The sequence below is a fragment of the Myotis myotis genome, unplaced genomic scaffold (genome assembly GCF_014108235.1).
Source record: "Myotis myotis isolate mMyoMyo1 unplaced genomic scaffold, mMyoMyo1.p scaffold_m19_p_6, whole genome shotgun sequence".
NCBI classification, from domain to species: domain Eukaryota; kingdom Metazoa; phylum Chordata; class Mammalia; order Chiroptera; family Vespertilionidae; genus Myotis; species Myotis myotis.
In genome coordinates, this window is record NW_023416368.1 from 27,472,600 (window position 1) to 27,544,688 (window position 72,089).

General features: G+C 40.8%; 1 protein-coding gene across 5 annotated transcripts; it reads right to left on the reverse strand.

Moving 5' to 3' along the window:
- Positions 1-7,318: 7,318 nt before the first annotated feature.
- NDFIP1 (Nedd4 family interacting protein 1) lies at positions 7,319-54,021 on the reverse strand. Of its 5 annotated transcripts, none has more exons than XM_036311972.1 (8): positions 53,774-54,021; positions 32,339-32,429; positions 27,318-27,448; positions 23,207-23,294; positions 22,214-22,338; positions 18,783-18,849; positions 16,799-16,904; positions 7,319-8,374 (listed from the first exon to the last, which is right to left on the reverse strand). In XM_036311972.1, the coding sequence occupies exons 1-7, from the start codon at positions 53,834-53,836 to the stop codon at positions 16,801-16,803; spliced, it is 669 nt and encodes a 222-aa protein (XP_036167865.1). In that variant the 5' UTR covers positions 53,837-54,021; the 3' UTR covers positions 7,319-8,374; positions 16,799-16,800. The 5 variants fall into 5 exon arrangements, with proteins under 5 accessions (XP_036167865.1, XP_036167860.1, XP_036167861.1 ...); XM_036311967.1 differs by lacking the exon at positions 53,774-54,021 and adding an exon at positions 33,746-33,790; XM_036311971.1 differs by lacking the exon at positions 7,319-8,374 and adding an exon at positions 18,128-18,158 and having other exon boundaries at positions 53,774-53,972.
- Between the last annotated feature and the right edge of the window lie 18,068 nt (positions 54,022-72,089).

A 72,089-nucleotide genomic window follows, 5' to 3' on the forward strand; every position in this document is an offset into this window, starting at 1 on the left:
TGGGATGGGGCAGCCAGGAGAGAGGAGGGCCCTGGGGAGAGTCCAGTGGCTGACATTTACTAACTGGTACAGAAGGGCTTCAATATTTTCAGAACCTCGTGTTCACGCCAGTGTGGCTGGGCAAACGAATTCATCTTTCACAGCAAGAAGTCAGTCTATATAAACAAAAATGAAAATATGTCCTTGGAAAAAAATCATGATTAAAAAAAAAAGAATATACAAAGGTTTGGAAATGGCTTCAGAAATGAGATAGTGGTTTTATGTTTTCTCATTTTGGAATTCTGAGCAAAGTGCAACTTTTTTTGATCATTGGATCTTAAAAAAACAAGAATGTAGCAGTAAGTCACAAGCCACCCAAGTTAGGTTTACAAGTTTAGACACACTCCATTCTCTCCGGCAGACTGTTTAGGACAGTGCTCCCAGTCACCACATGAAAGGGAGCACAGCCTGGGAAAGCAGACGTGACATCCGTCGCACTGACTGCTCCATCTGTCACTGACATATAAACCTCTCGAGCTGGTGGGGACTTCAAGGGACCTGCTAATCCATTCCTTTCCCTTTACCCGTAAGCCATTCCAAACAAGGAGAATCAACCCTATTTTTAAAGACCTCAGGGAAGAGTCCACAACCGTTCTTAGCAAATATTTAGAAATTAATTTTCCTACGGCCTTTCCCCACTGCTCTGACACATCCCTCCTCATGTCCTATGTAAAGAAGTGGGAACTATTGTAGCCATGAGCTTAGAGAAGACTTACATGAAGACAGAATAATTCTTCATTTTACTCAACAATCAATGCCCAGCAAATATTCTAATGAAAACCCAACCCACAGTGTAAAGTGTCAGTAAGTTTCCTCTATTCAACCTTCTTTTATGGAGATTGAAGATTCAAAATTAGTACTTACCTATTATCCTTACTTGGAAGTTCTGTGGAAACAAGTCTGACCATTTATCATTCTACAGAATGGGTGTTAGAATAACATTGATTAAATAAAATAAAAAATAAAATAAAGGTTTGCCCTAGCCCCGTGGTCAGCAAACTGTGGCTCGCGAGACACATGCGGCTCTTTGGCCCCTTGAGTGTGGCTCTTCCACAAAATACCATGTGCGGGCGCGCACGTACATTGCGACTGAAACTTCGTGGCCCATGTGCAGAAGTTGGTATTTTGTGGAAGAGCCACACTCAATGGGCCGAAGAGCCGCATGTGGCTCGCGAGCCATGCTTTGCCAAGCCGCAGTTTGCCGACCACTGCCCTAGCTGGTTTGGCTCAGTGGATTAAGCGTCAGCCTGCGGACCAAAGGGTTCCAGGTTCGACTCTGGTTAAAGGTACATGCCGGAGGCAACCAATCGATGTGTTTCTCTCACATCCATATTTCTGTCTTTCCCTCTCTCTTCCACTCTGTCTAAAAATCAATGGAAAAATATCCTCGGGTGAGGATTTTAAAAAAAAGTTTGATTTTTTTTAAGGCAATATAATTCTTTTTTAAATTGGCTTCAGAGAGGAAGGGAGAGGGAGAGATAAAAACATCAATGATGAGAGAAAATCATTGATCAGCTGCCTCCTGCATGCCCCCGACTGGGGATCGAGCTGCAACCCGGGCATGTGCCCTGACGGGGAATCAAACCGTGACCTCCTGGTTCATAGGTTGGCGCTCAACCACTGAGCAACACCAGCTGGGCAAAAGATTTGATTTTAATACCTACATCTAGGGAACTGATAAATCATAGAAGGGCTTAGGGCCCCAAACAATAGGAGACCTAGTACAGATTAAACCCCATTTCACACATATAACCTCAGGAACAACATATACAACTACCCAAACAAGGCTTCTCTCACACACACGTGACCATGAGAGTCACTGAGCCAGACTTGGGAAAAAATGGACTCCCAATTTTGCTTCTTTAGGCCACAAGTGCCCACTTTTTTTTCTTTCTTCTTTTTACAACTGTATAGTACCAAGTGGTGCTAGTAATAAAAGGGTTGGTGAAAATATTGATCCACCCGGTGGCTTGCTTACTAATTTATCTGCAATCCCAGTAAAATGTAAACTGGAAATCACTCACGGATGTAAACATCTTCAGTGTTGATAACCACAGGGAAGAAAACATACTCAAATGACATCTAAACCCAGTGACTGACAAATACAGCCTGTGAGATGTTCTGTCAAAAAAAAGATGTGGCATCAGCAAGCAGCTGGCAAAATTCTTTCTAAAACCTCATTTAAAGGGAATATTTCAGGCATTTCTGAAGGTTGCGCACATGCAAAGGATGTTTCACCAAGTGTAACTTTAGCCGAGTTATGATGATAGGTGCTCCGATGCGCTCTACTTGGCTCAGGAAGTAGCTGGCTTACATGGGGGAAGCAGCTCGCAGCGGGGACACGAATGCAAACTCTAAAGGCAAGGTGAAAACCACTGCCGCTCAGGGTGAATTCCAGGAGTCAGGCTGGGTTTCAGAGGCAGAGGCAGCACATTCTTTAGTTCCACAGTTTAGCTGATAATGTTTTGTGTCAAGAAATCACCTTCTCTATTTGAGATTCCTTTTAGGTTTTTGACCCAACTTCTTATTTCCCAGACAGCGTTTACCACTCATGAACCTTCCAGACAACTAATGAATAACAATGACTGCTGCCTTCTCCTCAGATCTGCAGCACTATTCTTTGTTAAGATTTAAAGCAGTGGTTCTCAACCTTCCTAATGCCGCGACCCTTTAATACAGTTCCTCATGTTGTGGTGACCCACAATTTCATTGTTACAAATTGAACATAATTAAAGCATAGTGATTAATCACAAAAACAATATGTAATTATAAATGTGTTTTCCGATGGTCTTAGGCGACCCACAGGTTGAGAACCGCTGATTTAAAGGTAACCACTTTTCTCAGTTTTTTTTTTTAATTGTTTTGTTGCTTAGTATTACAAAGAATATTACATATGTCTCCTTTTTTCCCCGCCCTTGACAATCCCCTGGCCTCCCCTACCCCCCGGTGTCCACTTTTCTCAGTTTTGGTGTCTATAAACCTGCAATCACATATGGACAGAGGGAAAGTTTGCGAGACATTTCATTTCCCACATCTATATATATAAGCCCAGTGACCGGATGGCAGAACAACCAGAAAGGCCGAAACGACCAGTGACTATGATGCACACTGTGGCCGGCAACCAGCATGATCCAGGCCCTGATCAACCCCCCACCCCAGTCAGCCCTGCCCCGATCAGCCCCCAACACCCTGATCGGGGGCAGAGCCGGCTGCCAACTGCCCACAGCCCCTCCCCCGGCCAACCCTGCCCCCCATCATCCCAATCAGGACCGTCTGGCCAACCACCCATGGCCCCTCCCCCCCGGCTGGCCCTGCACCAAATCGCCCCCCCCCACCCTGATCGGGGATGAGGGTGGCTGGCCAACTGCCCGGGGCCCCTCTCTCCAGCCAGCCTGCCCGATGGGCCCCCATTGGGGCGGGCTGGCCGGACCCCACCCATGCATGAATTCATGCACCAGGACACTAGTAAGAACTACTTTTGGAGCAGGATGAACAACATACAAAGCCAGGTTGGGAGATGTCTGTTTCACACAATTGCATCTCAGTTTCTGACCCATGCAGACATGCAAGAGACTTCTTTATAATTCATTTTTTCTCTACTCAGGTTTAAGGGGTTTGTTTGCATTTAGGTTTACTTCTTACTAATTCACCAACTGATGAATGTAAGAATGAATACTTAAAATCAGGAAAGATGCTTTTTGGTAAAGAAAAAAAAAGACTTTTAAGTAAAAATAGGTATCAAACCAAAACTTGAATAATATCTCTATTCTGCAAGTGATGAATTCTGAGGCTAACTGGAGAGTTCGGGGGATCGAAATGCCACGCAGTAGATGGAACATTTCAAACGTTATAGACAGGGGGACAGCTCTCCATTCATATTCCGTAAGAGCAGGCTTCTATAGCCATAAAGTTGTAGGTGATATAATGAGCTGGGTTATAAAGCAGCCTTGTTTTAGAATGGGGATGATGCAAACCAGCTTGTCACTATCTTTTCCTCTTGAAAACCTTTTACTCTCAACCTAAACATAGTCTCCCTGGTCTATTTCTTTGACATGTCCTTTACTTTGTAGCAGAGCCTACAAACCACCAATATTCAGGGCTACCTATCAAAGAGCACTTTTGGAGGGTGCTCTAAATGAGTGCAACTGTACACATCTACACAAGTACATAGGAGAACACAAAAGGGAAAGCTAAACCAAGGGTACTTTTGTTTTGGTTTAACAAACGCTCTCAATCTATCTAACTTACAGGCTATAAATATTTAGGCTTAACAATACGCAGAACAAATTTTTAACAATGCACAAAGCATCAATGGAAACATATTTTGCATTTTGTTACAACTCTCATCATCCCTCAAATCTTCAGAAAGCCTGAAAAGATGAAAATCTTAGTAGTTGAAAACACCAGCAGAATCTGAAAATCATTAAACTACATCTTGTACATGATTTACCTGAATGTATTGTTGAGGTAGGTGATAATTATGTTTTCTTTCATAAAACACTCCTTTACACTTTACATAACACTTTACATAAACATATAGTTCTGTGTCTATTCTTGGCATGTCTAAGAGTTGATTATTGGTATTTACTAGAATCAGAGCCAAGTGATTTTTCAGTATCTACCATGTCAACTCTTAAGAGGGTCAGACATCAGGAAGAGGTGGCTGGGCTGGATTCAAAGCTGAGGCCAGCGCTCCATTCACAGCTGTTTTTGTTCATCTTCACCTGAGAATCTTGCCACCTCAGGCACCCATTTAAATGATCACTTCTTTAGTCCTGAAACTCCCTTTCATTAGTTATTTCCTTTATGCATTTATTTATATTGATTTGAGAAAGATCAGTAAGAAACATCAATGTGAGAAACATTGATCCGTTGCCTCCCGTATACACCCCAATCAGGGATTGAACCTGAAACCTAGGTATGTGCCCTGCCCAGGAGATGAACCTGCCACCTTTTGGTGTATGGGAGGGACAACACTCCAACCAACCGAGCCACTCTGGCCAGGGCTCTTTCTTCCTTTAAATATAAACAATTTATAGCTAACTGGAATATATCCTACTATAAGAATATGGAGAAGGCCAAAAGGAACTTCATCTGTGTTACTACTGACTCATGATGGATCACCCCTCAAGTCAGACAACATACTCACCAAGAAGGCCAAACTAAAATCTTGTTGTTTCTTTAAACTTCTGAATGAAATTGATCCCATTAGTAAAGATATTCATCCTTAACATTTCTTAACAAGTAAATTTTAATAACACCTTTAATTCTCACACAATCTAATTCTCTGAAAAAAAGTGAAATGGCTATGCAGAACCCTTTAAACATAGTTGTATGATTCCAAATGGTAACAAGTAAGAAACATAAGCGTCCTCTGTGGTCATTGGTGAGCCATCATTGTCCCTTAGCCCAGGGTCAAAGCTAGTTTATTTCATACCAGTGGTTCCTCAATATCTCCTTTCAAACAATTTATTTTAAAGGTGCATTTTTTCTGAAAAAATTATTTAAAAATATATTTTTTTATTGCTTTCAGAGAGGAAGGGAGAGATAGAAACATTGAGAAAGAATCATTGACTGGCTGCCTCCTGCACGCCCACACTAGGGATCCAGCCGAGGCTTGTGCCCTGGCCAGGATTCGAACCATGACCTCCTGGTTCATAGGTCAACACTCAACCACTGAGCCACGCCAGCCAGGCTGAAACGGTTACTTTTTTTCTTTTATAATATATTTTAGTGATTTCAGTGAGGACGGGAATGGGAGACAGAAACATCAACAATGAGAGAGACTCATTAATTGACTGCCTCCTGCATAGGGGGTGTGCAGCCCGCAATCTGGGCTTGTGCCCCAACTGGGAATCGAACCGTGACCTCCCAGTTCATAGGTCAAAGCTCAACCGGGCTGAAAGGGTTATTCCTAATAATAAGCATACCAAAGGGAGACAGAAAAGAATGAGGAAGAAAAAATGAAAAGTGTGCAGTATAAACATTTCCACCCTGAATAATGAGGACTGTAAGTGACATAGGGTACCAACTTGATGCATCTGGACTTTAATTTTTAGAACATTCAAAGGGAAAAAAAATCATCCTCCTAAATATTTTTAAAGCATATCAAACTGTAGATTTACATTTGCCTAAGTCTTACAAACCAAATATGTAGAAATAGGAATGCAAATATTTCGATTCTCTGAATATACAGAACCGAATAAGGCACAGGGACCTAAAGATGAAACAAAGCAAGTCCACAATGTCTGAGTAACATGAGTTAGGGCCCTTCTATTTTGTCCTGTAAGGTAATTAAGTAGTTCTCTCTGTTGCATATGTCCACATTTATTCAGATTGTTAGACATACAGCATTCTGCAACTTAGAACATTAGAAGCTACATACTCTTCCAAACTACTGTTGATACAATCTAATTCAAAATAAAAAAATCGTTCGACTTTCATGAAGCCCCTACTTACCTACAGCAAAACAGAACTTTTGAACAAGAACATACTATCCTATTACTTACAATAATCAGTAAATTAGGAAGATCATTGCCTTGTCAATCAATCCAGGAGGCTCTCAATTTCCCTGTTTGGCTTTCAAACCACCTGTACGTCTGTGCATTAATCACTGACACCCTGAACAGACATCCCATGCTGACCCCAGTGCTCACCTGCGGCAGAGAACGAACAGGCACAGCTATCATGCCAGTGCTATTTTGTCGTTATTTGACCATTTTGCTGCATTTTTGTCCTTTATGTTTTATTTGAGTAAGTGGAAGAAGGAAAAAAATCAAATGGTTGACATTGTAAGAACCATTATCTCTACATTTAACACAACTGAGATAAGAATAGAAATCAAGAGGAACGAGAACTCTTTTGCCTCAACTGGGTGCTCATAGGTCATAGCACTTAAACCAGTAGGCTGTGTTCAACTGAGAAAAAAGGCAAATGCAGGGAACATGCAGAAATATTGAGAATAAATGATCTAAGATTATGTCTAAAAAATGAAACATAATTGGGAATGGCAGGGTGATTTATAATCTCTACAACTCCTTCCTATTTGAGTCCACTAACTTTTGCAGAACCAATTTTCACATACATTTTTAGGAATGATTTGAGTATGATCTGAAAGAAGGGAACTTCCTGTACTGAAAAAGAAAAAAATTGGCCCAAGACAAATTTGTTTATATTTATTGAATTATTCTGTATGAAATCTATATGAATGAAGTTTAGAAAAATTGCCTTAGCAATCAACAAATGCAAACCAAAAAATTAAACACTAATCTACAACAAATTTGCTACACAAGAGACATTTATTAATGTTCTGTTGTATTTACAGTTTTAATATAGCAAACCAAGGTGAATAACCACTTGGCAGAAAGCACATCATTCTACACTTATAACACATCAGCTTCTGCTAACACATTGTAAAAGCAAGTAGTACATACAGTATGTTAGGGATCATCTCAAAAGTTCCAAGCAAATTCTTTGCTCCTAGTAACTAATCCCCTCCCTACTCCTAGCCCTTGGCCTAATCATCATCAGGAGATAAGAGAAAAAGACAAAGAAGGGATAGGGAGACTCTAATCATACAGAAAGTGTCCAGAATTGCATTTTAGTAATTAAGCTGTATTTGTCCCTGTCCTTTCTATTCTATACAGTGACAACACATTTACAATCCCTTAGGCACACAACAAAGAACAACAGGTACTGCAAAATTTAGAATACAAACTATAAAAAAATTAATGCTTATTATTTTCCAATTAAAAACATATTCTTGACCAAATCTCAAATGTATTTGCACTATGGTTTTGCTTTCAGGTGTTCACAATACAATTGCATCAATTTCTAGATTAATTTTCACAGTAAATATGAATTATGTGCAGAAATGAATGCAGTCATAACAAAGTTTTAACTTTTGAGAAAACCCCTTTAAGATAGCCAGCATTACACATTATCTTACACTAAAATACTTTATGCCAAAGTCATTTTGAGATGGAGGATGAGTAAAGCAAGATTGCCCCCTAGTGACTACAGGGACAAGGCTCATGCTGTTTAAAATGACTACAAACCATAGATAAGGCATTATTAATACATCACAGACTTGATTGCGAGAGCTTTTTCAAACATTAACCACTAATGATTCCATGATTACAGAATTCTGCATTAACTACTAAAATTTAACACCTAGGAACAAATAGAGAGACATGATCTTTTTCAACAGTACTTTATTTTGTTGAAGTAGGTGATTATTCCTCTGTGTTCTGCATCTTGATTCACTTCCTGCAGGTGTTCTCTTGCTTCTTGAGAGAGAATTCATAAACGCAGGAAGGCCTTTGCCAGAAAACATCTGCCAGAGAAGGATATTGAATATTGAAACTCAGTTAGTGTGTTATTTTGGCTGAGAGAAGGATGTGGTCACAAAAGAAGGCAGGATGTTTAGAGACACAAGAAATACATTTTAACACAGCTTTAAGATTACTATACACTGACATCAAAGCATTCAATAAACATTAAATTTCCAGTTCTTAAAGTTATCAAGGACTCTAACTAGAAAGAACTTGAATGCTTTCTTTAAAACCCATGAAGTCAGGGGTCTCACTCTCCAAACCTCCTAAGAAAAGAATGAAATGCACGTAGCAATTACTTCATCTCACACTTAACCTCAACAGCAATGACTGAAACTTGAAGAAAAGAGACATTTTCCTAATACATCTGCAGCTACTGTTTACCCTGCCAATGCTGCCAGGTCTCACACCAGGAAGATCTCTAGTAAGGGTGCCAATCGTGTCATGCTGTCTCAGCGCGCGGCAAAGTTAAAAAACGGCTTGTACGCTCAGAGGTATCACAGGTACTTTTAAAAATAAATTAGAAAAACAGGCAATGTTATTTTGGGCATGTGTCTCTGAAAAAAGAAAAAAAGAAAGATATCTGTAGCCCCAAACTACTTTTTAATGTACAACCCTGGCCAGGTGGCTCAGTTGGTAGTTGTTCCGTACACCAAAAGGTTGTGAGTTAAATCTCCGGTTGGGGTGTATACGGGAGTCAACAGATAGATGTTTTTCTCTCTCTCTCCCATCCTCTCTCTCTCAAATCAATAAACATATCCTCAGTAAGGATTTTAAAAAACAAATACAAATAAAATGGAATAAACATGACTAAAATAAATAATGTCCATAAATTTTGTTAAATGCAGTTTTCATCCAATACTTTAGGCATTTCTGTATTGGCCTAATAAATTGTTTTGGTTCACATGGAAATAATGGGGAAAAGTACAAGTAACTCCCTATGTTAATGCTAAAAGAAACATGAAAGAGATACATTAACTACTTAACAAATATTTATTGAGAAAGTACTTTATGCTACTCTGCACCGAGAGAGAATTGGATGACCTCATATACAGGCAGGCCTTTAGCTTACTTTTCCATCTTTCCAAATTACTGTAAAAGCCACAAGCAGCCTTTTCATATCTTTTCTGATTAGACTGCTGTGTACATGTTTAAAAGGCTGACAAAATGCAAAGAAGCTACAACACTGGAGGAAATCAACATATTCTTTATAAACTTAATATTTCACCAAACTCCAAATTCAGTCGGTGTTTTGATTTAAAGTAAACCAATGATACTGGCACAAGTGCAACTTTTCTTTAGATTGAAAAACCTTAAAATGTGCAGGCTCAAAGATGCAAGAATTTAAGAAACTCTAAAAGCCAAGCAGAAGCAAAAAGAAAATTGGTAGACTGATGTCAAATGGGGGTTTTTGCAATGAGCCCAGACTCAATACAAACCTAAGTAACTTCAGTTTTATCAGTTTCCATAAATAGATAAAAACTAATGTAACAATTATTAGGTCAAAACACTAGAGTTTGAAAGAACATATAATACAGTCCAGATGACTACCTAGCCACTTTTCTCACTGCTTCCACAGCAGTTAATTAGCTTTAATAGATCCCTCAAAGCCAGAGCCACCCAAAAAACATTTAAAATCCACTAAGAGGACCTACATGGGTTTCTATGGGTGATCTTAACACCACACAAACACCACATGAAAAAGACTACTTAAAGAGGCACTCACTGCCCTCTAAGACCAGAGGCCTATTCAGATCAACTTGACTCACAATTGTTACAATAATGGTGGAACATGGAACATGAACTGGAGGTCAGACAGGTTTTAGGGCCTCGGACATCATTACTAAACTGTATATCATGCTTCAAAAGCAAAAGGAATCCAACAGTCTAGGAATCGTTTAATTGCAAGAGGAAGACAACCATTTCTTCTTGGACACTGATTTTTTTAAAGGAAAAAATCACACTAGAAACCTTTTTACTGTCTTGCTACTTTGTAACACAGTCCAATAAATCAAACTTTAGCTTGAGGTGAATTTTCTCTAAGAGAGATATTAAGTGGGGGGAGGGATACTATAGAAAAAGAGAAATGAAAGCATTTGGAAGAAGTTAAATCATCATATGGAAAAGGTTAAACTATCTTAAGACTAGTAGGTATAGCTCACCAGTCTTAGCAATCACTATCTAACTACAAAGGGCCCTATTATCTCATTAATGCCAGAGCTTACAAGTTCTCTTTCTTCTTATTTCAGATGTTGTTAAAATAACAGAAATCTATTATGCTTCATATGCACAAGTGCTTTTGGAATGGCATTTAGATAACAGTTAACTGTGCTACCACCTTGCAGCTATTAATTACCCTCAATGACCTGGCAGCCCCAGGGGAGTGCCAGTGCATAGAAATGTAATACTGTAAGAGAAAGCATGAACACCTCACATATTTCAGCATTTCAGAGAAAGATGTTTCTACAAGGTATCTGTTTCTTTTTTTTACAACACAGAAGGAACATTTTGTCTTTCCTGCTTCCTCACAGTCACTTCTCCTTGATGCCCATGTGCCACCTCCAGCAGTTCCTGCTGGCTTTTCCGGCTGTGGGTAGGAAACCAGATTTCCTTTTTTAACCTTAAATGGGCTTCAAAAGGGAACCTGAGAGTAACAGGGAACCAGAGTAACTATGCTAGTAACACATAAGCTTTGGTGCTCCGCTTTTGTAACATCTACTTGGGCTCATTAAAAAGATGCCCCTGGGGTCATTTCAAGGTGTGGGTGTGGGTGTGTGTGGGGGGGAGGGGGTGGGCGGGTATGGGGGTTGTGTGTGTGTATGTGTGTACTAACTTTTTGATAGCCTGAATAGAAAAGTCACTATTCCTATACGTTTTCCAGCAAAATGCTAGATCTTAGTACAGCATTGAATTAAGTTATTATTTTGTTCTAGCAAAGTTATTTTAAAAATTCCCTACCTGTGTCTTTCTGGCAAAAAGTAAGCCTCTAGCTAGCTTTTAATTAGTGACATCTCCATTAAAGAAAGTAAGAAAAAGAAGTCTCAATGAAAGGAAAGACCATATTTACTTTTCACATAATGGTTTTCTAGCACATATTTAAACTTAATTAAAACTGAATTTCCTCTAAACTAGAAAAAGGAAATATTCTACATTTGGATCTAGATGGACAGTTCTCCCTATCAATTGTCAAAAGAAGTCAGTCTCATGGGATATTATAGCTTACCACTCTGGGGATACTGAAAATTAGTAAGGAAGTCATTAGAATTCCGATTGCTGCTCTAAGTCCCCAAACCCTTAATTTAGAGCTCTGAATCCTCTAGGCATGTCAGGAATAATTTAGCATCAACTAGAATAGTCCAGTCAGACAGAAGAGCAAAGAAACCCTACCCTGCACTCCAATGAGGGAAGCTCACAAACCTCAGAGTTTCTGAGAACTCCTAAAACTCCAATCTAAGACTTCTGACTCCCAAATTCAGACAAGCAGGCCTATAACCAACCTCACAGCTCCAACAGCATTATTACCAAGAACTACCTCGTTCAAATCATAACCCTAAAGATGCTTCATTTTACACTTAGGATACACCCATGAAACATTTCAGAGATTTCAGAAAATCACAACAAAACAAAATCAGCCTGGCCAAAGTGACTCAATTGGTTGAGTGTAGTCCTGTGCACTGAAAGATTGCCAGCTCAATTCCCAGTCAGGGCATGTACTATGTACCAAAGGCAGCTGATACATGTTTATCTCTCATATTGCTGTTAACTTCTCTCCCTCCTCTCTACTCCCTCCCTCCCTCTCTTAGCATGTCTTCGGGTGAGGATTTTAAAAAAACAATCAGCCCTGGTCGGTGTACCCAATGTTTGGAGTGTCGGCCAGCACACCAAAGGGTTGTAGGTTGAATTCTGGTCAAAGGTTATGTATCTAGGTTTCAGGTTTGTTCCCTGGCCCTGGTTGGGGCAAGTACAGGAGGCAACCAATCAATGTGTCTCTTTCACATCCATGTTTCTCTGTCTCTCCCCCTCCCTTCCACTCTCTCTAAAAATTAATGGAAAAAATATCCTCTGGTGAGGATTAACAAAAAAAGGAAAAGAAAAAGAAATCAACAAATTTACGGAACTTTAAATAAAGTCTTTCTCTCCACCTGGTCATTTGTTAGGTATTAGAAGCAAGATGAAGAAGGTGTGCAGTTTCCTAATAAAGATGGAAATTTCTGCCCTGACCGGTTTGGCTCAGTGGATAGAGCGTCGGCCTGCGGACTCAAGGGTCCCAGGTTTGATTCCAGTCAAGGGCATGTACCTTGGATGCAGGCACATCCCCAGTAGGGGGTGTGCAGGAGGCAGCTGATCGATGTTTCTCTCTCATTGACGTTTCTAACTCTCTATCCCTCTCCCTTCCTCTCTGTAAAAAATCAATAAAATACATTAAAAAAAAAAAAAGACTGAAATTTCTAACAGAAGAATGAGAGAATAGAGAGGGCTGTGATCTCAATCCATTTAAAAATTCAAAGCTATTGCCCTAACCAGTTTGGCTCAGTGGATAGAGCGCCAGCCTGCGGACTCAAGGATCCCAGGTTCGATTCCGGTCAAGGGTATGTACCTTGGTTGTGGGCACATCCCCAATAGAGGGTGTGTAAGAGGCAGCTGATCGATGTTTCTCTCTCATCGATGTTTCTAACTCTCTATCCCTCTCCCTTCCTCTCTGTAAAAAATCAATAAAATATATTTTTTAAAAATTCAAAGCTACCTTTCGACTAGACTTAGAGGAAATATTATTTAAAGAAAATCTGTCCCCTCAGTACACTTTGGTTTAGGGAAAATCCAAATCTGCAGGTGATTTTAGTGCCCTTTGTAAGAAGGTGAGCTATGGCACCCGCAAAGGATTAACTTCTGTGGTAGGTAAGAGTTAAATCTAAGGCTTGGAAGTGACTATAAAATATAGTAAGACAGAGAGAAAAAAGAAAAAAAGATGGCAATGGTAATTACATAAAACTACACAGAACATCTGATAAGCCTCTTAGAGTTAAGATGTCCTAGACACAAAAAAGACCCATCTTGGCATCAAGGCCTAGGCCAGTGGTGTCAATGTCCATGTGTGCTCAGACTTTGTAACCTAATTCAAACTCGGGGCACGCCTGAATTTAAACACACAATAAGCATAACCTTTCTTTTAAAAAAAATCATAAACACACTGTTATTTGTTTTTTGTTGTTGTTAATCCCCACCCAAGGATATTTTACCATTGATTTTTAATTTTATTTATTTATTTTTTTTAGGGAGAGTGGAAGAGAGAGGGAAAGACAGAGAGAAGTATCGATATGAGAGAAACACACTGATTGGTTGCTTCCAACCAGGGCCAGGGCCTGAGGAGCCTGCAACCAAGGTACGTGTCCTTGACCGGATCCCGGAACCCTTTGGTCCGCAGGCCGACACTCTATTGTCCACTGAGCCAAACCGGCTAGGGCCACACTGGTATTCTTAATGACTATAATTTTAGTTCAAATAAAAGTGCAGTCCCTTGAAGAAAACAACTTTAACCAACACAAGACTAAGTTCTTTGTATGCTTGAATTTTTATAAGAAATGCTATGAATACACTCCACCTGCATGTATCTGAGTTTATATAGCCCTAAAGCCTTCTGTTACTTGCATAAAATTACACATGTAAAGTATCTAATACACTATCTGATATATGGAAAAGTTGGTGTTAGTTTTTACTGTGCATGCTTAAAACAAATTTTAGTACACTCAAGTTCTCATCATATTTTGTTGCTTAAAACTTTCAATGCTATCCCACCAACTGGCAAATTAAATACTTTTCTAGAAACACTAGAGGCCTGGTGCACGAATTCATGCACATTCAAAAGAAATTAATTAGAAGAAATATTTTAGACGCTGGGGAGGGAGAGCGGGAGGTTGGCTCCAGGGTGTGTCCAGCCCGTCTCACCCAATCCCAATGGGCTGGACCCCAGCAGCAAGCTAATCTACCAGTCGGGGCGTCTGCCGCCTGGTGGTCAGTGCGCATCATAGAATGGTCAAGCAGTTGACCAATGGTCTAACACTTAGCATATTAGGCTTTTATATATATACTAGAGGCCCGGTGCACAAAAATTTGTGCACTCGGGGGGGGAGTCCCTCAGCCTGGCCTGTGCCCTCTTGCAGTCTGGGACCCCTCGGGGGATGACCACTTGCTGGCTTAGGCCTGCTCCCCGGGGGGATTGGGCCTAAGATGGTAATCAGACATCCTTCTGGCAGCCCTGCAGCCCTCGGGGGATGTCCACTTGCCAGTGGGGAGCAGGCCTAAACTGCAGTCGGACATCCTTAGCGCTGCTGAGGAGGCAGGAGAGGCTCCCACCACCACCGCTGTACTGGCAGCCATCAGCCTAGCTTGTGGCTGAGCAGAGCTCCCCATGTGAGCGCGCCCTGACCACCAGAGGGCAGCTCCTGCATTGAGCGTCTTCCCCCTGGTGGTCCATGTGTGTCATAGTGACCAGTCATTCCCAGTCCTTCTGCTGTTAAGGTCAGTTTGCATATTACCCTTTTACTATATAGGACAGAGGCCTGGTGAACAGGTGGGGGCCGGCTGGTTTGCCCTGAAGGGTGTCCAAGATCAGGGTAGGGGTCCCACTTGGGTGCCTGGCCAGCCTGGATGAGGGGCTGATGGCTGTTGGCAGCTGGTCGCACCCCCTTCAGGGTGGGGGTACCCCTGGGGTGCCTGGCCAGTCTGGGTGAGGGGCTGAGGGCCGTATTCAGGCTGGTGGGCGACTGAAGCTCCCAAGCTCTCCTTTTTTCCTTTTTTTTTATTCTGGGATTTATTTACCTTCTATAGCTGTCATTGGAGCTGAGAGCTGGCTCCAACTTTGAGGCCTCTGCTGCTGAAAGCAGGTAACTGGGGTTTGTTTAGCTTCTATAATTGCAACATTGTTGCTTAGAGTGCAGCTCAGAGCCCGGCAGCGGCAGGCAGGGAACCTCGGCTTCCTCCATCGCCGGGGCAACCAAGCCTCCTGTTCGCTTCAGCTGCGTGGCTGCCGGCCGCCATCTTGGTTGGCAGTTAATTTGCATATTGCCCTGATTAGCCAATGGGAAGCATGTCGGAGGTACGGTTAATTACCCTATTTCTCTATTATTAGATAGGATAGATACATTCTGAGACCTACACAAATCTTCAACATTGAGAACTCCACCCTTAGCATATGATTAGCTAAATAAACTATGATAACCCAACAGCAAATACTAAACAAACTGACTGATGTTCAGATGGGGTTAGCCTTGAATTGAGCCAACATGTCACTAAGTTTAAAGTAATGCTCTATGTATTCTATTGGCCCCACTGCAAATGGCCTTAGTATTCAAGATATTAGTATTCAGAACAGCTATTTGTTCAACCCAGCTTTCCAGTCTTGACCCCCCAATGCTCTTTTATGCTACAATCAAACTGTGGTCCCTTGGGCAAGCTTCATACTTCTCATCCTGTATTTTGGCACTCCACTCTGCCTCAGTGATTCCGAAATTCTTCCCCACCTAGCTAATTTGCACTAAAATAAATGCTACCTATCATTTAAAACTTATCTCAATTGCTACACTCTTTTACAAGCCTTGCCTGAGGCTTTAACTGTCCTGGCCCCTAGGTGTTGCTCAAGATACCTAGGGGCCAGGCCAGAGCTGATTCACCATCCTCACCAGTGTTAAGGAACAAAGAGTGAAGTCCGAGAAGGCCTATTAGATGTTGGTACCGGAGAGGCCTTGCTGGTGTAATTACCTACTCTTCTCTTTTAAATCTGAGAGCCTCTACAGGGCTTAGTCCTCCTATTCTAGGCAGGAGAAAAGACCTTTTCTCCCCTTCCTTTCGTTTGAACCCACCCTACCACCAGAATGGTAAAATCAGGGTGTAACCCTGAAACAAGGCACCAAGAAAGCATCCCTGACTAATTTTTAAGGAATGGAAGCCTTGGTGGGCTTGTTAGAAGTCCAGGCAAAAGGAGTTCCTAAGGAACTCTCCCAGCTCAAGGGTTTAGGGTCCTACATAATTAGAGCTGAAAGGCCCGTTCCCAGTACTGTCTTCTAGAACTGGTACTACAGTAAGCAGTGACTTCGGGATTCAAGAGTCAAAGATCTACTAGTAAATCCCTAGGCCCAGCCAAATATCCTAGCTCCTTGATGACTACTAAGACCCCAGCCTTTTCTGCACTGTCAGAACATGAGATAACGTTTCCTCCTATGGCAGTTTTCTAACTTACCTTTTCCCACAGCTTTTTGTAGAAACACCCCTCACAAAACCAGAAGCTGCTAAAAGGCAAGGACTGTGGTTTCATTACCTTCTCCATATCCCCTACCACAGGAGGTACGCTCTACTCTGAACCGGAATAGAAACCTGCAATGCATCACATCATTACACTGGGATTAGAGCAAAGTTTGATTTTTCTTTAATACCTTTAATAAATAAAGAGAACTCTGGTCCTGGGGAGATTTGAGAAAGTTTCTGGCATCTTCCGAACCTTTGCATAATTGATAAATCCTCTGAGAAACAGGAGAAAGCCTAATTTAAAAAAGAAAAATCAGGAATAAATTTATAATTTCCACATTAAGTCTCCTCCCCGGAAATGTCCCCCTTGATAGCACTAATTCATCGTTTTTCTACTAAAAGCTATCAAGACACGAGCAACTTCCTCCAAAGCTTCCAAATGATTTCCACACCAAATTTTCCATTTCTCATTAAAAAAACATAATCTCAAAAACCAAATAAAAGCCTTTTGCACATTCAGAATCTAACTGTCTAAAAGGGAAATAAAAAAAAAAAAGATGGGGCTAAACATCTACCTTTGAAAGCCTATGAGAAACATCAAAATCTACCTTCTGAGTTCCAAAAAAGCATTCCAAGATAATTAACTCAAAACAGGGGGGGTGGGGGGGGGGGCGGGGGGTATAAACTTTTTCTCAAGTGAAAACAAATTTCATCCTTTCTCTTGTCAAGGGATTTTTTTTGTCAACAGTACATAATGTTGACCACTAGATGTCAGGATCCCCTTACCTATTACAGTAAGTCTCTTATTTTCAACTCTAAATCCTATTTCTTCATTCTTAAAAAATACATACAAATAGGGCACTCTGCCATTTACTTACCAGGCAGGTAAAAGAGTAAGGCTGATTTGTATGGCTGCACCAGAATCTACACATTCACGGAGTCTGTACCTCTTGGAAGAGTGAGCTGGAAGTCGGTGTGCCCTCTAATGGGAGCTCAGACACTCCCAGCCCTCCTCTTCAGAACTATTCCTCCAAAGTGACTCTCTGGCAGGTCGTTTTTATTATTAAGCTTCTCAATAATCATGGGGGAGGGGATCATATTTTTCTTTCCTTGGAATTATAATGACTATTGGTAAAGTAGATGATGCTATTGGAAGGTGAGTAACGGCATGACGGATGACTTGTATTTTCTAAATATAATTTAGGGTCAGCAATGCATGAGACAAAGAAGGTAAGTCCTGAATGTATTAAGTACCCATTGGGCACAGTGCTACTACACGGTGCTAGCCAGACCCATTAGTAGCACTGCCATCAGGGGTCTTAATTAAGGAAGCAGCAAAAAGGCTCAAACCAGGAAACAGGAGAGAGTGATGTCACAGAAGCAGAACAAGGCAATTATACCATCTTTAATAGATATATAGATATAATGGCCCTGCTATTATATTATAGAAATGGTAGTGATCTGTTATTATCAAAAATATTTTCTTTACAAAGAATGAAGAAGCCAACAATATTCACCTCAATGTTCATTTCTTTGCTTTAAAATATCTTAGAAAAAAAGATTTTAAAATAAATATTTAGAGTAAAAAGTAAAACATTAAGGCCAATCTGAAATATCTGTTATTTTTTTAAATAAAAACCTCTGCCCAACACAAGAAATTCTTATTTTAATAACAAACTAAAGAATTCTGGAAACCCAATAGTGCTTCTTCCAGAAATTATATCTAACAGGGCTATATATTTTCTGTTTTCTACTGACACATCCAATACACATACTCATGAGTAGTTTAACTGGTTACAATATGCTTAAAAGCAATTTGGGGTTAAGTCTATGACTTTACGGCAATAATTCACAAGGGGAAAAAAATCCAGACTATAAAGTCTTATCAGTGTCCCACTGGTCACATGGGGAACCTGAGAAGGGAACATGAATGAGTTAGGGGTGAATATGAATGAGTTAGGGAAAACCTACAACTACTAACAGACATTTTATTAACATTCATGTTATTCTGATGGTGAAAGCCTAATTTTTGAGGGAGAAATATTTTTAAAATTATACTTATTGTTGATTAATCTATCGCTGTATAATATGATGAGGGTTTACTAAAAGTAATCTCACTTCTAAAATTTAACATAATCTTTTCTCTCCTTTGTCTATGTTAAAAGCACTTACCTAAAACCAGGAACACCCACCAGAGCCAATACTGACCATCAAAGTATCCAGGGAAATAAGTGGAAAACTGAAAAAACAAAACAAAAACATTTCATAGCAGTTTAGCGATACAATTTCACATTTTAACTTACAGGCACACAAAACATAAGACTTTATTTTGTATATGAATGCTGTCCTTTAGCTCTTAAAAATAAATAAAAGTGCCCTAGCCCAGTGTTCAGCAAACTCATTAGTCAACAGAGCCAAATATCAACAGTACAACAATTGAAATTTCTTTTGAGAGCCAAATTTTTTAAACTTAAACTATATAGGTAGGTACATTGTTATTAACTTAATTAGGGTACTCCTAGGCTGGCCTTTGCTAAAAACGTCCTCAATCTGATTGAGGTACGTTCGCTGAGGTCGACCCCTTCCAACTCTCCCATCCATACTCGTCTTGTATACTTGTTTTGTCTATCTCCTTTCGTTCATCCTCTCTGTATGTCCAAACCATCTCAACATACAGGGCACCTAAAAAAATGTTTCATTTTATAATAATAAAGCCACCAACACAAAATAATTACAATTATTAAATTGATGACAAAAATACCTGTAGGATTTGCAGCTGGTTGGAAAAATACAGGTAACTTTATGCTTCGAGTAGGTACTTTTGTCACCCGCGCTCAATTTGCCGAGGCGACTAGCACTAACCACTCCACAATGAGACTGCTGACTGGCTCACTCAATTCGTCCATGAATTGCGCGCCGCGTCTCCGGTAGCTGGACCTACCGACACCCCCCACTTCTTCTAACGCCACTTCTTCAAAATAGACTCGCCCAGGCCAAAAACCGACTTCTGCGCATGGGCCACAAAGTTTCAATCGCACTGTACGTGCGTGCCCACACGTGGTATTTTGTGGAAGAGCCACACTCAAGGGGCCAAAGAGCCGCATGTGGCTCGCGAGCCGCAGTTTGCCAACCACTGCCCTAGCCGGTTTGGCTCAGTGGATAGAGCATCGGCCTGCGGACTAAAGGGTCCAGGTTAAATTCACATGCCCGGGCTTCGGGCTCAATCCTCAGTAGGGGGTGTGCGGGAGGCAGCCAATCAATGATTCTCTCTCATCATTGATATTTCTCTCTCTCTCTCTCTCCCTCTTCCTTCCTCTCTGAAACCAATAAAAAGATATTTTTTAAAAAATAATAAATAAATAAAAGTATTTTAAATATTACTGGTTTGAAGTGCTTACGACATAAATATCTTTATTTTCATGGAAAAGTAGTCTTGAAATATGATAGCTTTCAGCTTTATAGATTCCTTGTTTTGAAAGTGCTCAAGTCTGTTTAGTTTTCTCAATCTTTTACTCACATAATATTGGTCCTTCTAGAAACACATTTTACTAATACTTTTACTTTGTTTTTTGTTTGTTTTTTTTTAATGTATTTTTATTGATTTCAGAGAGGGAGAGAGAAATAAAAACATCAATGATGAGAGAATCATTGATTGGCTGCTTCCTGCATGCCCCCTACTGGGAATAGAGCTGCAACCAGGACAGGTGCCCTGACGGGGGAATCCGTGACCTCCTGGTTGACAGGTCCATGCTCAACCACTGAGCCACACCAGCCAGGCAGTCTAAAGTTTTCTTAAGAAAACTACCTAAGCGACTGCATTTCTAAAAAGGAGTTTGTTAATCAAATTAATTTGGTAAAGTGTGTAGAAGAGATATTGTTGGGGTCCAACCCCAGCAGGTCCAGGGGTTCCCAAAGGTGTGGACGGAGTCAGTGAAGAAGAAATGACACGGAAGACAGCATTCAGTTGATCAGCAGCCTAGCCAGGTTCTCTAGTCAGGTTCTCCAGCCAGGTTCTCACTTTTACTTTGTTTACTCAGTGCCAAAACCAACTATTTGGCTTCCTTTCTAATGAGTCCTGATTTTATTCCTACTCTTCCAGCCATGCCTTGACCTTGAAAACTTTCTCATGTACATAATGATAACCCCATTCCTTTCACAGGATGTTATTCTGGACAATGGGAATTGAAGCCTGCTGAGGTTTCCCTGCTCTTAAAGGGAAAAAGAAAAGGACCAATAGTTCCCTTTTTTCTGTTGAGCACTGTGGGTTTCTGTGACAATGCCTTAACCTTCGGGGAGGAGCAGCCATTCCAACATGGTGAACAGTTGTCCCTGATGACGTCAATAAAACACTGATTTAACTAATCTCCATGTCAGAACTTGTTTTCCTAGATAATAATTTTTCCCACTGTTTTCCAAGCCATTTTGAACTAAGTTTTTGTTACCTGCATACAAAGCCATCCTAACTGATACAAATTGATTCATTAAATTCAGTTTTAAATTTAGTAAAAAAAAAAAAAACCCCAAAAACCTGGTAACTAATTTTATCTGTTTTCTATTGGAGGCTTTGATGTTCAAAAATTTAACAGTTTGTTTATGTTAAAACCTGAGTATTAAAGTATAGTATTTTATTTCTTAATAAAATAACAATGAAGAGTTAGAGAAAGAATGAAAAACCTCTTTAGGGCTTGGTTTCTTAACCTCAAATCCATGCTTTAGATGACTACATATTAGCTGTCTAGGGAAAAAGCCTGTAACTTTTATCAGATTCTCAAAGGAACTTGGGCTCTAGCGGGTTGGGCTCTGTGGATAAAGTGTTGGCCTGTGGACCAAAGGGTCCTGGGTTCGATTCCAGTGAAGGTCATGTATCTTGGCTGCAGGCTCCTCCCTGGCCCAGGCCTAGTCGGGGTGCATGCAAGAGGCAATCAACTGATGTGTTTCTCTCTTCCACTCTCTCTAAAAGATCAATGGAAAAATATCCTCAGGTGAGGATTAACAAAAAAGAAAGGAACTTGGAATCCTAAAAAATGTTAACAACTTCTTTAGAATAAATAAGTTTGAAAAACCACAGTGGTCAGTCAACACCCATTAATTAGTTATTAATGCCAGATTATGATGAATAATTTGTTTTATTTATAAAGTTGTCAATAGCAATAAACTTACTTGAAATCAGAAGACACTTGAAGAGACTAGATCTTTTATAACTTTAAATTACTTCATGTGATTCTAACTTCCAAATCACTGAAGATATCTCTAATTTACTTTATAGATAAGACCCCCTAATGGAGCAGCACTTGTTAAACAGTTAAAGATAAATAAAAAATAAAATAAAAAGAGAGAGAGAGAGAGAGTAGGTAGTGAAAAACCTGTAGGATAGATGCCCCTGGACCACTAATATTCACTAGATTTGGCTACAAAACTTGTATGCATGAACCAATTGCAACTGATTTAGGTTCAACTTCATGATACCAGAACAAAGACAAACCAAAAATCATTTTAAATGTTGACATAATGCAAATAAAGCAAATGAAGACAATAAAATATTCAAAATTACTCTATTTTTTTTGTTTCTCTACAGAGTCTATCATCTCTGGTGTACAACTTACCCTGACAATCAAGATCCACTTAATTAGAGAGAGACCAAATCCTGAAATGGCCCCATACCTTCCTGCAGCTGAAGTGGTCAGGCAAAAAGACAGGAAAAACCCAATCCAGTTAAAGAGGAATGCCACTGTAAAAGCAGAGAGAAAAAAGGTATCAGACATGTCCTATTACCCTGGAGCAAGAGTGTGCCCTCTGACTTGCTTCTGCTTAAGTGGCTTTCCCAAGGATAAAAGAGAGCCACAACCCTTACCCGCTCCCCCAAAGCAACCAAGAAAACATCCTCTCTGAAGATCAGATGATACACTATTATAGCTACTGCTGTTCACTTTTAAAAATGCCGTAACTGTACGCTTATGACTCTGCTCTATGTGTTAAACTTCAGTAAATAAAAGAAATGCCTTAGACATTAAATTAGTGCACCCAAATAATTTGATTCAAGTCATTCATCCTCCTGCTTCTATAAATTTTGGTAGTTTACATAACGTCACCTCTAAAAGCATTGCATTTCCTTCATATATTTTTAATATAACAAATAAAAGAAATAAGGTCGCTCACTTTAAGTGAGGCACATGGAAAGATAAATGCAAAACATTAAGGAGACAAAAATCATGCTGACTTTGATCTGTTAGAAAATAAAAGCTCACAAAAAACAAAATTCATCAGACAAAGGCACTTACAGGTCAGGTATAAGTAAGAGCAAGGCCACGGAGCCCTGCAGACCGGAAAGATAAGCTTGGCTAGTGCATAAATGCAGCAGCCCCGTAACCAATTTAATTATTTAATTATTTTAATATTTTCCATAGAAATTCATAAAAGTATAAGACAAAGAGAAAGGATATTAAGATAAAAGTGTACTAAGCTCTGACATTTCAGTAAAAGGCACCAAATAAATAGTATTAGTTCCACTAGTTATTTTAATTCAGTCAGATTCACCCATAATCCAAAGTACTCCATCCAGTCTGTTGGAAGTGGCTCTGCTATGTGTATGTACTTACTGAAAAAAGTTAACATAAAAATCCCATCGTTTCCTATCCTCAGCTGGTCAGCATCATCAAAATCATCCCGACCCACAAAATCCTCATCCTACATGAAAAGAAAAAGAATAAGGTAAATTCACATTTCTAGGCAAAGGAAAGACATCTAGAAAAAGAGAGAGGGACAAAAGTAGTACCAAGGAGAAAACTTACTGCTTTGGCTCAATTCAAAACTATGAGCATTAAGGATCAGTATGGTTTTTACATGTCATTTTGCACCTGAAACTTATATAATGCTATAAACTGATGTTACTGCAATAAAACTAAATTTTAAAAAGAGACCTAAGAGTAGGATATAATTAGAGAAAAGAACAAATCTTTCTCTTCCATCTCCAGTTTTCTAAGTGATTTTTTTTTCATTTTATAACCCAAGTTCTTTAACAATATACTTCAAAAATTATAAACACAAAGTCCCATATATATATATATATATATCTTTTAAAAAGAGAAAATTTACTTATACATCTGGCTTAAATTCTAGAATGTCAGTAATCCAGGGCCTATTAAGGAGACACAATTGAGTAGCTCAGGTGTTTTATGAGTCTGACACAGGGGAAAAAAGGATGGCATCATCATACATGTAGAGTCTATAGGGCTACCCACTGCTCATCTCCATAATCACTTGTTTATGTGGGAATCTAGGTCTGAAACAACCTCACTTCCAATTTTATTGGCAGATCGGATCTCTTCCATCCTAACATGAAAACATAATATTGCAGGTCAAGAAGGAACAAAATCTTGATCAATATTGACACCAATATACTGTAGCCTACCTTTTTAACTGATGTAGATGTGTTGAGACATTGAAAAATAAGTGAATATATGCTTAACAGTAAAAGTGATAGACTTGTACACAGCCCAGTATGGGTTCCTCAAATTAAACAAACAAAAAAACTTGAGGGGCAATCAAAACTGTTCCTACACAGAAAAGGAATTTGGATATCCACAACAAGCTGTTAACATGCTTCCCTTGGGGAGCTGGAACTAAAAAAAGGGAAGATCAGTGGTAGCTTCCATTTCTAACTTAACATGTTTCCTCTCTTGTTTAAAATTTTTATAAGAATGTGATTTTTATTTTATTTTTTAAAATACTAAATACCCAGTATTCTGACTTCATATTAGCAGGATAAATAAGGCTTTGCCAAATTAGAAATTATTTTTTTGCATAATTAGTCAAAGACATATATGCTACAAAAATACATGGAAGTGAAACCAACTTATGATGGTCTGACTTTCAATTTTTCAACCATACGGTGGTGTGAAAGTGATATGCAGTAATAGAAACTGGCTAGGCTAAACTAGGATGTTCGTAGTTTAAGTGTATTACATGTATTTTCAACTTAAAAATATTTTCAACCTTCAATGGGTTTATCAGGACGTAACCCTACCGACTGTTGCCAGGATAATGTTTCTAAAACACCATACGGGTCTTATCACACCCCTGCTCAAAAACTACAAAGGATTCTGTGTGGCCTGCACATAAGTCTAAATGCCTCAGCCTAGCATTCAGGAGATTCTAAAGGGTGTCCCAAAATTCACGCAAGAAGTAATTTTGATAGAAAACACAGGTTTATAATTAAAAATTGTAAAGTTTTTATTGATTCATAAAGTATACAGTATAGGGTTTTATATGGGAGAGCATATCAGGTAAATGGCCTCCACAGCTTTGCTGGCACATACGCACTCTTTTGTTGAAATTTTCCATGACTGTTTTGCATAAATGTGGCTGAATTTCAATGAGGCTCATTTTCATCTTGATGGCTTGGTTAATCGACAAAATTGTCGCATTTGGGGTTCAGAAAATCCACGAGTGATTGTTGAGAAACAAATGCATCCACAACATGTCACTGTTTGGTGCGGATTTTGGGCTGGAGGCATCATCGGACCATTCTTTTTCGAAAATGCGGCTGCTCAGGCAATAACAAAAGAGTGCGTATGTGCCAGCAAAGCCGTGGAGGCCATTTACCCGATATGCTATTCCATACATAACCCTATACTGAATACTTTATGAATCAATAAAAACTTTACAATTTTTAATTATAAACCTGTGTTTCCTATCAAAATTACTTCTTGCGTGAATTTTGGGATGCCCTTTACCACCTACAAATCTGTTCTCAAGCAAAACCAATGACTAAATCCACAGAACCTGCCCTGTACCTGGCTGAATTTACACCTGCTTCCTGGGCTTTTCCTTCTGGAATGCCTTCCTTAAAACTCAAGGCACATTTCAAATTCCATCTTCCCCATGATCACACAATAAAAAGTCACAGTTCTTATGCTCACTGCTCCTGTGCTGCTGCTTAGATATGGGTATTGAAGGGCCTTTTCCCCAGCTGGATTTAAAGCTCTTGGCAGGGACACTGCTTTATACAAAGCTTTCTACCTACACATCTCAAAATACACAGCAAGCACATTGTAGTAAAAAAGTGCTCTATATCGGTTTGCTGAATAAGAAAACCCTTTAAGATGTTCCTTGTCCAGCCAGCGTTTAGGAGCTCCAGCCAGCGTTGCTCAGTGGTTGAGCATCGATCTATGAACCAGGAGAATGCCTCTGTTAAAGCAGAGAGATGGGATATGAATTCATAGTTTGATTCCCAGTCAGGGCACATGCCCAGGTTGCAGGCTCGATCCCCAGTATGGGCTGTGCAGGAGGCAGCTGATCAATGATTCTCTCTCATCATTGATGTTTCTATCACTCTCTCCTTCTCCCTTCCTCTCTGAAATCAATAAAAACATATTTTAAAAAAAGATGTTTCTAAATATGTATACACACTTGTGAAATAAAAGTATTCTAAAGAGTTCTGTGATTAGTCAGATTTAATATCTTGGTCTATTTCCATAGGACAGTTGCCATATACTCCAACAGGTCTACAGCATACATACAAGGACTTCAGAGTCTAGAATATCTGGGTTTGGCTCTCATCTATGTTACTTATTAGCCACATAACTTTGGGCAAACTACTTAATCTCTCTGGGACTCAAGTTTTTATATCTGTAAAATAGGGATAATATAATCCCTACTCTGTGATGTTACTATGAGGACTGGAAACAACATACAAAATACTATATGAAAGCACCAAACATAGGATCAATCATGTTGTTTGTTTCCAATACTAGAAGTTACATTAAGACTGTTTTGTTCTCAAGGCAATAAGCTCCAGGAGGTTTTTATTTTCTCCCTGGCACCTATAAGAACTGAATGCACATCACCATGCAGAATCAGCTTAGATTAGACTTATAAACTATTATTTCTGCCAAGCAGTGGTTTTAGGAGCCCCATCCCTGAATATGTGGTCTGTAAACAGTTCCCTACCCTAAGGCTTGAACTTCTAGGGGTTGTGCCATTGTGTTACCCAGACTGAGCTTCCCTTCTTTATCTTTCACTCTAGTTTCCTGCCGGAACTAGAGTCTAAAGTCCTGATCAATCCACATTCCTGGAGACTGGATCCTGCTTCCCATTGTCTCAATATTTCAAGGCCCTACCTATATCAGCTTCAACCTGGATGGATATTTAAACCACATCTACATCATTTACCAAGAGTGCCCCCAAATCTCGGGCTGGCTTTTATCACACCCCACCCGCACTCCCGTTAATTAACATCAGGTCAGATGGATCTGAATTCACTACTGCCCTATAAATGCTGTAATCTGCACTGGAAGCATAAGGGTCATCTTAGATGATTGTCATGACACTTTTATGAGTTTAATTCCATAAAGTTGCACTTATTCATTATCTCCATAGATCTCCCCAACAGCTACCTACCTAACACCAAAACTGAAGTGTGCAGAATCAAGGGGAAGGCAGTGTATTTCCTAAAACAGCTCCTACTCCAAGACACTTCAGCCATGCCAGGAGAATTGAGAAAGTGGTGGTAGTAGTAAAGATACAGGGGAAATGAGCTGGCTTAACTAGTGATTTTCTTATCATTTTCAGGAAGAGATAAGAGTTTATTATCTCCAAAGAAAATATGCTTGTTTTTAAAAATTAGTTGTACTTTTACTAATCAATACAATTATAAGTAATAAATCAAAGTGGATAATAATGAAAATAATTTGATTCCCATGGACTTACTCTTCCAGGAACCAAAGGGATAGTAGCTTCAGCCTTGGTTCTCTCGGCTTCATCATAACTGGGCAGTGTGGTAGCCACATTGTAAGATGGGGGCTTTGGAAACCCAGACTCGTCTTTGTAGTCAAAATACACTGCAGAATTAAAAGGAAGTCACAATTATCTGATGATTAGCTGAACGGAGGGGAAAAAAAAAGATTTCCACTAACTCTGGCAAATAAAAACCAGGCACTCCTCTAAGAGCACATGTACATAATTGAATCAAAAGATGTTTATAGATGAATATGAGAGTTGGAATGATTTTTAAATTTATCTACTTCTCACCCGGTTGCTGTGACTCAGTGGTTGTCAACCTATGAAACAGGAGATCACCGCTGGGATTCCTGGTCAGGGCATATGACAGGGTATATGTAGGGGGCGTGCGAAAGGCAGCTGAACAGTGATTCTCTCTCATCATTAATGTTTCTATCTCTCTCTCCCTCTTCCTGCCTCTCTAAAATCAATAAAAATATGTTTAAACAAAAAGAAAGAAAAAACAACTTCAGGTGAAATGCAGATGTAAATGGGAAATATAAAATATTAAATCTTTTAGAAATAAATACAGGAAAACATATTATTTAAACTAAATCTGCCACCTAAGAAACTTGGGGGTTTTTTTCCCAAGTCAAAATAACTATTTAACATATATACATAAATATACATATACTAGAGGCCCAGTGCACAGATTCGTGCACCGGTGGGATCCCTTGGCCTGACCTGCAGGGACTGGGCCGAAACCAGCAGTCCAACATCCCCGGAGGGGTCCCAGATTGCGAGAGGGCACAAGCCAGGTAAAGGGGCCCCCCCAGTGCATGAATCCGTGCACCAGGCCTCTAGTATGCATATAAGATCTTCAGTTAATCTCTTCCCGTGCTCCCCCCTCCTCTCTGAGATTCATCAGTCTGTTCCATGTTTCCATGCCTGTGGTTTCCAAGCCTGCATTGAGGGTCTGCCCCCTGGTGGTCAGCATCTTAGCTACCACACAGTCGGCCGGTCACTTAGGCTTTTATATATATACTAGAGGCCCGGTGCACAAAAATTTGTGCACTCGAGGGGGGGGGGGTGAGTCCCTCAGCCCAGCCTGTGCCCTCTGGCAGTCTGGGACCCCTCAGGGGATGTCCACCTGCTGGCTTAGGCCCACTCCCCAGGAGATCGGGCCTAAGCTGGCAGTCAGACATCCCTCTGGCAGCCCAGGAGTCCTCGGGGGATGTCCACTTGCCAGCGGGGACCAGGCATAAGCTGCAGTTGGACATCCTTAGCATTGCTGAGGAGGCAGGAGAGGCTCCCGCCATCACTGCTGTGCTAGCAGCTGTCAGCCTGGCTTGTGGCTGAGCAGAGCTCCCCGTGTGGGAGCACACTGACCACCATGGGTAAGCTCCTGCACTGAGCATCTTCCCCCTGGTGGTCAGTGTGTGTCATAGTGACCAGTCATTCCCAGTCGTTCTGCTGTTAGGGTCAATTTGCATATTACCCTTTTATTATATGACTGGTGCATGGGTGGGGGCTGGCTGGTTTGCCCTGAAGGGTGTCCCGGATCAGGGTGGGGGTCCCACTGGGGTGCCTGGCCAGCCTGGGTAAGGGGCTGAGGGCCGTTTGCAGGTTGGCCACACCCCCTTTAGGGAGGGGGGGTCCTGCTGGGGTGCCTGGCCAGCCTCGGTGAGTGGCTGATGGCTGTTTGCAGGCTGGCCATGGCCCCCAGCCACCCAAGCTCCCAGTGGAGGCTGGCTGGAAGCAGGTATCTGGTATTTATTTATCGTCTATAATTGAAACTTTGTTGCCTTTAGCGGAGGCCACAGCCAGCCAGGGCCGGCGGGAAGCTTGGCTCCCTCCATCGCCGGGGCAACCAAGCCTCCTGCTTGCTCCAGCTCCATGGCTGCCAGCTGCCATCTTGGTTGGGTTAATTTGCATATAGTCGCTCTGATTGGGGTGGTGGGCATGGCTTGTGGGCGTAGCAAAGGTATGGTCAATTTACATGTTTCTCTTTTATTAGATTGGATAGATATACGCATGTATACATGTACACATGTGTACGTATATATCAGTGATGGCGAACCTATGACATGCGTGTCAGAGGTGACACGCGAACTCATTTTTTTAGTTGATTTTTCTTTGTTAAATGCCATTTAAATATATAAAATAATATCAAAAAGATAAGTCTTTGTTTTACTATGATTGCAAATATCAAAAAATTTCTATATGTGACACGGCACCAGAATTAAGTTAGGATTTTTCAAAATGCTGACACGCCGAGCTCAAAAGGTTCGCCATCACTGGTATATATTATAAAATATTCCATTTAACTTCCTATCAAATTTCTTTTTACTTTTAATCAAATCATACTAAAGTCACATCACAAACAGAAATGTACAGTTTGAATTAGCCCACTGCCATAGTAATTTTTAATACAAAAATAAAACTGATATCTACTATTTAAGTTGAGGAAAAACAAGAACATTTTAATTTCCCTATTTCAAAAGATTTTTTTAAAAATAGAATCCATCCATATAGATCTCATACAATTTTAAGTTTCCATGAAAAACTTGACAATTTTTTCAAGTTTATTTAGTACAAAAAAATCCAGTATTTGTTACTGTTAAATTTTATATATCACAAATTAAAATAGGTAAAATGAATATACAAAACATTGATTTGTTATTTTTCCCCCCACCAAAATGGGTGTTGCATTCTGTTTCTTTTTTCACATAAATGGACTAATAAGTCCACACAGTTAACATTTATCTTAAAAATAAGCCATGTTAATTTAAAAAGGGTGGAAGGCCAATTAAGCCATTAATGAGGTTTCCTTTAAAAAAAAAGAAAAAAGAAAAACCCTAGTTCATAAGTAATAAAAAAATGAATGGTCTTGAGTAACTTATGATCTCTAAAAACCTATTTCCCTAACCTGGAACTAAAAGAGTTCATAGAGACCTAGGAACTTAAGTGTTCGTTTTATTTTGTTTTTTAAGACCTCTGTAGTTGGATACAATGCCACAAAGCCCAAAGACTTTATTCAAGAGAGATCTCTTCAGGCCTTATTCTACAGTTTCTTTCCTTTATACCCAATCTTAGAAACTTTTGTTATTTGCTATTGAGGCCCATAGCAAGATTAACAAAAACAAGAGAAAGAGGTAGAGGACCTCATGCTGAAAGCAAAAGGAGATGTTATCTGACACACCAGGGAGGAATTTGGTTCTTGAGTCAAAAGTTCTACAAATCTCAATGAATAAAGGCATCACCACTATAGTACAGAACAGAATACCTTCCAGAGATTGTTTCTGTTGTAATCCCTAAATCATAAAGAAATTTTTAAACAGCCCTAGTGGTTTGGCTCAGTGGATAGAGCGTCAACCTGAGGACCGAAGGGTCCCGGGTTTGATTCCAGTCAAGGGCACATGCCCAGGTAGCGGGCTTGATCCCCAGTAGGGGACATGTAGGAGGCAGCCAATCAATGATTCTCTCTCATCATTGATGTTTCTATCTCTCTCTCCCATTTCCCTTTCTCTCTGAAATCAATAAAGATATATATTTAAAAAAGAAAAAGAATATGAAATGTCAGTGAATAAGGGAAAGAAGTGTTTGAGGAAGATTTCTGTCTAAAATGGTTATGGGGGGAAATGGGAGACATCTATAATACTATCAACAATAAAAAAGTACATATATTAAAAAATAAAATAAAATGGTTATGAAAATTTATACAAAATAGAAACTAAGATATTCAGGAAAAATTACCTCCTTATAAAAATGAAGGACTTTTATCATTAATAAACAGAAATCCAATTTCTTATTTATCAGTTGGAATTTTCATGAATGTATTTAATGGAAGACCAGTACTAATCATCTAGGCCAGCGGTCGCCAACCGGTGGTCCACGAGGTCCGAAAGGTTGGTGACTGCTGGTCTAGGCAGAGATGAGTGAATAACGACTAGCATTGCAATTCTTTCCCAAGTCTTGCTGTTGTTGTCTTAATGTGATTCTGCAAGGCACCCTAGAATTCTTCTAAAACCATGTTAGCATTGTTAGTTTCAGAAACTTATAAATAAAAATACCTTAACTAATACAAAATGATGGGGTTCAGAATTTGAAGCCAGAGTAGAGGTGAGAAACTTTCTATGATCATCTAATTACAATGGCAGCCTTGGGCCACAGAGACTACCAAAAGATTTAATCTCACATCAACTGATGACAACTGCCTGAGGTGCTGTATAGAAAAGGATTCTGAGGCCGTTTGGTATGAATGCTGTCTTCAACTTGCCTATCCACCCTGGGAGTGGATTGGGTTGAGTTGTGGCACCATGGGCCATGTACTTGCCTCAGTTCTATTTTAGAGAATATGGAAGAGGTTTCATTAAAAGTGGTCAACTTTCAGCAATAAAAGCAGAACTGGTTATCAGAAAGCTCTAGTTACCGACCAAAAGTCCTCAACTAATGAGATTGTTTTCTTCCTCCCTATTCCTTCTACACATATACATGAAAATTAAAAAGATAATCTGACAGACATAATGTGGGAAGATGAAAGGTTAATTAAGGAAGGTGGAAACTATGAGGAACATTTAAAACATGAGAAACAGAATGAAAGAGTTAGGAGACTTCTAGTTGTTTTGTTTTTAATTAAGAATTTACTAGCATAAAAGAATGTAACATACTATATTCCACACCACAGGTACTAGAGTCACAAAAAGCAAAATAGCTAATAAGGAAACTACAAAAAGAACAAAAATTAGGTAATGTACCTGGTCCTAAATTTCTACTTCTTTTACATTAAGAGTCTGTTGGAATGAAATTGAGTTCCAAAATAAAATGGGGTTTGACCTATTTTTCAGAACAGTAACATTAGTTTTTTTCCACCTCAAGCTACAAACTAAATATAATTTCAAAGACTATTTAGGGGAAGCTGAAGCAAAGATAAACACCAATGAACACATACTAGACAAGTCTATGGCTCAGTGCACTTCAAGAGCTCAGTGGTCCTCCGGCCCATTACCTACCTACTGCACTCTCTGGAGAGATGCTGCTGTAAGGAGGAGGAGCGTCACATGCAACCTGTTCCAGCTGTACAGGCTCTTCCACATTCTGCAACTAAATAAAAAGTTCACGTTTTAATTCAAGTATAAAACCAGTAAGAGAGAGAAGAACCTGAAAATGGGAATAGCCTTTCTGGAAAGCTAGTTGGCAATTTGTTTCAAAGGTCTTAAATTGTGCAAATCCTTTACAAAGTATTCTACTCCCAGGAATTTATCCTAAGGAAATAATCAGACAGAGGCAAAAAGGTATATAAACAGGGTAGGGCAAAAGTAGGTTTACAGTTGTGACTATGCAAAACACAAGAGTTTATTCTTGTATCATTATTTATTGTCTTATTTTCCATACAAACAACTATAAACCTACTTCTGCCCAACACTGTAAATGTCATTGGAGCAAAAGTTAGAACAACCTAAATTCCAATCATGGGAAACTTATTAAATAAATTACAGTTCATCTCACAAAAGTCTACTAAGCAGCTATAAAAATGAAAATAAAGAAAATTTGATGATGCCAAAGCCGGTTTGGCTCAGCGGATAGAGCGTCGGCCTGTGGACTGAAGGGTCCCGGGTTCGATTCCGGTCAAGGGCATGTACCTGGGTTGCGGGCACTTCCCCTGTGGGGGATATGCAGGAGGCGGCTGATCGATGTTTCTCTCTCATCGATGTTTCTAACTCTCTATCTTTCTTCCTTCCTCTCTGTAAAAAATCAATAAAGTATATTTAAAAAAAAAAAAAAAAAAAAATTTGATGGCTCAAACAGATATTCACTCTAAATACTATTACATAAAAAAAATAAAACACCTAAATTTACCAAACAAACAGTATGCATCATACAATTTGGTTTTGGAAGATATTTAATGGAAAGGAGGTCTAGAATGATAGACATCTACAACTTACACTGTTTATCTCCAAGTGATGTGATCACAGGAATATTTTTTATACATACATCTAACTTTTTGTAATGAACATTTATCACTTGTGTAATTTTCTAAGTGACAAAAATAATCTAATAATAATAATCTGCTAAGACAAAGACAAATCACAAAAACCAAGGTTTACCATTATATTCAGTTTGGGCATGGAAATTAGATCTTAAATTAAAACATAAAATTCTACCCAATTATACATATAACCTCTGTCACTTCATCTAAGCAACTTCCTCGCCAGTCAAATCTACAACTGCAATTACTTTAACTCACACTGAAAGTGTGTCTTCCTGCTATTGCCATATGGCTAGTCTATCCAATTCATCTTCATTGAACAAAGACATTTGTTTTAATTTTTCCAGTGTGACAATAGACTACAGCTCATTTAAAAGATAAACTGGCTGAGAATGGGAATCAATCTGTAAAGTAATAACAGAGTACTCACTGGGGGTTCTGCGTCCGGGCCATATATCATCATAATACATACTGCCAACTAAGCCACTCGTAAAATAGCCTCTAAACCAACTGCTACAAAGAACTGTATCTTGAATTGAGAGAGAAAAACAGAGAGTATGACCTGTCATAACATTTAGTAGAGCTCCCTAATTCATTAAATTTTAACTAACCATCTCAGTCTCTAATCCCTATACTATTCAACATCAAAAGCCAACAAAACTTTTCTGATTAATTCTACAAAGCATTCAATTTCAAAAGAATTCCTGTATCAAATTTCCATCAACATCTACCATCTGATCACATTTTTTAAACCCCTGTAATCTAATGGTAAACTTAGAGCATTCCCAAAGTAATTATATTGTAACCTAAGATGAATTTTCCTTTTAAAGGAAGACATATGGGCAAAATAGCTATAGTAATGCCAATATTTCTAGGACACCAAATCATTAAATTCTTTAAATAGAGTTCCTGGGGCCATGGTTCACTTGTTATACTATCCCCGCCTCCCCTCACAGAGAGGAAGGGAGAGGGAGAAAGAGATAGAAACATCGATGATGGGAGAGAAGCACTGATCTGCTGCCTCCTGCACTCTCCCTAACTGGGGATCAAGCCTGCAACCCAGGCATGTGCTCTAACCAGGACTCTAATCATGATCACAGAGCCACAGGCCGGGCTTGTGGATACTTTTAACATTGGAATACTTTTAACATTATCTGAAGCTCTACCAGGGTATTCTCAGCCTACTCCTAACCACACTTAGGAGTGTCCTCAGAATGTTGCAAAAGAAGCAAGAGTCTTGCCCTATTCAGTTTGGCTCAGTGGATAGAGCATCGACCTTTGGCCTGAAGGGTCCTGGGTTCAATTCCGGTTACAGGCACATGCTGGAGTTGTGAGCTTGATCCCCCCATGCAGGAAGCAGACCATCGGTGGTTCCCTCTCATCATTAATGTTTCTATCTCTCTCCCCCTTTCCCTTCCTCTCTGAAATCAATAAAAATATATTTTTTTAAAAAATCAAGAGTCTGCTGCAAAAACAGAGGCAAACATGGACTTTTCAAGAATATTGCCTTAATATACTGTAGCTAGTAATGCTTTTTAAACCTAGTAATGTTCTTTAAACATAGCTTGATATCTTTGATTGTTTTATATTTCCTGAGCTTGGTCAAATAATCATGTTGCCTCTGCATAATTTAGGTTTTAGAAAGGAAGCATGGCAATTCTAAGAAATTACAGAGGTCCAAAGAATAAAGAGGTCTAATACGCCAGTATCTATAAGATAGGTTGCCTGTTTCCTAGCAACCTGGAAATGAGAAATTTGATCATCCCACACCAGAGTAACAGATAACAGAGCAAAGAAATTCCAACCGTCACAGAAACCCCCATTTTCTCTTTGGTGAGCAAAAAAGAAACATTTATAGGTGACGTTTTTTGCTCCATTAAGATTCACCACTTCAGAATCATATACTAATATCATTTCCAACTGAAAACAACAAAAAACACCCACTGTGACTACAGAGGCTCCCCATATTGGAGAGATCCAGGACTTAACTGTACCGACATGTTTTCTGTAATGCTGGTGATACATTTAGGCTCTGTCAAGAAATGTGTTTAAAATAAAATACTACAGAGTGGGAGGAAAAGGGACAACCATCTTCAACAAGTATTTGGTGACCACCATCTGGGGGAATAACAACTTGCTAAACAACTGAATCCCTAACTACACATCTTTTTAGACTTTGGGGGCATCTACAGCCATGAATTTACTCTGCCAGCTAAACAAGTCAGGCACACTAACGGGGGTGGGGGGGGGGGCAGCACATGTGCACTAGAACTGGAGTGGGACTTACCTCTAAGCCTTAGAGGTTCTCAACCTGTGGATTGCGACCATCAGAAAACACATATAGCGTATCAGATATTTACATAACGATTCATAACAGTAGCAAAATTACAGTTATGAAGTAGCAATGACAATAATTTTATGGTTGGGGGTCACCACAACGTGAGGAAGTGTATTAAAGGGCTGCGGCATTAAGAAGGTTGAAAACCACTAAGACTATAAAATTGGTTATTTGGTTCCAAAATGTATTTTTAAGGTTCCCCTTTTCTGTCCCTGAGAACCCTTCCTTGTAGTCCTCCCTGCCACATCCCTAGGGCTCAGGGATTCAGGCTCTCCCTGAGCCTCTCAAAAAATAAGCGTCATTGTCACTGTGGGGCTGGTGTTGGAAAGATACCCCGTCTCTTCTATCAACTGGGTCAGTGGGAGCCTAAGTACAACCTACTGTCACAGAATCCTGGTTTGTAGGAGATACTGCGAGAGGCAGGTTTGAAAAGTGGTGGGACCTTCTGCTCTCTCCCTGCTCTGTGTTATTGGGTGGGGGAGATCCTTATATTATGTAACGGTGACAGATAATAACTACATGTTGAGGGTTGGATTCTTTTATGTCATGTATTCTTTTAAACAATTTTGATCAATTTTACTTATCTCTAAATAAGTAAAAATGGCTTTTTCCCCAAAAAAGAGTTATACAAGTAACTAGATGCCATATAAAGCACTAAGTTTAGTACAAAACTACCTATAATTACCTATATCTCCATTGCTGAGATAGGAATAATCCAATGATCGTACAATTCAGATGGGCTTTCTCTTTGCCACACCCTAGACCAGGAGTGGGCAAACTTTTTGACTCGAGGGCCACAATGGGTTCTTAAACTGGACCGGAGGGCCGGAACAAAAGCATGGATGGAGTGTTTGTGTGAACTAATATAAATTCAAAGTAAACATCATTACATAAAAGGGTACGGTCTTTTTTTTTTTTTTTTTTTTTTTTTAGTTTTATTCATTTCAAACGGGCCTCATCCGGCCTGCGGGCCGTAGTTTGCCCACGGCTGCCCTAGACTGTGCCTCACTCCCACTTTCCTGATGCCCCTCTTTACTCTGAGCAGACTCTGTCATGGCTCCCCAGAAGAACCCTAAAACTTGTCCATGTTCCCACCTGAGATTTATCACAATCTGCTATTGTCTCTTGGCCTTGATCACTCTTGATTTCTTGTTTAATATTTACCTACAATAGGTGGTAATAATGTTTTGCCCTTTAGATTTTGCCTATGAAATATATATAGCACGTCTAAAATAATGAATGTTTTCCTCCTTACTACCTTCCTCTGTATCCTACCTATACTGTTGCTATTAGAAATAAATATATGATGTTTTAGCTACACAACAGTTTAAAGAATCTCCTGTATAGAAATCATTCACAGCTCTAGTTACTAATAGAAGCAAACTTGAATTTAACAAGTTTAAAGACTCACAACCTACAGATTTAAATTCTTATTTGAGTTTCCACCCCAGCAAGAAGACTTCCTCGCTACCCTCCCCTAAGTAGTTCTAAAGATAATCTTCAATTTAGAAATGAGCTATTTTTAGGCAATAGCAGAGCCAGGGCTAGGATTAGGCCTAAATAAGGAGCAAAATTTACAACTGTACCAGTGGCAGTACCTAAGGGCACTTGAAAGTCTTTAAATTGGATTATCTCTATTCACTAAGAATGGGATGACAAAAAAACCCTACAAAACAACAAAGAGAAAAACAACAAAGACATATACATAAATCCTTATAAACAAGTAGTAGTATCAAAATATACCATACACTAGTAATTCACATGAACACAAAAACCATGCGTAAAATAATGCTGAACTATCCAAAAATTCCGTGAAGTACAAGTATTTGCATACTGCTCACGTTTTTCTTGGTTGAGTCTTATTTAAACAGCAAGAAAATTATTTTTTTAAGTTGTATTTTTAATTTAATTTATTGAGGTGACATTGGTCAATAAAACCATATAGGTTTCAAGTATACAAAATTCTCCTAAGTTTTAAATCCCTTCAAGTGATTATCAGTAAATTTCAGAAAATCCTGGACCAATGCCTAAACTCTAGCTTTAAATGTTACCACTTCTAACTTTAGAGTTAATTTATAAAACTTTTACCTTAAAATGCAATTTTTAAACCTCTCATTCCAACCCACTACTTCTGCATACTCTTTAAAATCCTACCAAATGAGACAGTATAATTACCAGAAAGTAAATAAGCACATTTCTTTAGAGCTGGCTCTGCTAGTGCATAAACAACTGCGTATACTATTTTACTGTTGTTCAGAAACAGCCAAAGTTCATGAGGACTGTAAATTTCCTATTACATATAGACTGTAGATTTCTGATTGTACATTGACTATAAATTGTGTTATTCTAACCAAATTATTTACATTCAAGAACAGTTCTATATTATTAATTAGGGGATAACATTTATAATAAGGTAAATAATTCTGACAAAGAGAATCTCAATAATGGAAAGACAACCTAATTTTTAAAAGGGTACAAAATTTAATAGAAGATATATAAGTGGCCAGTATACACAAGATCCTCAACATCATTAGTCATCAGAGAAATGCAAATCAAAACCATGAGATACCACTTCACATCCACTAATATGGCCATAAAAAATTGAAAAAGAAAATAACAAGCATTGTTGAGTGTGTGTAGAAAGTGGGAACCCTTACACACTACTGGTGGGAACCCGACTTCACTAACAATTCAGACAGGAGGAAAAAGGAGCTGTGGGAGGATCTGAGATGTGGACTGCGAGCTCTTGTAGACTGGGACCTTTGCATGTTTTATGGCTGCACTCATTCACCCAGCACTTAACAGTGAGTCACATCATGTTCACAAAGCCCGAGGTGGAGCTCTAACAGAAAACTACATGAAGAAATGGCAGCTAATCGTAACTACCAGTTCACATATATTAAAAACAACCAAGAGGCATATGCAAAAAATGAAATAGTCTACACTAAAAAGACAGTGAAGTCAAATATATAGGCACCGAAAGTGACAAGGACATGCCTACAACCCAGGGACATGTGCTGGATGCATGCAGCCTGCTTGGTTTTGCTAGCCCATGAGCTACTGAGCTCTCCGTCAGGCTGAGAAGTTCCAAAGCTATGCTTGCTTACGATGATGATAATGATACCGATGCCACCACAGCTACCTGGTGTCCAGCATGCTAGGGCAGAGATTATGGTGGGACAAGGTATTCTATTCAAAAGAGCCTGCCTTGCCCTAACCAGTTTGGCTCAGTGAATAGAGCGTCGGCCTGCGGACTGAAAGGTCCCAGGTTCGATTCCGGTCAAGAGCATGTACCTTGGTTGCGGGCACATCCCTAGTGGGCGGTGTGCAGGAGGCAGCGGATCGATGTTTCTCTCTCATTGATGTTTCTAACTCTCTATCCTTCTCCCTTCCTCTCTGTGAAAAATCAATAAAATATATATTTAAAAAAAAAAAAAAAAAAAAAAGAGCCTGCCTTAATTTAGGCCTAATCATGAGGTCCCCTTCTCCTGCAAGAAGAGAGAGTCAAGAGGGAAATGTAGCAGGCATTTCATATTGTTCTCTCTACCCCATCATCAAAGAACTGCCATTGTACAAGTGTTTAACTGATACATTAACTTAACACCATTCAATGATCACATCAGGCCTGGATGGCTGTGCAGTCTGAGGACACAACAGTGAACATGACTAGTGTTTTTTACCTCACTAAGCCTGTCATTTAGTAAAAAAGGTCAATCAAAAGAAGTAATTACAATTATAATGTTCCAGTTAAAAATTAAACACACACATGTGCCTCTTATCCCTTCCAAAACTCTCTTAAATGTAAATGTTAAAATTGTTAATTTTAGCCCTAGCCGGTTTGGCTCAGTGGATAGAGCGTCAGCCTGCGGACTCAAGGGTCCGAGGTTCGATTCCGGTCAAGGGCATGTACCTTGGTTGTGGGCACAGACCCGGTGGGGGTTGTGCAGGACACAGCTGATCGATGTTTCTCTCTCATCGATGTTTCTAACTATCCCTCTCCCTTCCTCTCTGTAAAAAATCAATAAAAAGATATATTTTTTAAAAAATTGTTAATTGTAAGGCAAAAGATAAGTAACAATGGTGGAAGCAGCAATAAAATCCTGAAAGCTAGAAGCAGTAACATAGTAGACCCAAGAAATGGAATCCTAACCCAGAAAGCAGAAAAACAACCTCTCTTGCACTATACTCTCAAGAATCAGTGGCACCACATGGAATACTATTCAGTTGCCAAAAAAAAGACAGCATGTAGGGACCTGGAGAGTATTACGGTAAGCGAAATAGGCCAGTCAGAGGAAAACAAGTATCATATGATCTCACTCATATGTAGAATCTAATGAATAAAACAAACTGATGAACAAAATAGATCTAGAGACATAGAATCATGGAATAGCCTGATGAATCTCAGAGGGAAGGCAGGGGTGGGTGGGGAGAGATTAGCCAAAGAACTTAAATGCATACTAGAGGCCGGAGCACGAAATTTGTGCAAGGGTAGGCTCTCATAGCTGCCCCAGGTGCTGCCTTGGCCCTCGCAGCCCGGGCTTCATCCGGAAGGTCGTCCAGAAGGTGGCCCAGACGGTCGTTCTGCTGTTTGGTCTAATTAGCATATTAGCTCTTTATTATATAGGATATGCATAACTCATGGACACAGACGATAATGTGGTGAAGGCCTGGGTGGGAGAGGGGAGACATGGGTGCGGAAGGAGGGGGTCAATATGGAAAAAAAGGGGACATCTGTAATACTGTCAACAATAAAGATAAATTTTAAAAAGAAAAAAGGAATGGGTAGCACCAGGTACTGGTGCAAGTATGAGTGAAAATGAGATTTAAACGCAGAAAGAAAGGTTAGCGATACAGTTAAACACACACAGCTCCCAGAATCTCCATTAGAAGATTAGAGTTATGGGCTGGAGACACAGAGTTTTAGGAGAAAGAGTAGCCTCTCAGAAAAAAGCGATTGAGAGATTTATGTACTAAATGTTGATATTCCCCAGCCTTTTCCCCCCAATCAGATCCTAGAATACTAGCAGCCAGGCCTGTTCTGTGGGGAAATGACCAGCCGGAGTAAAGACCTGAAGCCACTATCACTCAAAGAAAAAGCCTAGTCAGGTCACGCTAATTACAGACCTCAATGAGAAGCTCCATCAAGCATACTAGCAACTTCCAAACTGCTGTACAGACCATGCACTCTTAACCAAGCAGGCAAAGATCACCATGCACCAAAAGCAAGCTTCTAACAAAAAGGTCATAAAAGGTCAAAGCAAAGAGAGTAAATGCAATGCAGAGGAAACAACTATGCTGAAGATGAAAACTTTTAAAAGAGAGGAAAAAAAATTCAATACTCTCAGAAAAACAAGAGAAAAAAATAGAACCATATAACAAGGGTGCTATTTTAAAAAAAGAAGAAGGGGAACAATTAGAGAAGAGTTTTGAAAATTCAACAGATTGGGATGATGAACACATAATAAACAGATGATATATTACAGAACCTAACAGCAGTTCTCAACCTGTGGGTCGCGACCATCGGAAAACATATAGCATATCAGATATTTACATTACGATTCATAACAGTAGCAAAATTACGGTTATGAAGTAGCAACGAAAATAATTTTATGGTTGGGGGTCACCACAACATGAGGAACTGTATTAAAGGGTCGCGGCATTAGGAAGGTTGAGAACCACTGCATAATTTTGTTAACCAATGTCACGTCAATAAATTCAACAAAACTAAAGAGACAATTGGAGGGATTTTTGGATTAGACATAACTACAGAGATTCACTGTAGACTCAAGTAGGGTTGGAGATATACAGATTTACATATATATTCAATTGGCAAATATCAGAATTATTTTAATACTTACATACTTGAACAAATATGCATTAGAAATATGGTCATGAAATTAATGGGCCCACATCTCATCTCAAAGTATACTAGAAAGACTATCTTGGTAAAACATAAAATATCAAGTAAAGGAACTACTGACATTTTTTAAAAAGACAGTAACCCAGACGATGTGGCTCAATGGTTGAACACAGACCTATGAACCAGGAAGTCACTGGTTTGATGCCCGGTTAGGGCACATGCTTGGGGTTGTGGGCTCAAAACACAGTAGAGGGCATGCAGGAGGCAGCCAATTGATGATGTTTCTCTCTCATCAATGTTTCTATCTTTCTCCCTTCCTCTCTCTAAAAACCAATAAAAACATATTAAAAAATAAATAGCAAAAAAAATTAAATAACAAAAGAAATTAAAATTGTATCAAAGAGAATATAAAATTGAGAATGGCTCAGAGAAAGTAGAGAAAAAGACAGAGGTGAAATATATAAGAGATTTTTATAATGTAAAGAATCCATACAAGAAGTCCAAATTGCAAAGAAAAAAGGGGGAAAAAATCAATCAAAGAAAAATCAAATACATACTTTAAAAATTTTTTCAGAACTGACAGACATGAGCTTCCAGACCAAAAATCCCCACTAAGTAACTGGCACAGTGGATGAAAACAGATTTACACCAAGCTACAGCATAGTGAAATTTAAGAACACTGAGGATAAAAGGAGGCTCCTAAGGGCTGAGAAAGTGGGCCACATCTAAGAATCAGTCATCATAATTGGCTTCAGGCTTCTTAATAGCAACAGTGGAACCTAGAAGGCAATTGAAGAAATGCCTTCAAAATTCTAGAGGAAAATGCTTCCAACACAGAAATCTAAGTAAGTGTGAAGATAAGTTAGCCTCCCATGTATTCTTCCTCAGAAGGATACTGGAGGTGTGTTCCATGAAAATGAAGCAGTAAACCAAGAGAGAAATATGTGACTCAAGGAAAGGCAATTCAATGAAAAGGATTGGGAAAGAAAATCCCCAGAATGACAACTGAAGAGCTACCTTCTAGGACAGGTCAGAGGACCAGGAAAGAGGTCCACACCCCCTAAATGAAATCAAGAAAATATCTGATATGTTTGAACATAACAAAAAACTATTAAGATTATTAGGTGAGAGCCTGAGGATGAATTAGTACTATTGGCAAATTTATGATCTGTACATAGAAATTTAAGCAAACAAAAAAATAACTTTAGGGAAAATCAAATACTGTTCAAAGAAAAGTAACCACAGTATACTACATATTTTCAACTATTGAAATGCTGAATATCAATCTAACCACATATAACTATTTTAGAAAAATGGAGAAACAGGAAGTGTTGTGTGAGCGGTAAAAGAGAGCTAAATCCTTATATCCCATACTGATGTCAATTTTAAAAATACAGAAAACCGCCCTAGGCGGTTTGGCTCAGTGGATACAGCGTTGGCCTGCAGATCAAAGGGTCCCCGGTTTGATTCCATCAAGGGCACGTACTTTGGTTGCAGGTTCCTCCCCGGCCAAGGCCCTGGTCTGTGCAGGAGGCAATCATCGATGTGTTTCTCTCACATCAATGTTTCTGTCTTTCCCTCTCTTCCACTCTAACTCTCTCTAAAAGATCAATGGAAAAATATCCTCAGGTGAGGATTAATCCCCACTCATCTCCTCTCCACCCCCACCCCCCGCTGCCCCGCAAAAAAGAGCAGAAAACTGTCAAAGCCAGTGTGGCTCGGTTGGTTAAGTGGTTGGTTAAGTGTCGTTCCATACACCAAGTGGTCACCGGTTCAATTCCCGGTCAGGGCACATGCCGGGGGTTGTGGGCTCCATCCCCAGTAGGGGGCATGCAGGAGGAAGCCAATTGATGTTTCTCTCTCCCTTTCTCTCCACCCCTCCCTCTTAAGTCAATAAAAGTATTTATCTTACAATGCTGAAAACAGAAAAATTAAAACACACACTGTAAATGTTAGTTAACTACAAAGATAATCGCAAAACAGCAAAAGAAACAGCTAGAAGAACTAAGGAGAAGGTGGGGTAAGAAGAAGACTGCTGCTCTTGTTAATATCCTAAAAAATCTACTTGATTCTAACCTTTATGTGTGTACACCTTTGATATAAAAACAAAATAAAAAGTAAAAAGAAAAGATAAAAATATGATTACAAAATGTGTCACAAAAGGAGAATGCCTTGCTCAGGGGAAACTAATCTAATTTTTTTTTAAATTTTGTTTTATTGCTTAAAGTATTACAAAGAGTAGTACATATGTCTCCTTTTTTCCTCCTTGACCTTCCCCCGGCCCCCCCCCTACCCCCCAGTGTCTTGTGTCCATTGGTTATGCTTATACGCATGCATACAAGTCCTTCCATTGATCTCTTACCACCCACCCCAACCCTCCCCGGCCTTCCCGCTGTAGTTGACAGTCTGTTCGATGCTGCTCTGCCTCTGTATCTATTTTTGTTCATCAGTTTATAATGGTCTTTATTATCCATAAATGAGTGAGATCATGTAGTATTTTTCTTTCATTGACTGGCTTATTTCACTTAGCATAATGCTCTCCAGTTCCATCCATGCTGTTGCAGAAACTAATCTAATTAAGGGGAGGAGAAGATACTCAGACTCCCCTTAGGATGGACTACCAAAATTAAGGGGGGGCTAGGGGAGAGGGGCCATTCCAGGTAGAGGAAATAGAGTGCAGAGGGTCTCCGGGCCAGAGAGGATGATGCATTATAGGAACTGAACAAGTTACCCGTGGCAAACAGATCACGAGAATCCACCATTTCCCCCAAAAGTCCTGGTCTCCCTCATGTCCATCTTACCCATCCTTCAAGGGCAGGCTCAAGTTTCATCTCAGAAGCTTCCCAGTAGTTTCTGGAACCAAGCGACTTCTTCTATCTCAAAATGATACCTTTTATCTACTATCCCATTCTCTAAATTATCAACTATCTCATTCTCTGAATTACTATAATTAATATTATATAATACTATAATATAGTCTCATTGATTAGAGTTACTCAACAGGAATTAAGTGAGTACTTAATATGTGCATAAAATTGTGCAGGGTACTACTAAGTAAGGGAAAGAAGAAAAAAAGAGAGAGAAAAAGAAAAGAAAAAAAGGAAGGGAGGAAAAGGCACAAAGACAACAAACAAAGCAGCAGCCCACGGTATTTAGTAAACTTATAACCACGGTACTTATAACCAGGAAGGCCTGTGGCGCATCCTTGTGCATTCCGTAACATTTAAACATGTACCCTGGCACTTCATAAATGCCACTTAAATTACAAATGAATCATCTTTGGTGAATGGTAGCTTGACATTTTGAAAACCAAGATACAAATTGTGGGAGAAATATACATTGTACTCTAGACATATTCTAAGACAAGCACAAAAATAACATTTTTACAATCATGAAAAAAGAACAGAGGATTTTTTAAAATACTTTTTTCTTCTTGATTAAAAATGTGTACTTTCACAAGGAGAAAACCTGATAAATATATACAGAAGAAAATAAAAATTACAATGATCCCATCTTTCAGATATCCTTCTAGCCTTTGGGGGGAATAGAAATAATCTATAACCTTTTTATTCACTATATGGTGGAATTTTCCTTCATCATTAACTATTCTTTGAAAGTCAGTCCATTTTTTTTTTTAAAGAGTTCATTTCTCAGAAATAATTAAAGCATTTACTAGGGACAGCTAAATAATAATTTAAGCAACCTAATGCTGCTCCTAAACATGCATGACTGAGAACTGACTGTAAGCACACTTCAAAATACTATATCTGAAAATGCAATTCAGCAACATAAGGACAAGTGTTGAAAACAACCTCCTAGCAACCTTCTTCAACCATGTATAAGATCTCTGAGGCTGCAGATAACTCTACCATACTTCTTATGTTGTTTCTATAGTAATATAAGCAGGTTTTCAAAACTTCTGAAAATGCAACTACTAAAAGCAACGAATAATACTAGAAATCAAAGAGCCACCTTCTTTTTTAAAAAGTTAAACTTTTAAAATTAATATTTCCTTGCTTTTAAAAGATTGACTTTATTGTGAATTAAAATTGCTCTAAAAATAATTTATTTGAACATTTTAAAATTTATTAATTTTTCTGATTTATAAAAGCATTATTAATTTTTTGCCATGATATACAATGTTTGTTTGAGGCTGACCAGAAGGCTAAGACAAACAGAGTGTTTTTACTACTGCAAAATTACAAAACAGTATTCTGTATTTTTATCAGTGACTCATTCTTTTAAAATGTACTATTAAGAAGGTATTTTCTGTATCTTTAAATAATGCATAACTTCTTTCTTTTGGCATAAACTCACCTATCTGCTTTTAAAAATAATTATGTATTACAAAAGGAATTTCCTAAGTCATCAATAGTGGTGTCTCTCTGCCACCAGTTTCTACACACACACCACACTTTAAAGCTGCAAATAGTCAAAATTATCTAGTCCAACCACCTCATTTTACGTAAGAAAATGAAGGCTAGAAGGAGGTTAAAGTTCTTGCTCACAGTCACACAACCACTTACTTCATAACAGAGGCTGGACTATTGGTGATTAAACGTTTTAATAAAGTCCTTTTATGTTCTCCCGAATCAGCCTCTACTTAGGGCCCAAGGTGAACCTTCTAGATACTGAAGTCTACATTACAAGCTTCAAAACTGCTTACTAATACAAAGCTATATAAAAAGTTTGGATGCTATAACATAAAGCTCCTAAAATGAAAGCTTGAGAATACTAAGGAAACTATATACCTGACTCCCTAATCTACAAAATTTCATCTAAATGTAATGAGGACAAAGTAAATTAAAAATAATTGAATAACAAAGTAAATAGCAAAATAAGCACTGAATCCTATAGAAAAAGGATTATGGTGGGTAAAAGGACTTAGATTTTACTTGTAATTCATTCAATTTTTATAGGATTGTATCCATTGTTAAGCAAACCTTAATGTTTAAGATAAATCTGGGCAATAGATATGGGTGTTATTTTATACTGTTCTTGAAATTTTCTGTAAACTTGAAATTATTTCAAGTTTTCAAAAAGGAATATTCAATAGAAAAATTGGAAAATAAAAAAGGGCTCACGTCAACCATTTTTCTTAAAAAGTATTGTTTAAAATGCAAGGAAAAAAATGATGCTATGGATTTGTCAAAACCTATAGAACTTTACAGCACAAAGAATGAACTTGAATATATGCAAAATTTTTAAAAACACCATTTAAGTTGGTGGTAGTTTCCAGTATGGTTTGCAGAATGTGACAAAACAATTAAAATGCATTATAAATGTATGATACACCCCCATGGAAGAACGTGGGGGAAAGTAAGTACCTAAATCACTTTGGAAATGAATAGTCTGTATGACTAAAGGCCAAAGAATCTGTAACTATTACACCCTGTCCTCTGGCTGATAAAACTATTTCCCATGCCATGGGGTGTGGGGTTAACAATTCTGACACTGCTACACATGTATATTAGAATTAAAGAATTAGGTAAGTGGATAGTGGATTGTGGGAGCAGGATTTCTCACTGTTGGACTGGGAGTTTACAGGAAAGGGAGGGGAGGGGACTAGAGAGATCTATGTAGTAACAGATTAGAGTCAGCTAGTTTAATATAGATGGTTACATATAGAAAAATTTTAAAGATACATATACACACATATATTTCTTTACTCTGTCAGCTTAGAAGGCCTACAAGCAATGATACCCTAGTAGCAGTGAGCTCAGACCTTGGTTTCTAATAAATGCAACCAGGGCTCCTTGAGAAATGGCTGATTCTAGGAGACACAGGAAATATACATGATGAGCCTCCTGCCAAAAAGTAAGGAAGTGCTTTAAAACAACAACAATGATGGAGCTTTGTCAAAGAGACACAGGTGCCAACTGAAAGAGTTCCCAATGGCCAAAGCTGGAACAGTTTGAGCAAGAAAATAAAGTAGTATTGTATTGTAACCCAAAGGATAAAATAAATGAGTCCATACTGATATCATCCTATATAATCCTATATAATAAAAGGCTAATATGCAAATCGACCGAACGGCAGAATGACTGGTCGCTATGATGCGCACTGACCACCAGGGGGCAGGTGCTCAATGCAGGAGCTGCCCTCTGGTGGTCAGTGTGCTCCCACCGCGGGGGCACCGCTCAGCCAGAAGCCCTGAGCCGGGCTCACGGCTGGCAAGCGCAGCGGCGGTGGCAGGAGCCTCTTCCGCCTCCACAGCAGCACTAAGGATGTCTGACTGCCGTGGGGAGCAGACCTAAGCTGTCAGTCAGACATCCCCCAAGGGCTCCTGGACTGCGAGAGGGTGCAGGCTGGGCTGAGGGACCCACCCAAGTGCACAAATTTTGTGCATTGGACCTCTAGTTGAATAAATAAATGGAGGAGACAAATGTCCCATGCAGAAAATTTCCAAATAATTTACACAGATACTCTGCACTCAATGAGGTAACAGAGTATAACTCCCCAATCCTTAAGGGTGGGTTGTGCATAGTGGGTTGGACTTTCTTCCAAAGAGTACAGCATGAAAAGGTGGGGGGAGGGAGACTAATTTCACAGTAGAGAAACCTGACAAACACTACTTCAATCAAGTGATCAAGGTCAAATCAACAGTGATAAGTCATGTTGATAGTATGCATTCTTGATATAATGTGATGAAAACGGCACTTTGCTTATATGGTCTTCTTCCCCCAAAATCCGTAACACCAATCTAATCATGAGAAAAGCATCAGACAAATCCCAATTGAGGGATACATGGTCAATACTTCTATAAACTGTCATCAAAAACAAGGAAATTTTGAGAAACTATCATAGCCAAGAGGAACCTAAAGAGACATGATAATCAAATGTAATGTGGTAACCTATGCGGGATCCTGAACAGGAAAAGGAGGTTAGATAAACCAAACATCTAAATAAAGCATGGACTTTAGTTAATAACTAGAGGCCTGGTGCACAAATTCCCGATCTGGATGGAGTGGGCCAACCGGGGGTAGGGGCCACAGGCGTTGGCCAGCCGAACCACCCCACCCCCTGGTTGAACTCCTGGTCGAGGGGACAATTTGCATATTAGCCTTTTATTATATAGGATAATACATCAATATTGGTTCATTGTCTCAAATGTACCATATGAACGCAAAATGTTAACAGAAGAAACTGGGGTCTGGGGATATATGAAAACTGTATTATCTTCTCAATGTTTCTGAAATTCTAAAAATGTTACAAAAAGTACAGCTCAGCCCTGGCTGATGTGGCTCAGAGCAGAGTGTTGGCCTGCCAACCGAAGGGCCCCAGGTTCGATTCCAGTCAAGGGTATATGCCCAGGTTGCGGGCTCGGTCCCCAGGAGGGGCCATGCATCAGGCAGGCGATCAATGATTCTCTCACATCATTGATGTTTCTGTCTTTCTCTCTCCCTCTCCCTTCCTCTCTGAAATCAATAAAAACATATTAAAAAAATAAAAATAAAAGTACGCCCTAGCTGGCTTGGCTCAGTGGATAGAGCGTCAGCCTGCGGACTGAAGGGTCCCAGGTTTGATTCTGGCCAAGGGCACATGGCTGGGCTCGATCCCCATGGAAATAAGGAAAGCTTATTTTTTAAAAAATGTAAATACATTTTTAAAGCAAATGAAAAATAAGAAAAAAGCCTGAAGAATGCACACCAAACTTGAGGTAAGGGAAATCAAGTTTTCCTTTACAAAGTTACTGTTGGACTCTAATATATGAAGAATGTATCTGTGTACTCCTGTACAACAAGAAATGTTTAATTTTAAATACCACAGTTAAGCACTGAATAAATTAAACAGAATCCACTTCCTAACCCCTTGTGCTATAATTCTATTCATAAACTATCCTACCTCCAGAAAGACCTCCAAATCACATTCTAGCCTCTGATTCCTAATATTACTGTAATACATGAACTTAAAAGAAAAGCTGTCAAAGATTATACTAAATTGCTGGGGGGTGGTATATACACAAATATGCATGTGAAAGGAACTTCTTTAATCAGCAAGGAAATATTCCACTAGAAACATTCTTAAAGTCTATCAGTATTTAGAGCTAGTATTTAGAATTTTTAACATAAATTGTGCTATTCGGAAAGTCAGGTTAATTTAACAACAGGATGTATTACACTCGCTTGGTGCACAGCTTCACTGGCTGGTTGCTCAGTGGTTAGAGCGTCATCCCTCAGACCAAAGTGTCACAGGTTGGATTCCCAGTCAAGAGCCCAGATTGCAGTTTCCCTAGCCCTGGTGGGGGCATGTGTACTAGTATCAATGTACTAGTATTTCTCACATGGATGTTTCTCTTCTCCGTCCCTCTCAGCCTCCCTCCCTGCCAGCCTCCCTCCCTTCCCTTTCTTCCTCCCTTCTACTCTCTAGAAATCAACTGACAAAATATCCTCTCTGGTGAGGATTTAAATAAATAAATAAATAAATAAATAAATAAATAAATAAATAAATAAATAAATAAATAAGGTGGTGCACTGCTATGGAAAACAGTATAGCAGGCTCTCAAAAATTAATAGCATATGAACCAGCAATTCCACTTCTGAGTATATATCCAAAAGACTTTAAAGCAGGCACTCAAGAAATAACTGTATGCCCATATTCACAGCAGCATTGTTTACAATGATCAAAAGGTGAAAGCCCCCCAGTGTCCATCTGTGGAAGAATGGATAAACAAAATACGACATATACATACAACAGAATATCATTCAGCCTTAAAACAGAAGGAAATTCTGATATAGGTGACAATATGGATCAACCTTGAGAACATTATGCTAAATAAAATAAGCAGTCGCAAAAGGACAAATACTTATACATGAGGTACTCAAAGTAATAAATTCATAGACAGAAAATAGAATGATGGCTGTCAGGGGTTGGAGAAAGAAATGGGGAGTTAATATTTAATGTGTAAGGAGTTTCAGTTGGGAAAGATGAAAAAGTTCTGGAAATGGATGTTGGTTGTGGTTGCCCAACAATGTGAATGTATTTAATGCTACTAAACAGACTATACCCTTAAAAATGGTTAAAATTGTAAATTTTATATCTCAAAATATTTTAAAAAGCATTTGGCAAAATTCATGATATAGGCAAAGCTCTATTCCAGTGACGCAAAGAGGGCTTGGAATGGATGAACAGGAACAAATGCAATACTTAACAGGTATCTCAACAATTGTCCTACCCTAGACCTTTTTCAAACAGTGCTTCAGAATGTTTGGACACACAATCTCAGTTTTAAAATGCAAAAAAAGGCAGAGAGGGCTAAAGCTGCTGGGAAGCTATGAGCCCAGTCTTTCTGGATAGTCTGTCATGATGCTAAATTCAAGTTGTGCATATACTGCATGACCAATAAAAAGACCTTTAAAGGCAAAACTGTGTTTGCATTTATGAAATAATCACATGGTTTTCATTACATTTACTTCAACAGAGGACAAGCTCAATTTGATTAAACAGATCAAACAGAAGTCAGAATGGCCTTTTGTAGCAACCAAAGAGTATCATGCTCATATCAAGTTGCCTGGATAATTCACCAACATTCTATAATTCAGAAGTCTTTTAAATATGCATATTCTCTGGCCAAACATTTCCACATCTAGAAATTTATACCAAGGAAATAGATGAAGATTCACGTAAAAGAAACTTCAATGAAAAATTTAAACATCCTTAGTGACCAACAATGAGCAACTGGTTAAATTATGGTGCAGCCATACAATTACATGCTATACACACATAAAAATGTGAACTCATCTTATTATATAGCTATATTGTGTGCCTTTGCATGCATGTGCATGTGTACATATACGTGGATATACATGCAAATTTGCTAATGCACATGTGTCTTTGAACATGGTACACACACGCACATATGGGTATATAAACACATACATGTGTACAAAGTGTGTGTAAAGTATAATCAGTAAAATTGCACTTGTGTGTACAAAGTTGTGCCTGTATATGTATGTATGGGTGCATATGCCTATATTTGGACCATGAGCCTGTGTTTTAAGTAGGTGAGTATGTGTTTATCCTTGTAATCACTACTTAGAAGCTGTGACCTTGAGCAAGTTACTGAGCCTCTTGGAGTCCTCATTGTCATCTATACCAGCGTTCGCAACCTTTTGGACCTCACGGACCACCAGTGGTCCGCTGACCACCGGCTGGCAACCACTGACACATTACCAAACCCTGCCTCATAGGGGTTTTGTGAAGATTAAGTGAAAAAAAATGGATGTAAAGCAGTTAGTGCAGTGATTGAAGCATAGTAAATGCTCATAGTAAATCAATATTAGCTTTCTTTATCTGTACACATATACACTGATCTCTACACTTGTATTTACATAGCTATAAATCCAGAGATACACATCAAAATACTAACTTTGGTTATCTATGGGTGATAGGTTTTTGTTGTGGGGTGGTTGTTTTTCTTGGCTTTCATATTTTCCAATTTTTCTAAGGAGATCATTTCTCTTTTTCACTCTCTTTTGAAGCTTATTTCTTCAAAATAATGATGAGCTCTCCCTGACATACCTCAATTTTGTGTATTTAAGGCTATTACACCAAGGAACGTATTTTTATACTCCACCAATTTTTTGTATTCTAGCAGGATGCGAGCACTACCTAGTAGCTCAAGAAGATGGCGGCACAAAGAAAAGCCAGAGCATTCTGCTCGCTGGCCTTATCCAAGGCAAGATGAAAAGAATGAATTAAATCACACTGGGGGGGGGGGGGGTGCAAACATCTTGGTGACAGTTAAGTGACGCCTGCCATTGGTATTTTATTCGCGGAGAGGAACCCAGAGCCTTGCCCAAGGTCATACAAAAAAGCATGTGCCAGACCCCAGGCTGGGAGGGATCGAAGGACCAGACTGCTTTGCCACAATTTGGGCGTGTTTATGAAACCAAGCAGCTAAATTCTCAACCAGTCATTTCAGGAGTCCGGCTGCAGGAAGGAGGAAATTACAACACCGGGAAGATGACAGCAAAACAGAAGTCAGTAACTGGCCACACCAGGGTCACTTCCAATGTAATTAATCGTCTTGGTTTTCCTTTATTTCTAAAATACAGACAGAACAGTTCATTTCGTCGAAGCACGACTGACATTTTACGCAAATTATACGGAAAGCATTCGAAACACGACCAAACGCAAGCAGTTACTTGCGGTCCAGATCACCACCAGTGACCACCCGGCTGGATTCTTGGTCTCGACGAGTTAAATCCCTAAAACCCCTCAGCCTCCCCGGATTTCTGGGAGAAACCCGGCCACAGAGAGGGGTGCGACAGCTCTCCCCCCGGGCCTCAACTCACAAATCACACCCTAGATAATAGCCCAGTCACCCCCGTACACCCCCTCCCGGCTACGCTCTTCCACCTCGGGAAACGTCATTGCCAAGCAGCGGTTCTCAACCTTCTGGCCCTTTAAATACAGTTCCTCATGTTGTGACCCAACCATAAAATTATTTTCGTTGCTACTTCATAACTGTAATGTTGCTACTGTTATGAATCGTAATGTAAATATCTGATATGCAGGATGGTCTTAGGCGACCCCTGTGAAAGGCTCGTTGGACCGCCAAAGGGGTCGCGACCCACAGGTTGAGAACCGCATTAAAACACACCCGGGCACACGCCCCGCAGCCTTCCCCGCAGCTCGACATTTTGAGATACCATCCGAGTTCACCAGCGCCTTTTCCAGATTTACTGCAAAATGCAGGCTCGCGTCTCGCCTCGGTTTTTGCTTGGTTTTCTGTTTGTTCGCTTTTTACTGGTGTCTCAAAGCGTGGGGGATGGGTTCCGCCACGGACCCGGCTCCGAAACCTTGATAATCGCGTCCCGCAAGGGGGGCGGCGGCAGCGGCGACGTTAATCTCTCTTCGCCTCGTTTCCTTCCATTTCACGCCTGCTCTCCCCTCCCCATGACATCGAACCCGCGCTGGGAAAGGGAACCCCAAGGCCTCCAGGTCCCCGGCTCCGGGCGGGGGCAGGTTCCGACTCGGGGACCCGCCCGCCGAGGGAAGCGCCGGGACGACGCGGGCAGGGCTTCTCCCGCCGCCCGGGCCCCGCCCGAGGTCGCGAAGGCTCCGGCCCGGCCCGGCCCGCGGCGGCCTCGACTCCGAGCGCGGGCCCGCCCGCCCGGCCGCCCAGGCCCAGCGCGGCCTGCCAAGCCGCGGCATCGAGTTGGCCACGGGCCGGGCTGGAGGCCTGGCGCGGCCGGCAGCGAGGCCGGGGCCGGGGCCGGGGCCGGGACCCCCGCGGGGGGCGCCGCGCCGCTCACCTGCTGGTACCCAACGCCGCAGGTCGGCTCCACGGCGGCCAGGGCCGCCAACGCCAACGCCATGGCGCAGCGGCGTGGGGACGAGGGCGGGCGGGCGAGCGGAGGGACGCGGGCGCGGCGGCCGGGAGCGCCGGGAGGCCGAGGGGTCGCGCCTCGGGTGGGTCTCGATGGCCGCCGCTGCCAAGCGAGCCGCTCTCCTCGGGCTGCGCGCGCCGCCGCGGAGGCTCCGACTCGGCCGGGAGGAGGCGGGACCAGCACGACGCCGCCGCCCCGCCCCCGGCGCGCGCAGCCCGAACCGCCCCGCCCCGCCCGGCACAGCCCGCCCTGCCCGAACCTCCCCGCCTGGCCCAGCCCGCCCTGCCCGAACCTCCCCGCCCCGCCCGGCACAGCCCAGCCCGCCGAGCCCGAACCTCCCCGCCCTGCACGGCACAGCCCGCCCTGCCCGAACCTCCCCGCCCCGCCCGGCCCAGCCCGAACCTCCCCGCCCTGCACGGCACAGCCCGCCCTGCCCGAACCTCCCCGCCCCGCCCGGCCCAGCCCAGCCCGCTGATCCCGAACCTGATCTCAAAGCCTATTTAGGGGTGATGATAATAACATCCTGTAAGTATTCTAACAGCCTCGTCCATGGATATAGACACGATCCTTTTCTGAACCAAAGCTCTCTGAGGAGCTGATATGAAAGGCGAAAGCCTTCAGAGTGAGCCAAGCTGCAAGCTTTCCCGGTGCAGGAACAAGGGCAGAGGTGGGGCGGGAAGTGAGAGCTCGCCTGTGGAGGAGCTGAAGGGAGGCAGGCACACCTGGCACATAAGAGGTCATCCTTAACTGTTTCACAGATGAAGAAATTACGCCGGAAGAGATGAAATATTGGACCCAATAACAGAGCTAGTAAGGGGGTAAAGCTGGAATGTAAAAGCTTCCCAAACCATTATTATGCAGACAAATTATAAACGTTGTGGACAAGAGTAGTGTGTGTCTTTTAAATATTTCGATATCGCCCATAGCATGCAGCACAGTATAGCTCATCGAGCATGCATTTGAGGTGTCTTGTTTCTTTCTGTCACACCCAGCCATCTGGGATTGCTTCCACCCATATTATCCAACACAGAAGAAAACGTGATCTTTCAGGCTTGTTTGCAGTTTCTTCCTGATTTCCTTTTCACATTGGTAGTCTAGGGTTGGCATTAATATTATTGGTATAACTTATAATTTTCAAATTTTGTTACAATATTACACATATAGCTGTGTTTTGAAACTACTCTGAGGTTTCTGTACACAGGAGCCAACTGTAATCAATAAAAATTCTAGATGTGTAGCTTCCTCACCTTGAGTTCTCTGCTAGTATCCCAACTCCTACATATCTGTCCCTTTTCCAGCAACATGCCAATCTGAGAGTCTTTAAATGGTATGCCTCTTACTCTGTCCTTCAGTTGTTTTTAATCCAGAAAAAGAAAACTTTAATGTATATTTTTATTGATTTCAGAGAGGAAGGGAGAGGAAAAGAGAAACATCCATGGTGAGAGAGAATCATCGATTGACTGCCTTCTACACACCTTCCACTGGGGATCGAGCCTGAGCATGTGCCCTGGCCAGGAATTGAACCGTGATCTCCTGGTTCATAGGTTGATGCTCAACCACTAAGCCACACTGGCCGGGCCAGAAAAAGAAAACTTTAAATGTAATACAGTACAATGAATATCCCAAACAATGCCCTACCCTGTGGTCTTATATATAGGGGGGAGGGGGGAATCTAAGTTGAAATTTTTAAAAATCTCATCAATAGAAAGTGGAAATCCAGACTTCTTTGCTCATATTCTAAACTTACATGTAAGGAGTGAAAAAGAAGCGTCTGTGCTGCCACATATGGCTTTTGGAACTACAGCTGCCATCTTTATGCATGTCTGCCGCACTGTGGCTTTTGTGGAAAAGTTGTTATCCTTCTCATCTACTTCTTTCCTAAACTACTTTCCTTTCAATAGCGATACACTCCCTGCATATGGACATAAATATTTATCACACTATAAATACTGGGCTTTCTTACAGGAATATTTCCTCTCGAAAGAAAAAAAAAATTGATCTCCAGTTTCCAATCTCCTTTCCCTTCTTTTCTCTTTTTTCATACTGTAAGAGAAAGTTTATTTAGAAAGTCACTGAGGTAGAAGAAGTGAGTGGTAGAAGAAATGGGCTCAGGAAGCAAGTTACAGAAGCAAAAGAAGGGCCTTTGGAGCTTAGGCGAGAGAAGGGTAAAGGCACCACAGCTTGAGGGAAGAGGGGGAGGGGAGGGGGAGGGCGGGGCTCTGGCAAGCTCCAGAAAGGGAGAGCATCACTCCTTTTCTGATGTCCGGAACCCAAATGTTTTGTGATAACAGTAAAGACTAAGCCTTTTTTTTTTCCTTCTGTGATTTTCTCCCAAAGCCTTTAATAAGTAAATTGAGATGATTTGTGTTGATTCAATGGATGGATATATTGGGGACTGAGAAATTGAGTCTCCACTGTATATGGTCTCCTGTTGGCAAGCAAACTGTACAGGGAAAGGGAAAAGGTCTGAATCTCTGACTCATGGACCCATGCCTGCTGCAAGCCAAGCAGACAGAGAAGATCATCCAAGACTGTAAAAACTGCACTTCTTGGCTTCGTCTCGAGATGTTGTCGAGAGAGTTTCCACAGAGAAAGTTATTCATTGCAGATTGCTGCACTTATAAACTTATTTCCCCGCAGAATAACAGTAATAATTTCCATGCCCAATACTTTTTATGTGAATTGCTGACTCTGAATCATCCATCCTGAGAGAGGAGAGAAATATTACGGACAAATAAGAGTACAGCTCACGTCTGTTTTTCCTTATTCCCCCAGTTCAGAGAAAAAATTCCTCCGCAGCGGATGAGGTCTTTTTTCACATCCACCTAAGACTACGCAGCCCTGAGCTCAATGAGTAACCAAGAAGGGTTTGTTAAATTTTAAACAAAGGCTCACTGGCCTAATATCTCATTTCAGGCCTTAATGTCTCCAGCTAATCTTTACAGGCCTCCAGCTGAACCATGGATAATGGTTCCATTTTTACTGACTTGCTACTAGTTTCATTAAGGGCAAAAGGTAATATCTTCATATTACAAATAAAGGAAGTGTCCACTGGTGATTACTGCTGTTTGTGGAGCACCTCCTGGGCCTTCGACCCATGTTTTAAAGTTGAATACATCATCTCCTTAGTCCTCATGACAAATCCATACTGCAGATGAAGAGACTAAGGATATGAACGTACCTTGCTCAGCGAGTGAGTCGTCAAACCACAATTCAAACTCAGATCTGTTGGGCTACAAATCTTGAGCGCTGCTCTGGGTGTGGAGGGAAATACGGGACATAAAAGGACTAGGTCCATCTGAGGAGAAAAAGGCTTTGTTGTGATGGAAAAAAGGGAAGGCATACCAAGTCATGATTATGCTTGTATGAAAAGGGTCAGCAAACTTTTATATAAAGAGGTAAACAGTAAATATTTTGGACTCCGTGGACCAGAGCTCTCTGTCACAACTACTCCATTTTGCCATTGTACTGTAAGCACAGCTATAAACAATACCAAACAAATTGGCATAGTTGTGTTCCAGTAAAACTTTTTTTAAGGGAACCGAAATTTGGATTTCCTATTATTTTCACATGTCATGAAATATTATTATTTTGATTTTTTTTAAACTATTTAAAAATGTTAAAACTATTCTTAACTCTCAGATCATACAAAAACAGGCAATGGGCTGGATTTGGTGCCCAGGCAGTAGTCTGCCAACCCCTTAGCTTAGTAACAGGGGACAAAAAAAGTTTATGTGTTAAGAGATTGGTAGGAAGTTTAAATCACAAAGTAATGCAGAAGGCCTAAGGGAAAGGGAAGGGGAAAAAGAGAAGAGGATGAGAATTTATCAAAGATCTTAAAACATAAATACATGTGCAAAAGTGTGAGAGGATAAGGATTAGCTAAGTAGGAATTCAACATGGACTGCTGATTCCTTGGTTTATCTTCTTGCCACTGGAACACCATTCATTCATTCAACAAATATTAATTTAGCACCAATATGGGCAAGCAGAATATGAGACCAAGAAGCTGAACCTATAAAAGAATAGTTTCTCATATAAGAAATGCTAAGAAATAAAATTAAGAAATGCTAAGGGTGGTTATTTACTAAGTGTAGTTGCTATCACAAGTTTTGATATGCTTGCTATGTCTTTATTTTCACTCATCTCAAAGTATTTTCTAATTTCCCTTATAATTTCTTTTTTTGACTGACTGGTTATTTAGCAGTGCGTGATTTAATTTCCACATATCTGTGCATTTCCAAAAGTTTTGGGACTCTCCCCAGCCAGGAATGATGCTACAGCTACCCATGTATTGACTGCCACAATTGGTTGTGCAATTGTGCACCGCCACACTCCAGGAATAGCCTCCCATTACAATCTATGCAAATGACACCCCCACCCTGTACGTTGACTCTTATAGATGGTGACCCCATAAAATCTTCGAATGATTCCTCAGTACATTTAGGGGTATTGTGGGTGGCGAAGGAATGAGGAACATCTAAGTGTTCACAAGGAAATCGACTGTCTGATCCTCCTCTTTGAACACAGTGTACCAGCCAATTGTGATAACTAATTGCCTTGAAAAAAAGAACAAGGTGAGTAGGGAAAGCTCTTCACTCTCGAACCCTCGGGCAGATTTGTGAGGTAAGAAAGGGTTTCTCGCCGAGGCCGGTTTGGCTCAGTGAATAGAGCGTCGGCCTGCGGACTGAAAGGTCCCAGGTTCGATTCCGGTCAGGGGCATGTACCTGGGTTGCGGGCACATCTCCAGTGGGAGATGTGCGGGAGGCAGCTGATCGATGTTTCTCTCTCATCGATGTTTCTAACTCTCTATCTCTCTCCCTTCCTCTCTGTAAAAAATCAATAAAATATATTAAAAAAAAAAAAAAAAGAAAGGGTTTCTCACATTTCCCAGGATGGCAGTTTTCTCTGCGAGTTTAGGGAGTATCATAGGAAACCCAATGACACTGGGGAAATACTAAAGCAGGGAGCTCTGCACTGCTGGTGGTGTGTCAGGGGAGAAACAATGTGCGCTAATTGCAACACTGAAGAGAGGCCACCCTCCAGGGTCCCCACTGGAGAAGCTGATGCCGCTTCAACTCAGCAGCAGCTTGAGGGCAGAAGGCTGGTTCCTGCAGGTCTTCAGGGAACTCGCCCGGGGGACCAAGAGCAGGCCTCAGGCAACGTTCAAGAGAGAATCTCCAGTTCTAAAGAAGATTATAAGAGGACCGAGAAATAAATAATACCTACGTTTTTAAGCAAAAACCCAGGCCAAATTATTCAAGCACTCCTCTCTAACATGATCCTGTGTGAGGCTCTCCCTCCTCACATCTTAAATATCTAAAGCCCACAGATGGGAAGACAGGCCCCCGTCCTGCCAGATGCCTCCCCTGCAGTCTGGCGAGTGGTACAGGGTGGGATGGCACCCTGGGAACAAAGCCTTTCTAGAGTTGAGTGGCATAAAGCAGGTCACAAAAACTCAGATTTCAATTTTAAATGGCACAATAGGCTAAGTGGCTGAATGGAAGCCGATCTGGGCTCTTGAAACATCAAACATCCCCTTGCCCTGTCTTTCCATTTCCTGTTAAGCCAGTATCACTTCACAGTGATCAATATACTAGTCGGCAAAACATCCAGAACACCAGCTTACCTCCCCACTGACGTTCTTCACCATAAAAATTGTAAGACGCGCTTGTTCACTGCCCTAACAAAGGTGCTCTGCTGTCCCTGGCCCAAGAACACTACTTCAATAACTCAATGTACTGAGTACTTACCTTATGCCAGGGACTGTGCCAAGCAATGTACAATTATTACCTTTTTTACCGCTTGCAATAAACACATGAAGTGGAGTCTATTTCTATTTCTATTCTGTGGATGAGGGAACAAGTGGCTTGGAGGCTAATGGTCTTGCCTGTGTCTGTGGGGTGTAGAAAATAGGGCTAAAGGGGCTTTAGAAATCATCTGATGGTTCTTCACCTTAGAGCTGAGGAAACAGCTCAGAGAGGTGAAGTCACGTGCCCAGGTTCACATTGCCAGGAAGAGGCAGAGCTGATGCCTAAACACAAGGTTCATTTCATCCTCGAACCATACAATTTACCACTTTGGGTTAGCACACATCATCCCGGCCTCCTGTTCTCTGAGTCCGTGTCCAGTCATTTAGGATTTGTGGATGTGGGCCGACCCCAAGTCCGCGGCCATCATGCGATCAAACTATGATTCAAAGGGTGGAGGGAGCATCCTGCTCGCTCTGCATCAGATTAGTAATGACGTCAAACTTCATGACTCAGAACGCGCAGAAGCGCTCTGGCCCTTACAACTTTCCCCACAGGAAACCCACCAGGTGCTTGGTTACCTTTGAGTTTTTTGTGGGTGGCAGAGAACGCATCTAAAAATAGGTCTGTCCCCAGCTCTCCCAGAAGAGCCTTGCAGCCTCAAAATGTCAGTCCCTCCTCCTTTCCAAAACACAGACATCACTTCCTGGAGTGAAGCCCTTCCCTCCCAAACCAGCAGCTGCATAAGGAGAGGCCTGTCTCCCACCTGGAGACGAGGCTTCCTTCTTGGGAAGGGAGAGGAGTATCTCTTGGCAGCAGAAAAGAAACCTTGCTCGTGAACTTTGGCAAGAGTTGCTCTTTTAAAGCCAGCTGACTTCCAGGAAGAAGGCGTGGGTCTCCGACCTAGTCGTTAACCTTCTAAATGGGACAATGTATGTAAAAGTGCTTTGTAAATTGCAAATACCAGGAACTAACTATCACGTGCCTCTGGTGTGTTTCTGCCTCTTCAAAACAGCAGCAAGCAGAAGGGATGACTTCTCTTGTGACACCTCGGGTAACACAGATTTTCCAACCACAGCGACCCAGGGAGTTTTCCTGGCCTGGGCTTTCCGTGAGTAACTCCTCGTGTGCTGAGATAAGGCCATGGCAAAAAAGAAATTCTGAGGCTGTACTCATGCCGGCTAAAACGGGGTGCAGATGCTGGAAGGAGTCAAAATGGATTTCAGCCAGCCCACAGATGGAGAAGAGGGCTTTGGTCAGCCACGGGAGGACCTCCCAATGGAGTCTCTGGCACTGTGTTAACCTGGAGTTGTTCTCAAGACAAAGACAAGCTTGCCAGCTTCTTGCCAGGGGCACGTGATGCTTGAGCTCCGTAGAACACTTTGTCATGTTAGGGGCGCTTTCAGTTCTTTTCTTTTATTCCTGCACTCATTTATTTCAGTAAATAATATTTAATTATCACTCCAAGGGCAGCCTTCTCTGTTTAAAAAACTCTGTTTTCTGCCCCATAAAAGCCCACACACCGCGAGTACAGCTTGAAGGTAAGCAGGCTTTGTTTACATACAAGAAGCAAAGACATGCCTCTTTCCATTGCATCGACTCCCTGTCACCTTTCTTGACCTTCACCATAAACCAGAGGGCACTTTTGGGATATTTTCTATTCCTGGGAACCATTGTGTTCCTGGAGAGCACTGTTTTCAGAATGCCATTGTACTCCTTTTATAGCGTTATTACAGCGTTTATTGGGCACTCTAATGCCTAGCTCCATGAGAGATTCTGAGGGAATATAAAAGCAATAACAACACAAATGGCATCCATTATAAGTACCTAAAGTCGAGTGAAGGGGAATACTCAAATAGTTAATGCCCAAAGGCAGGGGACATGCATATATATCCTTGCCCAGGACAGACAGCAATAATCGATCATAGCACTCCCATTGAGCAGAGGCCCCTAAGAATCCTTCCCAACACAGCGCCCTGAGCACTCATTACCAGTTGTCTAGAGTTGACAGGTAAAAGACAAGCCATCCATCTCCTCTTTCCGTCCATGTATTTTTGACCAAGTTCAACAGTTCAGAAAAGGAAGAAATGGCCACATGCGCTGGCGTGTCTGGGAAAGATGCCCCAGGGGAGGGTAATTTTAGTGGTATCCTGAAGGAGCAATCAGATTTGTGTAGAGCTGGTAAATAGAGAAGAGGAGGGAGGGAGAATAGTATTTACCATAATGAAGCATTTTGCATTCTAAAAATAGATAGTCAAATTTGTTTCTCTTTCTTATTTTAATGATGACTTGGCTTTCATTTAGGGAGTTCTTCCTCACCCCCAAGATCAAGAAAAAACATTCGCCTATATTTTCTACTAATAATTTTATAGTTTTCTTTTGTACATGAATATATTTGATCAAGTTGCAATTTATTTTGGGGTAAGGAATATGGTAGGAGTCCAGCTATAAAACAGAAAACAAAGGGTAGGTAAATCTCATACCATTTGCTAAATACACATTTTGAAAGTCTCCTTTATCATGTAAAAATCTTTGTATATACTGTGCTTGTTTCTGGCTCCCTGATGCTTTTTCACTCCTCTGCTCATTTGTATTATTGCAAGTCCAGCTTTCTAGAAAACTGAATTCACAAAAACCTCAACATACAAATTGATAAACCTAGAGATAGAATTCTTTAGGCTGCAAATGGGCAATTCCCTAATTATCCTGGAAGTGAATCAATTTTTTAAAAGCTTAAATTTAGCCCTAACTGGTTTGGCTCAGTGGATAGAGCGTCAGCCTGCAGACTCAAGGGTCCCAGGTTCGAGTCAGGTCAAAGGCATGTACCTTGGTTGCGGGCACATCCCCAGTAGGGAGTGTGCAGGAGGCAGCTGATCGACGTTTCTCTCTCATCGATGTTTCTAACTCTCTGTCCCTCTCCCTTTCTCTCTGTAAAAAAATAAAAATAAAAATATCAATAAAATATATTTAAAAAAATAAAAATCATCATTCTCCCCTTTAAAAAAAAATTAAAACATAAAAGCTTAAATTTATACATGTCTTTTTAAATAACTTTATTGGCATATAACTCTCATGCCACACAATTCATTGATTTAAAATGTACAATTCAGTGGTTTTCAATATATTTGCAATATGCAACCTTCACCACAATAAATTTAGAATATTTGCATCACTCCTAAAAGAAACCCCATATTCACTAACAGTCACTTCCCATTTCCTCCCAACCCCCTCCAATCCTAGACAACCACTAATCTACTTCTTGTCTGTATAGATTTACCTCTTCTGGACATTTCATACAAATGAAATCATACAATACATGGCCTTTTGGCTTCTTTCACTTAACTTGATGTTTTCAAAGTTCATCTATAATTTAACATGTATTTGTACATTCTTTTTAAAAATTTAGATAAGATTTATATAACATGAAATTAACTATTTAAAAGTGTACAGTTCGGTCCTGGCTGGTGGGCTCAGTTGGTTGAGCGTTGTCCCATGCACGGAGAGGTCACCAATTCCATCACTGGTCAGGCACAGGTTTTGGGCTGTATCCCCAGCAGAAGTCGTGCAGGAGGCAGTAATTGATGTTTCTCTCTCTCCTTCTCCCTTCCTCGCTCTCAAAACAATAAAAACATATTTAAAATTGTGTACAGTTCAGTGGCAGTTTGTACTCCAGCATGTGGTGCAACCATCACCTCTATCTAGTTCTAAAACATTTCACCACCCCATAAGGAAACCTCAGGCTCATTAAGCAGTCACTCCCTCTTTCCCCCCACCCCCAGCCCCTGGCAACCACCAATCAACTTCTGTCTTTATGGATTTGCCTGTTCTGGACATTTCATATAAATAGAATCATATAACATGTGACCTTTTGTGTCTGGCTTCTTTCACTTAGTAATGTTTTCAAAGTTCATCCCTATATTAAAGTATGTGTATCTATACTTAATTTATTTTTATTGTTGAATATTCCATGGTATGGATATACCACACTTTGTTTATCCATTCATCAGTTGATGGACATTTTGGTCATTTCAAATTTCTGGCTATTATGAATAACAATGCTATGAACACTCATGTACATATTTTATGTGGACTATACACTTCTTTTAAAAGAATTATCTTGCCGAAGCCGGTTTGGCTCAGTGGATAGAGCATCGGCCTGCGGACTGAAAGGTCCCAGGTTTGATTCCGGTCAAGGGCATGTACCTGGGTTGCGGGCACATCTCCAGTGGGAGATGTGCAGGAGGCGGCTGATCGATGTTTCTCTCTCATCAATGTTTCTGACTCTCTATCTCTCTCCCTTCCTCTCTGTAAAAAATCAATAAGATATATTATTTAAAAATAAATAAATAAAAGAATTATCTTTTGCATAGTCATATATACTTTGCAATACCAGTTTTATGAGCCATCTTTTCAGGACGATTTCAAAGTTTATATGTTCATAGCCTTGTTTCTTTAAAGCCAAACGTAATATTTGTGGAGGACTTAATCCTATTAGTCTGTGCTACAATGAAGTAAAGTCAATTAAGAAATGAAGAAATTAATTACATGAACAAAATAGGCCCAGAGGCATAGAAGCATAGAACAAACTGTGGAATTTCAGAGGGAAGGCAGGGGAGGGTGGGTGAGTGGGAAGTGATCAACCAAAGGCCTTTTATGCACATATGCATAACCCATGGACACAGACAATAGGGTGGTGAAGGCTTGGGGTGGGGAATGGGGAGAGCTAGAAGGGGTCAGTGGGGGGAAAAGAAGAGAATATATGTAGTACTTTCAACAATAAAGATTGGGGGGAAAGCAGTTTAGAAAAACTGCAATTAGTGAAGGTCACGAGTAGGTGGGTGCTCTAAAGAAGGATCTGTGATAATGATGGAAGTGGTGGTTACGTACAATGAAGTACCAGAGTCTCTAATTACACCCTTTAAATTCTTTTCTTTGCAAATAGGATCCCGGTAATTTCATCCATTTGTTTTGGGGCTAGAGTTTCCATTTTTAAACTAGCTTAAACATTTAATAGGTTTTGCCTCTTAATCCTGCCATTAACAGGATTGCCACAGACAAGGTTCAATGAAGGAAATCAAAGAAGCAAAACAAAGAGTTTTTAAACAGGTCCAACTCCCCCACTAGACTCAGTTCTTTTTTCTTTTTTAAACTTTTTATTGAATGTATTGGGGTGACACTGGTTAATAAAATTATATAGGTTTCAAGTGTACCATTCTATTAATACTTCATCTGTATATTGTATTGTGTGTTCACCACCCAAAGTCAAGCCCCTTCTATCACCATTTAGCTCCCCATTTACTCTCATCTACCTCACCCTACCAGATTCTGAGTTTCACAGAACAAGAACTGGATCTTGTTTGTGGTGGACAGACTATATGTGTAATGTATTTGTTAAATAAAATATAGAAGTCTAACCATTGCCCCACCCACCCCTCCTATCCCATTGTTCATGCTCTCCCACAGACCCCATCCTTACTGGTTCTAATGACAAGATGGGCAGATTCTCAAATTGTGCTCTATCTAAGGCAGGTGTGGCTGGAAGGTTGTCTTTAGTGCTTTGGGGACAGAAGGGTGTAGCATTGACAGCAGAAAACCAAATAATCCCATTCAGTCATATCCTTCATCTGCCAAATATGGGGGGAGGGGAGTAATTTCTTCATACTTCTAGAGTTTGGGCCAATAAACAAAAATCAAAGAGTTTAAATACTAAATCAAACTGACTTGACCAAACCCCAAAGGTGGCCGTGGGGGTGAACAGATGCAGCATTGTAAACCTCTCCCCCTCCTCCCCGTGTCCTCTCACTGCAGCTCTGGGAGAAGCAGAATACGCCAACCAGTCAATGCTGCTATTTTAAGCTCTGAGTCTGTTCTCGGGGCGGGCGCTGGCAGCAGACACTGGGCTTTGTGCTGGAAGCACCTTCCCCGGACCCCACAGCCATGCACTTACTCCCCAGACCCAGTGAAGACAGACTGCAGGGAGGTCCAAAAAGCCCCCTTTGGGAAAAGGCCTCTTTGCCCCTTGCTAGCAAGGCCTTGGCAGACATGCCTGGCCAGAGGCGACATGCTCCATCAGTAGGTGCCTGAAAAATCCCACGGAAGACTCGGCCCCCAGCAGAAAGCAGCGGTTGTGGAAGTGTGAGTGGCTGGCTCCTTTTGTACTACGTACTTGGTCATCAGTTCAGCTGCCACCTCCTCAGAGCCCACTACCCTGGCACCTCGCAAAGCCCTCGAGACCCTAAAGATGAATTGCTCTCCGTCTCAGTCAGCACAAAGCCCTAGTCCTGCCTCCCCCTTAGTCACAGAGGCTCTGCAAGGGTGGGGGGCGACGAGGCCACCATCTGCAAGGGTGGTGGTCCTTTTGATGAGTTGGCACTCCGTTTTTCTCTGGTCTTAGCGCCTATTCTCATGAAATGATTGTGATTTTCACCCTGTCCCAGAACAAACAGAGCTGTCTCCCCGTGTTCGCTGCTAATTTCATGCACCATCAGGTTCCCTGTTCTCTCGAGTTTCCATTAGAGCCTGTTTCCCCCTCTGGGGTGTGGGAACATTGTGGGGAGCACATTGTGATGTGCTGGCGCGCTGGGGGGCAGGGGAGGTCACAATCACCCTGGGGAAAACTTGTCCCTTGGTGACACCCACCCCCACGAAGCTTGCTCCCCAGGCTCCCTCCCTGCACACCCAGGGCAGCCATGGCTCACCAGCCACAGCTAAGCCCGGAAAAGGCCTCTGGGTCCTTCTCAGCAGCACTCCAGGCAGCCACCGCCAACTGAACTTAATGCGCACTATTTGGCAGTCCTGCTTGGTTTAGTACAATAACTGAAAGACAGAAAAATAAACCTGTCCCCCTAACTGGATTTGTTTTACACTGTTGCTCAGATCGTGTTTCCTGGACATATAGGACCGTTTTACGAATTTTCCCATCAAAAGTCTGTAAGGTGAGAGGGCCCTTTGTTCCTTCAGAGAGGAAGGAAATCTCTCTGAAAACATCTTTTAAAAATAAGTCTTGCCTTGGACAGTGTGGCTCAGTTGGTGGAGCATCATCCTGTGCATCGAAAGGTTGCTGGTTCAATTCCCGGGTATGCCCCGTCAGGACTCGTACTGGGAGGCAACTGATCATGTTTCTCTCGCTCATCGATGTTTCTCTCTCTCCCTCTCCCTCTCCTTTCCTCTATCTCTAAAGTCAAATTTTAAAAATATGTTTTAAAATGTCTTAACATTTTTTAAGCATGAAGAAATACAGAGAAGAAAACATTTAATGGCCCTTGTTCTCATTGGCTAGATCACCGCTGTTGATATTAGATATGAGATAACAATTATAACATTAATTCTAATAGTCACTACAATTGCTGTGAAGCAGCCATGTTTTTCCTATCACCAAGGTGCCTTCAGAGTTGGAACCTCTAAGTATATATATTTTAAAGTATATTGTAAAAGCTTTGAAATTTTAAACACTAAAAATCTACAATAATAAGTGATGACTTCTTGCCCTAACCGGTTTGGCTCAGTGGATAGAGCGTCAGCCTGCGGACTCAAGGGTCCCAGGTTCGATTCCGGTCAAGGGCATGTACCTTGGTTGTGGGCACATCCCCAGTAGGGAGTGTGCAGGAGGCAGCTGATCGATGTTTCTCTCTCATCGATGTTTCTAACTCTCTATCCCTCTCCCTTCTTTTCTGTAAAAAATCAATAAAATATATTTAAAAAGAAAAAATAAGTGATGACTTCTGTTCCTGCCCCTCCTAATGGTGACAACTATTCATTGGTAATAGTTATGGGTCCTTCCAGAAAAAGTATATATTTACATATGTATGTATGTTTATGTATTTATACACACATATGTGTGTACATGCATCTACATATATATATTCTTTTTAAATTTACAAAGAAACCGGGAGAGGGATCGTGTTCTACATTATGTTCTACAGCTTGAATAATCCTGGCATTCTTTCTTGACCCACTTCATTTTATCAGCACATGATTTATCCAACATACGGATGTGTCCATTTTTTTTAACCAGTACGCTATTAATGGCAAAAAATCTTTAAAGACTTCAGTGTGCGTCTTGGCAGTTGATATGCTATTCATCCATAAGAGAAGAGGGACCTCTATTTCATTCATTCATTCAAAATCCTGCGGCTGCAAAAATTAGTCAGCTTGGTCCACAACATCTGGCAAATACAAGTACAAAGCAAAGCATCCGCAGAGCTGGGGGTGGGGCATGGAAAAGTCGTTTACAGTCCACCAGAATGAACGTCACTTGCAATGATCATAAACGGTAAACGCTGAGAGTCCGGGAAGACTCAGTCACATGATGGGGCCAGGTGGTATTGCCCTGGGTGATGTCAGCTCAGCATTGCTTCAAACAAAGACTTCAGATTAACAATATCTCAGGAGGCTTACAGCATTGAAAATGCTTTATTTTAGTCATAAACGGTATATTCACTACAGCTCTTGAGTTTACTAAATCAGCTGTGCTTCCTTATCATCAAGGTGCCTTGATAGTAGGACCATCTTTGCTTTGTCCAGTTGTCCAGTTCTAATTCCACCAAGAAATTGAAACTAGTCTCATTTACCACTTGTTAACGGTGTGTCCTTAGGTATGTCACCAAGCCATTCTAAGCCTATAAAATGCTCCCACTGTGTATTTAAACATGTATCTAATATGTTAACCTGCAAAGAGAGATGTCTAGGAAGATGTTTATAAAAATGTTAACTTTGGTTTTCTCTGGGAGTAGAATTTCTGGAGATTCTATTTTTTAAAAAATATATATTTTATTGATTTTTTACAGAGAGGGAGAGGGACAGAGAGTTAGAAACGTCAATGAGAGAGAAACATCGATCAGCTGCCTCCTGCACACTCCCTACTAGGGATGTGCCTGCAACCAAGGTACATGCCCTTGACCAGAATCGAACCTGGGACCCTTGAGTCCGCAGGCTGACGCTCTATCCACCGAGCCAAACCGGTTATGGCTAGAGATTCTATTTTTTATTTTATTTTTCCATATTGTTTGAGTTTGTTTGTTTGAGAGATTAAAAACATTTTTACAATGATTATAAATAATTTTTACAAAAAACAAAGTCATTTTCAAAATCAAGTAATGCATATAAAGAAAATCACACACAATAAGTGCTCAATCAATGGTAGATGTTATTACTATGAAAACCTATCAAGAAAAGATGGCTAGTGCCTGGAACATAGATAGATATACCTTAGTATATATGTTGATGAGATCCAATCTTCTTCCTAATAAGAGGGATTAGGAATTGAAAATCTGTCACAGAACATGGACTATGATAGAAAGATACTTCATTCATCTGTAAAGTTCTTCAAATCATGCCTGGCACACAAGAAGCATGTTATAAATATTTTGTAAGTAGGTATAATCCTAACAAATGTTTTTGAATGCCTACAATACTACTCTACATGCTGGAATGAACAAGATAGTGTCTGTGCTCTTATGGTACTTTCATTTTAGAAAGAGCAGGAGACGATGAACAATAAGCAAATAGATGAATTAATAAGAAATTGTCATGAACATAAAAGAGAATGGTGTGATGGAGACACCAGAGCTCCTTGGGCAGCATGTTTAGGGAAGGCCTCTTGGAGGTGGTGACGTTGAAGGTAAGACCTGATCCATAAGAAGGAGCCAACTCTAGAAAGGTCTGTTGAAAGAACATTGCAGGCAGAGGGAGGCTGATCAAAGCCCTGAGGTAGGAATGAGTTTGGTGTTACGGAGGGACAGTCTTCCAGAAACCACCCAAGGTTTGCATTTGCATTTGCAACCACAGAAAGAAATGCATATGCAGGGTAAAACCACATTTCATGTGGCCGGAAACGTATACAATTTGGAGGACACTCTGAGAAAAATAAGACAAAAGTACAAATACAAAATGAAGTTCTGCAAGGGGACTTTGCAAGAAGGAGGCTCTGAAGCTTAACTCTATAAACTTCATGGAAAATTTATTCCTGTTTAGACCTGAGGTGATAAAGAGAAGCAGGTTTCAAGTATGAATTACTCAGATTCCCATTTGAGTTAGATGAAGTGAAAAAAGTTGGCACTTATGATAAGGATTCAGGACAACTCACAGGACCCAAGGATGAGACTCGAGCTGGGCCAAATACATATTGCAGCCAGAGACACAAACACCAGCAGGACTCCCCGTGTTTCAACTCTTCCTCTCCAAACCTACACATGCTTGTTCTTATCTTTCCCTTTGCACATCAGCTCCCTCTGCTTTTCTGACCCAGGAAGCAGAACACCCTGGCCCCCCAGAGCGTTCTAGTTTATATGTTACAGCTCCAACCAGTGTCCAATCCAACCTCCCCCGGAAGCACTCTGGTTGACAGACTAAAGTCGGGTGTCCAGCCTCGGGGCCGGGAAGCAAACCCAAGAGGAGTCTGCCTCGCCCGTCGGTCCCTGACTGCAGAGCAGCACTGCCTAATAACATGATGCGAGACACACATGTGAGCCACGTGTCCCTTAATTTCTAGCAGACGCAGTAGAGAAGTACAAAGAAACAGATGAGATTAAATTTAATAATATATTTCAGTTTGCCCAATAGATCCAAAATATGATCACTTTAACATGTACTCGGTACAAAATGGTTTACATTCTCTTTTATACACAAAGTCCTGGCCACCCAGTGTGTGTTTTACACTTAAAGCACATCTGTTTGTACTCGCCACCTTTCAAGTGCTCAGCAGCCACATGGGCCTAATGGCTGCTAGAGCGGACATCCAGGTCTAGATTTCTGGGCTGAGATGGGATCGATCTTATCCTACTCACGCCCGTCATAGCAGGCCCAAGCCTGTAGTGATCAAACACGACGTTCTCTTGCCGGATGCAGTTGCGTGTCTGCTCTTGGGCTCAGATAAATGCGCAGGATTGATCATCACTGGCTTTCAGAGGGCACACAGCCCAAGCACATTGGCTGCCAAATTGCAATTACAGAGTTCTTTCTTTGATGGATTCAGAGTTAATGTCTTTGCACTTCCTTTATTCCAGAAATGAAATGAAAGCCACTCACTCTCACGTACACAAAAGGCCCACGGAAACCTGCAGCTCTCTCAGCAAATCGTTCAGCCTTGGTAGGAAGGTCATTACACTGGTTTTATGTAGAGCCCATAAAGCATCAGGAAAACAGATAAATGTCAAAATCCTGGCTGCTCAGCTGCACTTCAGCTCAGCCTCCCAAAGGTGGAAAATGCATCTCTCCAAAGTGTGTCTGCATTCTCTTCAGTTTGCTGCAGCCAGGTAAATAAGTTCTACAACGCATACTCCTTTTTCATCACCTGTATAGTCCCCCCGCCCCGCCCCCCCCCAAGTTTTAGCCAGCACAGATGTATATAGGGCAGATGGGCTGCATCTCACTTGGAGAGCCTGGTTTCTATTCTATAGATTTTTCAGGTGCGTTTTGTTGGAAAGATCAGATCTGACTGACTGGTTTAGATGTCACTTATTTCTGTCTGGGGGGCAATAGTTGTGTAATAGTTGCCTAATAATTTCATAGCAACTGTACATCAAGCACTGACTATGTGACAATGTGCTAAGTGCTTACAGACTTGTCATTTTATTTTTTTGTTTTTGTTTTGTCATTTTATTTTTGTAACAATGCCATAGGTGAGTGCTAATATCAACACCCCCATTTATACAGGAGGAAACTGAGGTCTGAGAAAGGTTAAATAAATGACTTGACTGAAGACTAACGGCCACTAACCAACAAAAGCCAAGATTTGAACCCAAGATGCCTGATTCTCCAAATCTCTAGTTTTTGATGTCGCATAATTTCTGAAATGGAAGGCCATTAGGCCTCACTTCCAGGGCCAGCACTTTCACCAGGGCGCTTCTTGGAGATAAGAAGACAGTCAGCAGGAGGTCACAAGTGGACAGAGCTAGAAGGTGGCAAATGGAGCTGCTTTTACTAGTATGTGTGTGTGTTAGGGGAGGTGTGGGGGGGGCGGGTGGGGGGGGGGTTTGACCAATCCTGGCAAAGAAGGGCGGGACTCCATCTGTCACCATTGTGAACAGGCACTGGCCTTACTCAGCGGCCTTGAACAAGCCACCTGGCTTTCAGTGATGTAAAGATAATGGCTCTGCCAGGCCTCCCTAAGGACCTATATGGCTTAACTAGTTAATGGTTATATAGTAGTTTGAGTAGGCAAAGGGCCCAATAAAATTCCTACCAGGGCCTTTTTAGCACAGAACCGAGCCCCTGTTAATGATAAATGTTTAAGGAAGATCAAGCCTCTTCAGTTTTATTGCTTTAATTGAACCATTTGGCAGTACTAGGCCAGACAAGAAAATAATAGCATACCCACATTAATTAGGCAACTTGACTCGGAGAGATAGCACCAATAATGTGCTTAGAATCTGAATTTAATGTTGGTAACCTCAAGTAGAGGGCAGGCATTGGATACGTATTTGTTGAATGACTAAATGCAAGAACTCGACCTTTACTCAAGTACCTACTATGCGCCGGACAGTGGATTACAA

What these genes read in the sequence shown, in the direction of transcription:
- NDFIP1 (XM_036311972.1), bottom strand. Translation starts at nt 53,836, where the DNA reads ATGGCGTTGGCGTTGGCGGCCCTGGCCGCCGTGGAGCCGACCTGCGGC. An exon ending in GCGGCGTTGGGTACCAGCAG is followed by an intron (nt 32,430 to 53,773) that starts GTGAGCGGCGCG and finishes CTTTTTATTTAG; the next exon opens with TTGCAGAATGTGGAAGAGCC. An exon ending in TTTTATGTTAACTTTTTTCA is followed by an intron (nt 22,339 to 23,206) that starts GTAAGTACATAC and finishes CTGCTTTTACAG; the next exon opens with TGGCATTCCTCTTTAACTGG.